The sequence below is a fragment of the Cyprinodon tularosa genome, unplaced genomic scaffold (genome assembly GCF_016077235.1).
Source record: "Cyprinodon tularosa strain WSP-4 unplaced genomic scaffold, ASM1607723v1 ctg629, whole genome shotgun sequence".
In the NCBI taxonomy this organism is placed as follows: domain Eukaryota; kingdom Metazoa; phylum Chordata; class Actinopteri; order Cyprinodontiformes; family Cyprinodontidae; genus Cyprinodon; species Cyprinodon tularosa.
Genome location: NW_024039373.1, coordinates 127143 through 198300, shown reverse-complemented (window position 1 = coordinate 198300; position 71158 = coordinate 127143). Strand labels below are relative to the sequence as shown.

The 71158-nt window shown below is 37.2% G+C and overlaps 1 protein-coding gene across 4 annotated transcripts; it reads left to right on the top strand.

Annotated features, from left to right (window-relative positions):
- Nucleotides 1-10582: 10582 nt before the first annotated feature.
- LOC119798518 (cholecystokinin receptor-like) lies at nucleotides 10583-70225 on the top strand. Of its 4 annotated transcripts, none has more exons than XM_038308028.1 (7): nucleotides 10583-11049; nucleotides 37460-37711; nucleotides 42101-42362; nucleotides 43122-43249; nucleotides 54510-55030; nucleotides 65968-66033; nucleotides 67740-70225. In XM_038308028.1, exons 1-6 carry the CDS (start codon nucleotides 10890-10892, stop codon nucleotides 66022-66024), a joined length of 1380 nt encoding a protein of 459 aa, XP_038163956.1. In that variant the 5' UTR covers nucleotides 10583-10889; the 3' UTR covers nucleotides 66025-66033; nucleotides 67740-70225. The 4 variants fall into 4 exon arrangements, 2 of the variants coding, with proteins under 2 accessions (XP_038163956.1, XP_038163957.1); XR_005282727.1 differs by having other exon boundaries at nucleotides 10584-11049; nucleotides 54510-55014; XR_005282726.1 differs by having other exon boundaries at nucleotides 10585-11049; nucleotides 54510-55182.
- The last annotated feature ends 933 nt before the right edge of the window (nucleotides 70226-71158 follow it).

Genomic DNA, 71158 nt, shown 5'->3' with positions numbered 1-71158 from the left:
TGTTTTCTTTTATAGTCATATCATGAAGATGATGTTTAGGTTTATCCCAAAATTTTGCATTTTATAAAGAGTTTTTTTTGGAAACTCATTTCTAGAGCTGTTATTCTTAATAGCTTGTTGAGCTGTTTTAAGTCATTTGCTCTAATGTACAGATAATCACAGAAGAGATCCCATCCTCTGAAACACATTTGTAGAACATGTACTACATGTACTAAGGAGGGACCTAAAATTCTTCAAGAAGTCTGTTATCTCTGTTCTTGTAGAAAGCTTCACAGTTGCTGGATGATGGAAGTAATGTTTGACTTGTTCCTGTTTCTCTTAGAATTTAGTTATCTCTCTCTCTCTCATCTTAGAGCAACTTTTAAGTAAAAACATCAGTAACTTTTTTATTTTTTATTTTATTTGGGCTATAATTGGTGTGATTTAAAGCTTGCATAAAGTATTATATTTAGCTACAAATCTGCATTTTTTTTTTAAATCCATTAATTGAAGTTGGTTTCAATCTGATGATTTTAAACTAGGTGACATTTTTTAATTGACTCCAACCATATTTTTCTTCTTTTCTGTAAACTAAATAGGTAATCTTTTGTGTTTAAGTGGTAAGAACATTAAGTACTAAGTTAAACACCATTTGAAAAAGAAAAAGATTATGTTTTTTCATTGAATCATTGGAGCAATGGGTATTTCTAACTTAGATTTTGTAGTTGTTAAAATGCAGAATGTCACTTAGGTTTATTTGCAAGGTTAAAAAAGTCCACCCACCTTGGGCGTTGTCTCTAAAGTTTATGACAACCGTAGGCTTTAACTACAGAATAGTTATCAAGGCGTTACATTCATGTGCTAAGGACTGGACAAAGGTATAAAGTAAAACCAAGGAAAACAAATGAGCAAACTTTAAAAGTTAATGAGTCACTTTGATGCTTTCTGTTCAGGTGGAGAAATGGAAATCTCAGTAACATGAAAATGCAATACATTAGAGCAGAAAGTATCACTAATCTTGCCTGTTTTTTATGTTTTGTAACTTTGTCTAGATAACAAGCTGGATTTTTGACAAGGATATTGTTTAACAACCAAGAAAAAAAATACTTTACAGCTCAGCATAAAGGCCTACTTGAATAACCACTGTGGTCAAATCAGAGAGATGTCTTTTAACATATTCTTTTTTTTTTAACCCCATTTACAGCATATTTTATTTTTAACATATGGGTAACTATATTTCTAAATCTGTTTATGTACTACACCAACAGATAGTTAGATACAGATACAACATTTATAATGACATTTTGAGAAGATAGTTGAATATTGAAAAAAAATATCTAGAATAAGATTATGTTACTGCAAGAACCATGAATATATATATTAAGGTTTTTTATGCTGTTTTCTTCTGCTTTTCCAGACACGGCTTATAAATTTGGAGGGTGCTATAGATTTTAAAGATGGAAATTCCGTTTTGTCACTGAACTTGCATTAGTTGCAAAAAAACAGTTTTATTGTCTCTTTTTAGACTCTCTTATACATTTTATAGCCTTTTATCACAGGGATTAGCAATGCATATTGGGAGATATCCCTAAATGAAGGTGGAAAGATTGATAAAATCCATTACTTACTAGACATCAATTTTCCTTCAGCATCCTGCAAGAATATATATCAAATTACCCCTGCTCTCTTTCTATGTACTCTGCAGAAATAGTGAACAAAACCACCTCATTACGCATCACTCAGCTGTACTTACTATAAGATCAAAAGTGATTACTAAATGGTATTGCATTCAATCTGTTGTACAGCAAACAATAACAGTAAGGATAATGTCCTGATGATCTTTTAATATATTTTTCAAAGTTTTCTTTAACATCTAGTAATCTCTAAAACATTTACTCGTAGAGATTGCAGAACACAAAATACAATGCAGAAAAAAAGCACTATGATCATGATGCAATTTATCATTTCCAGCTTTATTACCACTTTAACTGAATATCAAATAACACATCTTTATGAACTAAATTAATAGAAAATATATAGATAGAAGCCCATGTATTTACAACCTAATAAACACTTTTATAGATTTAGTTTTAAACATTGGTATAGGCATTGACCTCAAAATAACACCTTGACAGTATTTCTTAATGGAAAATTATTTATATGGTTGAAGTCCAGGATTTTAATTTCAGTAAATATATTTTCAGTATAGGATTGAGTTTTAGGCTATTCGCTGAGTTTAATATTCGTCATATTTATTTCTTTCGAAAACCAGCTTCAATGCATTTTAATGTCATGAGAACAGCTGACAAAAAAAAATGAGTCAAATTTCAACCCACATAAACAAATGGTGCAAAAATGGATATAAAGATAATATAAAAATCTTGAAGTAAGTGTATTTGCTCCTTATTTGACATAGTAAGAAAAATTATCTGTCTATGGAAAGAAGATTTTGCCACCCTTTTTTTCTTATGTCATAAACCTCCAAAATCCAAGAGTCTTCTATTATATGATCACCTTTGAGTAACACAGCGAGGTGCTTTTGAACAAAACCACAATGACCCAAGCTTGAATACCTGCTTGAAAATCAATTTGCACTTTCTACACTCAAGTAGGGTTAACATAAACATATAATAAGAACCCAAAATCAACTCCTCTAAGTAAACTTGTTCCCACAAGCCAAACAACCACTTATGGACAAGTTATATAAATGTTTAATTATTAGAAGTCACAAAATATGATTTTTTTTCCTTAAATAAATTAATCATGTTTGATGGGTTGAATTGATGCTTATATATATAAAATGATGTGGTTTTAAATTCAAAGATAAACTTTTAAGGTAGCCAACCATGAAAAAGAGTCTTTTGTTGCCAGTAGAACCGTTGCATTGTACAACATGAGTAGAATAATGAAGAAAAAAGACCATCTACAAATTTTCCATCTTAACCTCAGTCTGACAGAGAGATAGTGGAAATGTTTTGATGTTCAAACAGGGCAAGGATCTCAAAAGCACCAATAGAGGTTTAAGAAGGGATAAAACATTAAGCTTGTGGAAAAGCCATGACCTAAACCCTATTTAAGATTTATGGACAATGCTTAAAAGCTGGGCTTATGGCAGGAAATCAATGAATATAAATAGACAACCATTTCTGAGAAGCGTGGTTAGAAATATAGCAGAAAATATGATAGGAACTTATTGATGGCCAGACCTTTCAACTGGCTAAAGGCATATCACCAAATACAGTATTAGTGGTTGTATGTGTAAATATTTGGCAGTTATTTATATTTCTGACCCAACATGGATTAGAGTTGGTTACTGAATAATGACACTACCATTAGAAGCTTGCTTAAATGAAAATTAAAAGATCCTAAGATTAACTGCATGCTGAAGATGAGTTTATGTAAGGTTATGACATTGCTAAATCTTAGGACAACAAAGTTAAAGGTGATTATGGTTTTCATCTCTCCCTAAGTTTTTGATCAAAAAATGTAACAAAACTTAAACCTAACTTTAGAGCCCAGGATTGGTTTTATATGTTAGACTCAACTCTGCTTTGAAAGATTAATAGTGTTTCACTTGTTAAAGATCAGAAAGTACAGTATGATTTTTGTTTTTTATCTCCAGTTCAAATCTCAGTTCTGGAAGCCTCTCTACATTGGATTTGCATATTTTTCCAAGTTTTTCATCTCTGCAGGATCTGAAGGCCTCCAGGACTCTGACGCATGAAGGGAAGATTGTGGCTGATCCCTCGTAACCCAGCCTAAAACTATTTCAGTCACTCCACTCTAGCAGGAGGTCGCGGTCCACCAAGACCAAAACCTCGAGCAACAAAAACTGTTTCTTCCAATCTGCTACCAGCCTTATCAGTAAGGTCAACAGACCCCTGTGGCATTCACACTGCCTCTCTCCCTTCCCCCAGTGTATATTGTATATGGCTTTATACTATATATTGTATATAGTATATTTTATATAGATATAGATTTTCTGTACATATCGAATTTGTCTGTACCATCAACACCAAGTTAAATTCCTTGTAAGTGCAAAGCTACTTGGCAATAAACCTAATTCTCCTTCTGAATCTGAGGTTTTCTCTCACATTCAACCTCCAGGTACTTAGTTATTCTTAACTGTATTTTTTGATTTATCCATTCTTGTATGTGAAAAAGTTTTTATAACGTACTGGCAACCTACAAAAACTGGTCTCTAAAGTGAGAGCTCAGGTAAACTGCATTGAAATAATCTAATAGCTGTCTAGACATGCTACATATGAATAAACTTCAGTAGGTTAGCAACAATATGTTATTATTTTTTATATTTGTGAAGTAACGGTCACTAGCTGTTTAAAAAATTCTTAATAGAATTTAAAGTAAACATTCCTTTATTTAGAGTTAAGCTAACTAGAAACAATAATTCATTGGTTGCTGGTATTGCACACTTAAATGTTATTTGCTAAACATTGTAAAATCTATGTTATATGTTATAACTTTGTTGTTGATTATATAGCATACTGTTTGTGGATGCCATTAAAGGCTATCTTTAAAGTTAATAAAAAGAAGAAAAATAAAAGGAAAACATTTACTATTTTTAGTTGTAATTCAAAAATTTTGGAAAGTTTGATTTTCCAGTTATTTTCCTGGATGGGAAGCGAAACATCCTAAAACATGGAAACAAAATCCAGTGGTTTGTTTTTTGAGTTTTTTTATTTTTTATTTTTGGAAAAATATTTTTCATTTCTGTATAGATATTTGAGACATTATACTCTTAATTTTTTATGTGTAGTTAGTGTCCATGGCTTTAGTAAGTAAATTAGATTTTTGGAATGTAACTAAGAAAAGCTGTGTAATATTTGATAAGATGAACTAATACTTGGCTGTCAGAAGATGGATGGATGGATGGATGGATGGATGGATGGATGGATGGATGGATGGATGGATGGATGGATGGATGGATGGATGGATGGATGGATGGATGGATGGATGGATGGATGGATGGATGGATGGATGGATGGATGGGCTAAACAGTAAACTTTCCATGCTATCATTTAGAATATTACAATTTTTATTCTTAGAACTTATCAGACAAAGGTATTTCAATCTAAAACTCACAGAGAGAGAAAGATGCAATTAGAAGAGTTTATTGATACAATAGTTTGAACTTTGGCGCTCAGGCTCGGCAGGAAACATAAACGCTGATTTATACTTTAATGCAGATAAACTGATGTATGAGAATAAGGATATTCCCCCCGGGCCTGAAACTGGTGGTGGAGTTTAGATAGATGAAGTTTGGTTAATCCATAGAGGCTGGTATACAGGGTGATGCTTGAGTTAGATGTCACTGAATGAACAAAGTTTGCATAAACTGTCCATGAACTGTCCATGAAGAGCAAGCATGAAGTGACTGTGGAGAGAAAAAACTCCCCTTGGGAAGAAATCTCTGGCAGAACCAGGCTCAACGTGGCGGTCTTCTGCCGGAGCGTTTAAAGCAGTGGTCTCCAACACTGGTCCTCAAGATCTACTGTCCTACAGATTTTAGATGCATCCCTGCTTCAATAGAGCTTAATTAAATGAATGACTTGAAAAGGTAATCAATCATTTGATTCAGCTGTGTTGAAGCAGGGATACATCTAAAATCTGTAGGACAGCAGATCTTGAGGCCCAGGGTTGGAGACCACTGGTTTAAAGTGACAGGGAACTCCATGAAAGTCTGGAGGGAGTACACACTGGAGGTGAGGTTGAAGGAGCATCGAGGAGGAGTCGGATGAGCTTACTACAATGGTGGAGAAGGGGATGGAGGTGGGTTGTCTGAATCAAAGTCCGACATAGGAGCGACGGATCTTGCGCTTGTTGGAGAGCAGGCCTAGAGATGATTTGGAGTGGCTTTTAAGTAGAGTGCTGGAAGATGATTGGGCATCGAGGAAAGTGGCTTGAAGCGGGTTGGCTGCATTGGAGGCGGATCAGCCTGAGATTGAATGGAAGTAATCAGAGTTTCTTCAGTTGAATTTCAGCCATAGCTTCATATCTTAAGTAAGTTATTAAGTAAATACTATTTCATCATTCTAATTGTTTAAACTAATGTACACATCCTAAAAATCCTAGTTGACTGTATTAGCCCAACTTTACTAAGTGCAACTGGTTTCCATGCTTTTTTAAAGTAATGATAACTAATTGGATCTTACAATGTATAGCACTTCCATACAAAAATAAAACAACAAAAGCGCTACACTGAGGTGAATATAAAAAATAGAAAATATTAATCACCAACTATGGAAGCCTAAGAGGCATCAGACTTATTCAGTGGGCCCCCAGTGTTTCTTTATACTGAAAAATATTGCAGGAAAGTATATTGTACAATATATTTTAACTAAACAAATCTTTAGTCTAGAGATCAAATGTCCCGACGTAAAAAGAGTAAAATGTACTCAAAATATCCGTTTCGATCCTAGAGTGAGCAGAAACAACTGTAGAAAAATTGCTCAGCCATTTTTCCTGTGTGATCTGAGCATATCCCATTATGAGGGGAACACACGACTCCCATCGTGCAGCCCCTGCTCTCTACTGGTCGAGAATGATGTCTCAGCAATCGATTCCCACAGTCCGAAAGCTAAGCTGCAGAGAAGGAAGAAATGTGTTTTAGCTCATTTTAGTGCTGATGTATTTACCATGCCATCAACAGCTTGTTTTTAATGTCTTCCCTTGATGATGAGTGCCTGTATTGATGAGCCCTCCTGGGCTGCACTTGTTAATCTGATCTGTAACATAATCGAGGGGTGTTTACATAAAAGGGAACCAAGTATGGACATATTGATGCAACTGAAGATGCAGACATTGGCTGTGAAGCACCACCCCGGCAGTGATTATATTCAACTAGTCTTCATCAGCACTGGAACATCCATAATCAATGCTCCACACCATGCCAGTGATTACCTCACTCAGAAGGAAGCACTAGTCTCTCTCTTCTCGTCTTGATTGGAATCCTTGTAGGCTTGTTTATCTAGGGTAAGAGGCTCTGCACATGACCTGCTGGAGCCACTCAAAACTGGAGAGAGATTACAGAGGCCATGCTTGAAATAATGGTCCTATTTCTTCTCCTCTCTTCTGGGAGTCCCTCGAGTGTTTTGAGACTAAGTATGTAATGTCTGCTTCCTTCTTCAACTTCAAACCTTATAGATCGATGACATTTTAACCTTCCCAATATACAGTCAGAACAGAGAAGACATTTTTCCCTTTCAATGAGAGAAGAAAAATGATTTATTCATGTAGGTCAAAATTCAATACTATCGTAGTTAAACTGCAAAGGTATTCATGCTCCTCAAACTTTTTTCTAATGTAGATGGCATTTTTTACATACAAAATAAACAGTGATCTGTCATAATCTTGGCGCTGACGACTGGCCTGATTATTTATTTCATTCACCTGCCTAGCTTTGCCCAGTTCTCATCACAGTTCATCTGATCCACCTGCCTCAGCCTCTATTTAACCTACTTGCCCCCAGTCATCAGTACCAGATTGTTCAAGCTTTTAGTTAAAGTTCTCTAATGTACCTCAGTGTTTCTGATTCCCTGATCCTGATCCGTCCTGCCTTTGGACCTCTGAGCCTGCCTGTCCCCGTTCTAATCTGTTTGCCTGACCTGTCCTTGGACTCCTGTTGGATTCTGCCTGTTTACCAAACCTGGAACTGATTTCTGACATTGTCCTGGATTTACCTTCGGTACCTCTTCGGATGTTTGATCTCCTGGCTCTGATTCCTGAGCACATCGTCTACACCAAATTTGGCTTCACCCTCTGGATTATTATGCGTTCCTTCGTCTGCTCGGTTCTGATCTCCTGCCTGTCCCCCAAACTCCAGGGCTTCAGCATCTGGGACAGTGTCTGGTTGGCAGCCAACCATCTAGAACCGACCTCGTCCTCTGGGCACAGATTGAACTTTAAGACCAGGTTAGTGACTCACATTATCATCCTCCACCAGATAGACGTGGTCACTAACCTTTGTTCTCCCTCTGCAGAGGTTTCTGCCTCAGAAGCTGATGCTTTTCTCCTTGTAGTTCCATCTCTAATAAACATTTTGTTAAACCTAACTTACTCTACGTCTCGAACACCGGGTTATACCTGACATGATCTGCAGTTGTATTCATCCTTGGTTTGGTTTGGTACCTCTCAGTCAGATCTTTGGCAACCAATTGCCTTCAGTATTCCTACTTGGTGAACATGTATTATAAAAAAACATCAAGGTAATGATGATGGTTAAAGGAAGAAGTTGGCAATGTTAATACTGGGGAGGAAATTAGAGAAAAAGAAAAAACATAATACTTAACCACAAATCAAACGCTTAAAATCTCATGGAGATTTTTTGACAATTAAATGTCCTGATCTGTGTTACAAGTGAAAATAACACTTACATGTAGAAACCTATTCTAAACTTGAAGGGCAGTATGTGTTGTACAAAAAAACAACTTAGTGAATGTGCTCTGCCTGAAAGAGATGGCCTTGGCTGTGTTTCTTAGAAATAAAAAAGGATACATGAGGACAATGAAAACACATCTGAATAGTTCTGATGAAAATATCAAAATTTTAACATGTTGTAAATATGCTTGATTACTCCCCAAAATGTACATGTTATGAATGAATATTTTACTGATGTAGCCATTGCTGTTTCCAAGCCTCTTTATCTTGATTATTAGAAGTATAACAAAAAACAATTCAGTCATGCTGCTGACGTTTTTGGATGATTTTGTCAGATGAAGAAGGGACTAGTGAATCATCTGCTGTGTGACCAGGACTGAATATTGCATCATGTTTGTGAGTCTCTGAAAAGACCACTTCTCTTCTAGAGTGCTCGGAAGAGATTAAATACACCAGCACTTTTTGAAAGTTTTTCCAACGCTAACAGCTAAGTGGTATTTGTGCCAGTCTCTTTAAAAAAAAAAAAATACAGCTTAAAAGTATTGTTTATTCTAAAGGTTATGTTTGGGGGGGAAAAAGTATGAAAAAAAAAACTTTATGAAACTTTTCAGCCCAAGTTATCTTCAATGTATAAAATAGTAACACAATATAAAATTGGAAAATAATAAAAAAAGAATTGACAAGCTACTGTATTCATGTTTACATCACATGGTCTCATCAGTCAATTGAAAAAGAGGAAATAGTGGACAACTAGAATTAATGAGAACTTCAGAGCCTTCCTCAGGGACCTCACTGCAAAAACGATCTTGAAATAAGTAAAAATGTCTTAAATTAATTCACCCTTAATTTGAGTAGGTAAATTAGATAGTTTGCCAATGGAATTAGTAATTTTACTCTTAAAATAAGATAATTAGATAATATGCACTTAAAATAAGACAATGCAATTGTGTTTTCTTATTTTAAGTGTAAATTGTCTTGTTCCATTGGCAAAATGTCTCTTTTACCACGTCAATTCAAGAACAAATGCACTTATTTTAAGAAAAAATTACTTATCTAGATTTAGATTTTTTGCAGTGCTTTTGAGGTCCCACTTTACAAACATGCAAGTCATGTTCATACTTAAGAAAACATTCTTACCTTGAAAATAATATTAAAGGAATCAACAAATAATAGCTCTTTTTTAGTTGATGTAAATGTTTATCTTCTGGTAAACAGCTGAAGCCCATTTGGTCATCATGTTCACATTCAACATCAGAAATGTTTTTAACTAAATGTAAAATAACAATACTTGTCCTTGTAAAAAGGCTTCACATTGTGGAAATAGTGATATTCACAACATTATTTTTTCCTCTCTTCACTTTTCCCTTTAGCTGTTTGAAAACTCCACCTAAAACAGTATCAGCTCTCGAAAAAATATCATTAAATTTATTTGTAGAACAAGATCAGTAAGCATCCTGTGTGGTTAATTTCAGTCTGTTTCATTATCTTAGGTAAGGAAAGCTTTGCATCTTTATAGAAATCAAATGCAAAATTAAATTACTTATCATCAAAAATAAAACATATAACCTCGGTTATATGTTTGGTCCGGGATATTGCATTCACACTCTCATTAATCCACTAAAGGCCTTTTTTCTTTGAGGAAGCGTTCATTAAAGGTCAGTCGAACCTTCTAATAAAAGTTACACTTACTCGCCACATAGGGGCGCCAATGAGCTCCTAAGCGCTGGAGTAAACTATTTCAAATTAGGTTGGACATTGTCAAATATATTGTAGAAATGGGAAGGTACCTTTTTATGACCTTGTTTTCAAACGTATCCAAAATATTTTTAGCTTTTTTAATATACCAATAAATATACCAGAGTGAAACAACTCTGAAAAATATTACAATCCTGTGATGACTTGATTAATTCGAGAAATGCTGTTCTTTTTTTCACATTGGCAGGTATAGTATAGTATAAATATTTTTCATTATATTAAAAACACTTTGTGATCCTAAAGATGTATCAGAACAATCTTTAATAATTCCAGAAATGCGTCTTTATTCTATCAAAATGAATGATTTTGATCTAATTCTCTCTCTCTCTCATACAGTCCAGCACATACACACAAGCATTCAAGCACTTTGTGACATTAAATCCATTCTCATCTGCTCCCCTCCTCCCCCTTATCTCTCTCTCTCTCTCACTTTCCCTGCAGGTCTTTTCAGCATATAACGTCGCGCTCTTTCCCCTCAGCGCACACAGACCCTAGACTTAGGAATGCCTCAAAACAGGGTGCGTCTTTAGGAGGAAATCAGGAAAAAAAATAAATCACAGTTTTTATTCATATTTCTCCTTTTTTTAAATCATTATTTTATTCAGACCTTGGGTAAGTGCGTTGGAGCATGGCACAGAAGTTTCCTTATTTTACCTATCCGGACATGTTCCAGAATACAGGGAGAAGGTGAATGAACAGCTTTTTATTGGACGGCTTTAAAATACCACAGTTTATATTAAAAGTTAAAAGTTAGAGGCATGGATCTCGATTTTACGAATGAGACATACATGGACTCAGAGTGCGTCCGAGCGCTTCAGGACCTGATGCAGAGCGGCGCGCTCAATGGAAGCTTGGAAGCGTCTAACATCTCTTGTGGCAACACTTCTACACTGCTTATACCTGAACGTGTCGGCCAAGGTAAGAATGTAATGAAACAAAATCCGTTTTTTTTTTTTTAAAAAAAGACTAATTTATTTTCATATTTATGATTATGTACTTCTTTTTATTGGGTGACAATGAGTTGTTATGACCTAAATATTTATTCAAATTTGTAAAAACAAATTCATGTTTTTTTCATGTTTAACCAATATTTCAATTGAACTTTAAGAAACTTAGACTTTTTAAAATCAATAGCTTCAGAATTTAAATCTGGGAGCACAAGTATGGTTATTGAATCTTTTTCTGTTTACCTGGTGTTCTAAATATGGGTAGTGTTTTTGTAGAAACGTTTCAACCTTTCATTGAAATATGGTGTTTAATAGAAACAGAAGATAAAAAAAGAAATGCAAAATGTTATACAACTCATACAACTTCTATGAAACAAAGAAATATAATACATCTTCTAGTCATTGCTAGTATTGGCCACTGGAAGAATTCATTGAGTATAATGGGTTTTGCTTTTTGGTCATGATTCTCCAATTCTTATCTTTTTAGATTTTTAATAGACTCCTTATTTTACTCATGCAATTTCTTCTTATTTCTCTCTTTTTTTTATTTTATTTATTTTATTTTTTTTTACCAGCAGGGGTGTACCTGATTCCAAGTTTTAGCCACTTCTGATTTCACATGCACATTAAACAGCTAAATTTGGAGTACCATATGGGTCCATCGTAATGAGAGATGGTTATTCAGAAACTCCATGGATTAAGTCATGCAGGAGCAGAGGGTAATTACTAGGTCATGGCTCATTATGGAGCATAAACCCATTCAATGCATGCAAAAAAAAAAGTAAAAATCTTCAATTTACAATGAATATTCTTCAGTGGTGTTGAAAATTTTAATGACTAATAATTCACATTTCACCTTGGTCCATAAAAAATTTACTTCAGCAATTCGTTTTATTAATAATTTCTGGTTGAAATGCTGTTTTATATTTTATAAAAAGAAAAACGGTTGTTTTTCCATTAAGCTTTTTAAGATTTTGTTTTATTTTATACAATTGAATAAATGATAAACATTTGGGTTTATGTTTTTGTAACATCTTATATTTAAAACATTTGCATAACATATTAAGTCAAATCAATATCAACCCATCCAGTATTTCCTGGTTCTTTTTCTTTAAATGCCTGAATCTATATAGAGCTCTTTTCTCCACGGCTGTCTTAAAAGATTGAATTTATTCTCATATTGATTCCTTAGGACCAATTCATTAACAAGAGATACATACTGTAGCAAAATGCATTTTTCATTGTCCTCACAGTGGCTATTAACTTACATTGCTTTATTAATTTGTTGTTAAATATTTATATGATACCAATATCATTGTGTTAAACAACTGCAAGGTCATTATGTGTCCATTTATCATCTCCCGCTTATCCATCAAGGTGGAACTGGTGCCTTTCCTGGACAGATCGCTGTTCCATCACCGGGCCTAGTCATGCAATTCACAAAAAATATTTTTGATACTAGAAATGCATTTTAATACTTTAGACCGTGTTGGATTGGGTTCAAAAGAATTTATTCTTAATCTTGAGTACAGATTCTTGAAATAAGAATAAATACCCAGCCCTGCTTCCAAATACAACCTCTGTTAGCCTGAACTTTATTCACTGTTGTTGTAACCACATGTACATTTCTGGCTAGTTTTCCTGCTGAGGATGCTCTATCAAAGGATGAAATACTAAGATGAGGTTACAATGACCCAGGAGGATTGTGCAAAAAAGTATAGTGAAGGGCACTGGTTTCTAGAATAAAACACATTTAAAAAGGGAGATAAGACTCCAGTGTTAATAATAATATCATGTGCACTCTTAAATGCTCAAATAGACAGCTGATATTCCAGAAGCTGTACGTGGAGACTTTATGGAAAATCCTAACAATTATGCCATAAACATTTCCCCTCACCCATGCTACATCTATCTTTAAATATCATTAGGAGTGTAGACATATGGAAATACAGATTAACAACTTGTAAAAAAGAAAATAAATGTGACAGTAACAAATAATGAACTCAGATTATTTGAAAACATACCCTATCAAAACCATCTCCTATTACATGAATCTGATAACCAAGTAGATATATAAAAATTATTTTTGTACAAAAAGGTGTATATTTTTAATCTTCTCACATTCTTTTCTTCATTTTTTTGTACAAAATAAAAAAATGAAGATTATTGGTTTGATTACAGCTTTCCCTAGTCACATGCCCATGTGCTCCATGGCAAGGTAGCTAAACCCAAGCTGCCTACCGATCTGCATACACCTGTTTACTGTATGAATGTTTGCATGTTAGTGAGTGTGATGAATGTGGCTACAGTAGAAAGCACTTTGAAAGGTGGCTGTGATTAAAAAGAGTGCTATACTTAATCCCATTTGATAGTTAGACAGACAGACAGACAGACAGAGCGAATTGGAGAAATCCTGCAAATTTCACACAGAATGTTGATTACTTGTGTGACTTGCAGTTTTCACTTGAGCTCTAAGGGTCAGATGTGTGTGGAAGAATTATTTGGACGAACTCTAGTATTTGATCCTCCTGCAAACTATAAATTTAGATTCAGTGTTTTAAATACAATAAAGGATGTTGTGCACCCTCCACAGCATGTTACTACAGTATGTGCTTCAGATTCTGCTTAATCAATGTGTGTCTAAGACAAACACTGGAGGACCATCCAGTATCTCTGCTCACCCTGCATCCACAAACCATGTGCCTTAAAAACCACACATTTTTCCTTTGTTCTTAAAACTACCCTTTATAGAGTCACACATGACTCTCTTCCTCCACCCCTCACACCTACCCATGTCACTTAGCCTGTTGAGGGCTGATGTGTTAACCACACATTTCTTTCAAATACAAAAAGTACCAACATGTTGTTTTGTTCACTGACCGATGTGACCACAATCTCTGCAGACTATGTGCGGCAGTCTGTCAGTCAATGGAAAGTGGTTTTGTTCTTTGCATCAATCAACTGTTCTGGGCTGCTGATGGTTGAGTGGCAAGGCGTAGATGGCATTTACCATGCTGGATTAGCTCCCCACTGTGACATTTACCAACACCTTGGATATACAGGAGCACTGCCAGGTTTTCTCTGATAGATGCTATAGGACACAAAGGTGGCTGGTTTAGAAAAATAAGTAAATTCTGGATATTCTTAAGTAGATGGAAGTCTTGTATTGCACATCAAAAAAGGGAAAGAGATTATACCAACATAACAACTGTCTTTTTCATGGTGGCTCACTTCTTACTCGAATCATTAATAAATCTGTCCCAACTTAGCATTTCTGCCTTGCCTCTATTGTGCATGACGAGGCATGACATAAAATGAATAATGTTCCAGTTTGTCTTTTAATCCATCTGACCACGTAGAAAAGACGTGAGGGTAAAAGTTTAGAAGTCATATGGAATTTGTTGAAGTGAAATACGCAGAATTACCTTAAGACTCAGTTATCAGAATACAGATAAATGAGTTTGTCTAACATCAATGGCATTTGTTTAATCTTCTCCATGAAAATACAATGATCCTTTTTGTGATTTGATTTATAATACTGTAAAAACTTTAATATCTAAAGGGTAGAGGTAAACAATGTGGTGACTAAACATATGCAGCACCCCTCGGCTCTTTATGTTCTTCTCTGTATTTGCATCCTTACCCATTTGAGCATTCATGCAGTACAGTAGAGCTGGAGTGATAGAGCTATAGAGAGAACCTGGTCTCAATGGACCCCCAAAACTATATTTCATTCCCCTTAAACTGCAAATGTTCTGAAGATCCCCTTTCTTTGGCTATGAAGAGACTGAAGAGAGAATATAAACAGCAGAGGAATATGTACAGTGGGTTGCACACCAGGCTAAAGGCTTATTCATACAAAGGCCTGCTCGGTCTCTTCCTGTATGAGGTCATTGACCAAAAAAGTCTACGAGATTCAACCAAGGCTTGCCTCACATAAGATGGACATTTACGGGGCGAGCTACGTAAAGACACTTATTTGGAAAAACAAACATTCCAGATCCTGCAGAGGAGCTGGTGGGCCACAATTTGTTCTGGAATGTCTGTACTAAAGCTGCATAGAAGATTAAAGGTGGAGGTTTGTCACTGTACAGTCACAGATCTACAAAAACTGTCTGAACCTCTTGCCTCCCTGTTTCAAGTGTATGGCTATTAAGTTTAGGCTATTTAAACTGTGTTGTAAATGGCCTGTACTTATATAGGGCTTTTTCAAGTCAGGAGACTTGACCAAAGCACTTTACACTACATTCAGTCATTCACCCATTCACGCACACACACACGAATGGTGGCAAGCTACATTGTAGCAACAGCTGCCCTGGGGCTCACTGACAGAAGCGGGGCTGCCGTACACTGGTGCCACTGGGCCCTCTGACCACCATCAGTAGACAATGCAGCTGAAGTGTCTTGCCCAAGGACACAACGACACTGAAAGACGGAGCCAGGGCTTGAACCGTCAATCCTTCGATTTCAGGGCAAACTCTTACATCCGACGCCACTGTTGCCATAAACAGACCATGATAAGCTATAATAATAGCTCCCAGCATGTACTACCACTGCCATAAGGATGCCTTGCAGCTCTGACATTAGCCCAGAGCTTTAAAAGGGGAGGGGGGCTCTATACTCTTCTTACTTAGCTTGCCCACTGCTTTGAAGATAACTATAGAAGAAGCTCACGGTGTTTGGAAACAGGTGCAAAGAACCCTAGTGTGCTGCATCCTTGCTAGCTGAAGCTGCATGGTTTTCACTTACTCATTATTCCTTCAAAGAAGAAGCTGTTTTAGGCTTGGACAGACTGTCTGGAGAGTTAAGAAATTGCTCCTGATCAAAGACGCTTTGCTTAATCCTAAGCGAGTAGAGGTGATCCATGAGGCTTATTGGAGAAGTAATATTCCTCTGCTTCCCTGAGCTGAATTAACTGCAGAACCTGGTTGTTAAAAGGGAAAAAATGACTGGTAACCAATGACCATTTTCTTCAATTGAGGGTGTAGCCACTCCACAGGCATTGCTGAGAACGGCAACAGCCTCCCTTCGACAAAAGAAATTTAAAAGACCTCAGGACCGGACAGCATCCCCCCCGAAGGCTGCTGAGGACCCGTGCAGATGAGCTCTGCACGGGTCCTCAGCTACATCTACAACTTGAGCCTCAGCCTCGGGATGGTACCCAATCTCTGGAAGACCTCCTGTGTGGTACCGGTACCCAAAGCGCTGCACACCAAGGCACCGGCCCACTTTAGAACAGTCCACCTGACCTCCCACCTGATGAAGACCATGGAGCACCTAATCCTAGCACACCTACACTCCTGCAGTTTGCTTAGCCGCCCAACATCGGAGTGGAGAATGCCTTCATCTACCTTCTGCAGCAGGCACTCACCCACCTGGAGACCACTGGGAGCGCTGTGAGGGTCAGGTTCTTTGACTTTTCCAGTGCTTTCAACACCATCAGACCAGTGCTGCTGAAGGGGAAGCTGGATGATGCTGGAGTGGACAAACATCTTGCTGCCTGGACCACCAACTATCTCATCGACTGCCCTCAGCACATGTGGCTGCACGGCTGTCAGTCAGAGGTGGCAGTCTGCAGCACAGGGGCCCCCCAGGGCACCGTTCTGTCCCTGTTTCTTTTCACCCTCTAGACTTCGGACTTCACGTACAACACGGACAGCTGCCATCTCCAGAAGTTTTCAGATGACGCGGCCATTGTGGGCTTTGTTTCTGAGGGGAACAGGCTGGATTACCGGTCGGTCATCATGAACTTTGTGGACTGGTGTGAGAAGAACGACCTGTGTCTTAACACCAGTAAGACCAAGGGGATAATGATTGACTTCAGAAGAAGAAGATGGAAAACTGTGGAGAGTTTCAAATACCTGGGTGTTCATGTCAATAACAAACTGGACTGGACTCATAACACCAACGCCCTGTACAAGAAGGGCCAGAGCAGCCTCCACCCCCTGAGGAGGCTGAGGTCCTTTGGACTGAGCAGGCCCCTTCTTTTGACTATTGAGCCAAAGGACCAAGTGAATTTCTCCACTGTGAGATGAATAAAGTCTATCTTATCTTATCTTATATCATCTTATCTTATCTTATAAGTGAAAACATCAGTCTATTTCAAATTCACTACCTGGGCAGGTGATAATCAGAAATAGACTTAAATACTGATCATTGCTCTAAAATGAGACTTGCTTTGAAATTCCATGCTGAATTCTTTTTATTCTGAATTGCTGATTTAAATTAAGTTCAATTCAGATTATTTATAAATCGCCAATTCGCAACAAATAAAATTTCAAGGCATGTAAAAAGGACAGTTAAATACGATCAAAGTTTTATATCTAAGGAATCCCAGATGCATTGAAAGTTGATCTAAAAGTTGAAATTAAGGGCCTATTGGATGATACAAAATTACAAACAGAAGGAGTTTTGGTGCTTTCCAATTTTGATGGGGGAAACTGAAGCTTGGTTTAAGTGAGAGGGCTCTTATGATCACGTTAATTGCTTGAGTTAAAATAATATGGGTCGCAAGTAACGTAACTGCTTTATCACAATTTGAAAAGTTATTAGATGACTCTACTGTTGAAAAATAATAATTGTTGCCAATGTTATTACACTGGTTTTGATAATCCTATTTACACAAGCTCTTGGGATTTAGACAGTGATAATTAGTCTCTTCAACATAAGTGGCTGGAGTAGTCTTAAGGCCAGAACCCATTGAATCTGACTTTGTGTTTGATCTGACAGAAAATCCTATTGGACGATGTTGTGGGGTTTAGCGCTCAGTAAAAGTCAATGGGGACGATCACACCCGACAGGATTTTAGACTTGGATCTTAGACTTAGAAAAACATTATTGTCATTTTGTATACACTGAGTGTATAAAAAATAAATTTTGTTTTGTACAGCTCTCACATCATTTCAATTGCTTAAAGTGCAGCAGTGATCAATGTAAAGATTGTGGTAGGAAAAAAACATGGTGCAAAAAAATGCATTTATATGGTCAGTTTGATGCATTGTCTGTGACACGATTCAGAGTATTTTTCAACATTCAGGTGTCTGATGATGCTGGGTAAGAAGCTGTTTTGGAATCTGCTGGACCTGTATTGAATGATGCAAAGCCTCTTAGAGGGCAGCAGGGAGAACAGTACATGGTGGGGCTGTGAGGGGTCATTGATAATGTTACGGGCTAGGGACATGCAGCACTGGAATGAAATGTCTTTTATGGAGGGAAGAGGAGCCCCGATGATCTTCTCTGAAGTTCTCACTACTCTTCTCACCTTCTTCCAGTCTGCTATGCTGCAACCCCCACACCATACAGTGAGACTCTCACCTCTCAATGAAAAAAGAAAAACTCTGAAACTCTCGAAGTCAAATTGGAAGGAGTCAAAGGGAAATTGTTTAATTTTTTGTGTAACACAGAGACAGAAGTGAAAAAAAATCTGCAAAGATCTGCCAGCGCTGCATAGTCGGAGCATCTCTATATGCAGTCATTGTGACATGGAAAAAAATTGGATTGGATATTAGAAAAACATATGCAACTGGTGTGTTCAGGCCAGTAACCCTTCATTTTACAGTGGATAACTATTTTCCATGTTTTAGTTTCACAACCCGGGTTTAAATGTTTGCAAATATTTTGTCAGCACTATGCTAATAAATCAGGGAACCCAAAATCCTTTTTTCTACCTAGCTCTCAAGATAAAAGCTGCTGCTCAAAACGCTTATAAAAAATGTATGAGCTTTTGTCATTTTTTTAACACTTTATGGTATTTTTGTCCCTGTACCTTTTCATACAAATCAAAATTATTGACTATTTTATGTGTGTAAAACTTATTATGAATTTCTATGCCTTATTGTTTTTGAGCTGAAAGCCACATTCTGGCACATCTTAAAGTGAATGATCTGTGACAGTGAATCAAAACAATGAGCTGCAGGAAACAGTAAAATCAGGCAGAAATAAGAGTAAGCACTTTTTTAGATGCCTTTAGTTAGGTAACATCTTACATTTTATAAGGGATAATTAAAAGAAAAAAAAATCCCTTGTACTCAGTGCCCTTCATAACATTCTGTAAAATGTTGTCATGTTTTGGACACATATTAAAGCAAGTATTTGTATACAGTAAAGGTATAGTGGAGGATTTTAGCGAATTATTGAATAGACCTGCCCTCTCCACTTTAAAAAAATGCACATGCACAACACTGTACCCACTCCCGAGAGAGAACTTAAATGCATGAGAGAACATGCACAAGTTCATTTCTGCTTGAGGAGGTTCTGGAATGCACTAATAAGACAGTCGCCTGGATGGATCTCATCTAACCCATATTTATATATAAAGTTTCGCCGCAAATAAGACTACTGGTACATAAAAAAAAATCATGACATGCTTGTATGTGTGTGTTGCAATGCAAATTTGGACATGTTTGCGGGGGGAAATTATGATCTGTGGCTACTAAACTAACTAAACTAACTAACTACTAAAGATGCAAATTACAAAATAAGTAAACTTATCCTCCCTCGAAAGTTACAATATAGAGGTAGTAGTGGATTTCTCCAAATAGCATGCCAAACTTTAGCCGTCGAGTAGTAACTTTGCAACTGAGGCATCAGTGGGAAGCCCAAACTATTCTTTCAGTGTACGCCATCGTGTGAAAGAATTTCCCAAAAACACTGTGGTCTTGTTTAGAGGTGAGTATTGGCATGAGTGTTGCGATTCAATACATGTCGCGATACTTGGGTCACGATACGATATTATCACGACATTGCAGTATCACTATATATTGCCATATTTTTCCCAGCTATCAAAATCAAATGATGAGATAAAACAGCAAGTGCTGTATATTTTCATCAGAAAATATTGATTAGGTATTATTATCCATGTTGTTTGGGGTTTTCTTCCACTGTGACTGCCTCAAATACAGATTTGGTGCTGCACGCACAGTTAAAGGGCTCCACAGCGCTTTCTGCCAGAGTGGTGGTGCAGAGGTAGCCCATTTTCCCATCAATGTTTTATGTAACCATTTTTTTTTAATCGATACTAAGAAGTAAAAGATCGATATTATATTGGGCAGCCGAATATCACGATATATCACCAAAACGATTATTTCCCACACCCCTAGTCTTGTTTCTCTCTTCTGAGGCCTTTCTCTTCTTCTCATACACGTTGTAGACGACACTCAGCCATTTTCAAAGAACTGGGGTTAGAAAGGTGAGGTTTAATGACTGTCTAAAACCATAGCCTACCACAGATATATGCCTAAAAGTGTGCATGCGTAGCGAAAGATAACTAATTGGGGACAAGCACGCAGGATGTAGGATGGCCTTGTGTAAAAATATCACCAGAATAATTAACAGTTAGGAGGACCACTTACTTAGATGATCCACCCAGAAAAAGCAAATCCTCCACTATACCTTTAAAGTCTATACCAATATATATTGTCCTCCTATGACCATAGACCCGAAAAATTACGATGGTCCGGGAGTGGTTATAGCTTTTTCAGTATTTTTGGGGGGCTGGCCACATACTAGGAATTAACAAGTAGCACTAAACAAAAACTTACATTATTGCATAGCCCACATAGACAGGTGCTGATATTAGCTTAAAATATGGTAACCCAAATTCTGTGTCTCAGAAAAAAAAAAAAAAAAATCAAATAGAAGCTGCATTTTAAATGGAAATAACAGGCTTCTGAAAAGTATGTAATTTTTGTCTCCTCTGTGTCATAATTAGTTTTTTTGGCCCCCATAGAAAACCCAGGAGACCAATATGAATTCAATTTATTATATTTGGAGAGGATTAAGTCAGGGAGAAGGTGCAATAGGCAACAGCAGTCAGGAAGATAGTCACTGTAACGAGAGGAAAGAAGTTAGTGTAAAGTAATGATTTCCAGAGGAGATGAGAAAACTGATTTATTAGCTTATTGTTAGTGAAATTAGTTGAGTCATATTAACTTATTTCTCTTCCTCTTCCGGACTCAACTCATTTAGTCTGGAAGAGTTAAGGAGAACCTGGAGGGACTGTCTGAAGTTCAGCTTCTGCTGGCATCTCAAACCAATTACTGATTTCTGCAAAGCTGTAAATTCCCATTCCCTCGCATAATTCTGTAGCCTACTGTCCCAGATTTACTCTCCATTGACACAGACTCCTTCCTCAGGACCGTCAAAAACAGAGGCTTTTATAGTCAATGTGATAATTCCACAGATCCCGTCCATCAGATTTACAGACAGAGTTTGTGACAGAGCAAAATGAGTCAATTTAAAACAACCAGATGAGCCATACAGGGCTGCCAACTTTTCACCAAACCTTGGAGTGAGATTTTGAAAGAATTTGGACATGCAACCCTTGTCATGGTTAGATGAGGATAGGTGAAGCTATAGGTTGTATGTTTTCAGAAGTTTTAACTGAAACAAAGTTGTAAAATGATGATTTTTTTTATAGCACAGTAAATGTTACTGAGTAACAATAAGTGATCTGTAGTTATGTGGAAAATGTTTCACACAATATATATTATTTTCTATATTCTGGTGATTTTCCGAGAACTGAAGTAAAGAAGTATGGACCCCATTAAAATACTTGCATCTTAACTATACAGTACACTAAGAATTTCAAAACTGTGTTTATTAATTATTCTATGCTGTAACATAACCAATAGGGAACTAAAAAAGGTATCATTAGATTACTGACACCAATACAGGAACCACTGAAATCGAATCAAACTACACTGTGTATGAATATTTGGTAATAGGCAAAGGATTAAAAATCTTAAGTTATTATCTTATTATTATTTGTTTTACAATTGACAAAACAGCTAAACAATTCAGACCTTCTAGGAGGCTGCAGATTCAATAAAAACTCACCATGAATCAAGGAAGCACTTCTGTGGATGTTTGATTTTGGTAGATGTGATGTACACTAAGTTTTTAAACATATTCAATGGACCAAAATAAGAATAAATTAATAATAAAGTAATAATAAAATAAGAACATCCCTGTGGTTCCTCTTACATCAATCCTGGATAACTGAGATGTTCTGCACATCCTCTCTGTATGTGGTTGGTCTTTTCTTGAGTCGCTGATCTTTTGAAAAATAAAATGCAATGGTTCTTTTTCTTTTTGTGGACCTCCTATGGGTTTGTGAGGCAAACCTGAAAGCTTTAAGAATTTAGTTTAGTTTATTGTGGGTTTAATTTGTCCTGAAATCCAACGGGAGATTATTAAACTAACTGAGCAATAATTATAATAACATGGACTAGAACTGGGACTAAATCAGGGGGATAAACTAGAGCAAATCAGTAGTAAAGCTCAGTAAAAAAAAGCACTAGGTATAGAGAAACCCAACCTTTTGACTTGATCCTACACTTCAGTCTCCACAGTGATAATTTAAGCTATGCTGCATATTTTACTGATATTTATTCAAGTACTAGATTGCCTAAAGTCTTCATTAAATTACAAAGTGAATTAACCTAATGCAGATAAAATAAGACAATATGACATACCTCGTAATAACTGCTCAGATATCCCGGTATTTTTCAATATCTGGCGCAGGTCCCTCACCTCTGATGATTTACATGATTTATAAAATATCCCAACTGTTTTACAATATTCTAATTTTTGAAGAAACCAAGTTTGGTGTTTTCTTTTTCTGTAATTCATGGTTAACTTAGCTAGAAATAAAGGGTTGATATATTCCACTTTATGTGTAATTTATTTCTCTGTATATATTATTCATTTATTTATCAAAAATTAATGACAAAAAATGTTGGAGCGAGGCTGAGGTAGGTGAAAGTTTGCTGGCATGCAGGAGGAAAGCTAGGTCAGAAGCTTGATGATGGGGATCTTGAAAGATGACTGACTTTGGAGGAGGTGCGGTCACGACATTAATTGGCTGAAGCTTGAATGTGGTTGTCAGATTTCATACTGGACAGCATTTTTTTTATTATTTGTTTTAGACTGTTTTTCTGACCCTATTTTGTAATCCATGTATATAAGCAACATCAGAGGAAGATCTCAAAAAAAAAAAAAAATAATAATAATTAAACTATTTATATGTTAAATTCAAGTAGTGGTTCCAAAATTTTTCTTCTTGGACCCCCTCTTTGATTAATAAGAGCGTTTTTGCAATTCCCAATCATCCTTTACAGCATTTAAGCTAAGAATCTTCAGCTGTAGTAAATAAGATATTGCAATTAAATAAATCCAATCTCCGTTAAATAACAAATCTACCTAGTTTTAAGTATTATCACTTTAAGTTTAACAGTATATTTGAATATTACATAATTCAGTATTTCTATCTCTACATTTAAAAAACAACATAACTTTCCCCCTTGCAGTTACAATGTCTTAGACTTACAGTAAAGTTACTCTGCTGCTAAAATGTGTTTGGACATTGTTCAATCAGTAGCGTGCCCTTTGCTGCACTGTTTTGTCACTACAGGACTTTGTGTCTGATGAAGAAGTTATTTTTCTTCAATTGTTTTTTGTAAAAGTGATTCCTGGAGTAGTTACACTGTGCAAGCTGCAGCCTGTTTCCTTGTCTGGCCCAACATTTGGCCTCACATTTGGCGAGCTCTGTCATAATTCCCTGCTCTGTGACATTTGTCACAGCTCGACTAAAACCAAAACCCCTGAAGTTTTCAGTGGTTTTTACATTTAGAGGTAAATCCAATGTTTTTCATGCTGTACCCAACAAACTAATCACATGATTTCCCAGATAACGTATTATTTCAAGGTCTGGATAGAATAATGACAATTAGACTTATGTGCTGGTGGTCAGAGCCAGGCTGTTAGGGTAGACTGAAAATGCCAAACAGGATAGTCTGATCACAAGTTAAAGACTGCAGCTATAAAAATAAAACTGCACTCACAAATCTGGCTTTAATTTTATTATGTGCCAACTTTTACATTGTCATATACCCATGTCGGTAATTGCAAACATTCTTTCTGTTGCTTAGCATGACTGCTAAGTTGTACAAGCTAAAACTTATAATTATGTTCAGATGTTATAATATTGAATACAATTTTTAATACTTAAATTAAAGGTATAGTAAAGGATTTTGACAATTTTTTGAAAAGACCCCCGCCTTTTTTAAAAACAGATGCACATCAACAACCCTGTTCCTTCTCCCGAGAGGGAATGCCTTATTAACAAGGGGTGGAGCTAGATGGGGGGCCAGGGGTGGCCATGGCCACCCTTAGCCAATCATTGGCCACCCCTGTGGCCACCCTTACTATTTTTTCCCTCTAATACAGATGGCTGCAGCAGTAATACTCTCAGGTGAAATATTCAAAACGTTTTAATTTTTCATATGTTAACAGTTACTTGACAACAAAAACCTTGCGTTTAATAATGCACCTCAATATACTAATATTAAAGATGATAAGTACAGAATTCCTGCTCTTTTCAGAACTTGTGTTATCTGGTAAGGAGAAAATGATGTGTCTCTGCAAATGATCTAGGAGTCTTCAGTGAAATTATAGATAAATACCTATTTTAATGAAAACGTATTAAATAATCAATTTATTTAGATTTTAGTACTTGTAAATATAAATTTTATGCAGAATGATTATTCATAAAAGTTGACAGGTAATGATGATGAATAAGATGTTCACGCCAGAACTCAAACCTGAAAGAATTTTATCCACTATACCTTTTATCTAGGAAGCAATGATGTTTAAATATATTTGTCTATTTGTTAATTAAGGCCTTAGGAAAGTATAGTTATTCTTTATTTAGAAAATATGGATGCTGTGGTTGTTCATTTTCCTGTTGGAACACTGTAGATTAACCCTGAGGTTCTGGTGCCTATCCGCTTTCGGCCCCCCCTCAGTGTACATTGGTTATTGCCTGGCCACCCCTATTAACATTTTCTGGCTACGCCTCTGCATATTAAACGTGTGCAAGAGCATGCACGAGCCCATTTCTCCTCGTGCATGCTCTGTTTAAAAGTGGCTGTTTGCATCGCTCATACAAGCTTACTTTCCAAAAGAAGATTTAAAAATGTTCTACTATATCAGACTCACCACCGGTAAATTAAAATGGGGACGAGCACTTAGGATAGCCTTACGTATCACCAGAATGATTGACATTTAAGAGGACCACCCGGAAAAAGATCATCCTCAACTGTACCTTTAATTTACTGTGTCCTAATCCTTTTTTCAGTTTTTTAATTATTAATCTGCACTTCAAATTTGGTTTCTATACAGCAGCATCAATTGTAAATACTTAGCCTAAACCAAGAGCGATCTTCCCCATACATGGATCACAACCACAATTAATCATTGCTATGTCCAGAATGTGCAAAAGATTAAAAGCAGCAGATTGCATGCTGACCATTGCCAACCAAGCAACCTTGTCACAATTTTTAGCAACCTCTCTTCAAAAAAGCTAATAGCAACGAATCTAACAACTTTTTTTTCTGTGATGTTGGAAAGTTTGGCGAACTGTGAAACCTGCAATTAATTGATAAATGTTGCTGCTTGTGTAACTTTTTACCTTTTGTGTAAGTGATTAGGAAACAGTGGTAAACAAACTATGGTAAACTGCTAATGTTGCTAGTGCTGCTTATGCATGGAAGCACATACTGTACACCCAAATCTAGTTCTCCCACATCCTCTCCTGAGAAAAAAATGTATAAAAAGGAGTCTGAATTATTTTAAAGTTCATTTTAGAAGGATTAATGTTAATGAATACTTGAAGCTAGTTTATAGAGTTTAGTTTTTAGGTTTTAATCACTTTCTAGCTTGCCAATTTTGATATTTTTCTCTTCCAAGGGTGGGATCAAAGTATGAGCCAATAAACAAAGATGATGATGACATTATCTAGTGACTTCTAGTATACAGGTAGCTAAGAGTAATTTCCCTTTATGAAGAGTTTGCTTTAGTGCTTGTGCTTCTGGGATCTTAAGACTTAGTAAAAGATAGATGGGGTTCCAAGCCATGTAAATGTCTTCGAATTATTAGCATTATCAAATGATTATTTTCATTAATTATAAATAATATATATCTAAAAGATAATAAGATTAAAAATACTAAACATTATTTATAGTGCAATTTGCATAGTTATCTCAATGTTCTACAAACAAAAGTAAAAAAAAAATTAAAAAAGATTTACATTAGAGTTGAATACAAAAGTTGCAATCAGCATTACAGATGATTAAGGTTTAAACAACTTGGTTTACCTCCACAACTCTTCTCAGCAGTTACTTACCGAATAAGCCACAAACCAATGTAGGCCTTCAATAATTTATTAAGCCATGCTCGGTGTGGAGCCTGTTGAAGAATATTGAGGGAGAAAAAAAATTTCCTCTGGGCACAAGTTAGAGGTGCTCACTTGTAAATCAATGTTCATGCCCTGTAATGGTTGTTGTCCAGTGGCTGCCAATATTCTATTTTGTATTTATATACATGCTATATTATTTAAGCTCAGTATTCGCAATTTGGTTTACCTACATAAGTAACAACTCCCCCTGCATTACCCTACAGACATCTGTTTCCTCACTACTATCGTTATTTCTGTTCATATGTTTACATGCGTGCAGACTCTCTCTCCTCGTCTGGTATTGTACCAGTACTCACTGTGTGGCTACAAGGGCCAGCAACAAATTGCATGCAAGATTGCTCCTGACTACTGTATAATTAAAGGAGCAAAATAATTAAAGGAGCAAAAACTGGGTTCCTGGTTTGAGAAATCAATTTATGTCTGTTAGCGGGGTTTCACCTGTTGCCTACTGAAATGCACAGAAAAATCTCTTTACTCCTTCTTTGAGTATCTGCCCTCTTGGTGCAAACAAGTTTGCACTTGTTTTATGTAGTGAGACAAAACGTTATTTAGTCAAACAATAGTTGTGCAAGTTCTCATGTTTGAGTATTTAATATTCATCAATAGTACACTTCAATTATGATAGACAAAATGAGAGAGAGAAAAAACAGGAAATCACATAGTAAGATTTTTAAAGAATTTATTTCCCCATTATTTTTAGATTTTTCTGAACTGCTCCAGTGCAGCAGAGCAGTTGGCCTAAACACAGGTTAGCAGATAGACATAGTTGACTAAAGTATCACTTTAATTTGTCGAGTTTTATGACAGCTGCTGTCACTACCTGATCCGTCCCGGAAGCACGATCCGTTCTCCACATGCTCCATCAGCTGATTTGTGCATGCGCATCCAGTTACACATCCACGATTTTGTTTTGTTAAAAATACCTAAATTACATTTCCATCCCGCAAAATGGTAAATGTACTAAAATATAATGTGTTAAAAGTTAATAATGTATTTCCTGACAAAAAAAGATGCCTTAAAATCCTTTCTGTTTTATCACCCGTCTCTTCCCGATTTGCACCGGAAATGGGATCCTACGCTACTTCCGCTGGCTAACTCTTTCGGCTTTTGATTTAAACATGAATCTAGTCTTTTTGAGTTTTATGTTTTCTTTTTGTCTAACCTTATGGTATATAGTGCGTAGTCTAAAAAAAGAAACAACTAAAATACAGATAAACATGGGTTAATCATATTTTTCCGGACTGCTCTGAGCATGTCCGATGGTAACATCAGAGAAGCAGTTTAACGAAGTAAATGTAAAAAGCATAAACGTCTCATAAAACATTTTTTACACATGTGTAATACTATTCTTTAATGACTTAAGGATAAAAAAAAAAGTAGTTTTAGTACCATTATTACACTGTATATATATATATATATATATATATATATATATATATATATATATATATATATATATATATATATATATATATATATATATATATAGATATATAGATATATATATATATCTATATATATATATATATATAGATATATATATATATATTCACGCATGCGCAGAACAGACAGCTCCTACTCCTCTCCCAATTGCTGCTTGGTCTTTATGGGTTTTTTGGGGGGGTTTCAAAAATGGCTGCCAATAATCACTTTGGTTTTGTGGCTAGGCCAAATTTGTACCCGGGTCGCCTGCGTCGACGACTAAGGCCTACGTACATGGATCGTGCACGCCAACCACTGTACCACCTGCACGCCCTGGTCTTTATGTCGAAAACAACAACACTTTAGAGGTTTCCCTTTCAGAGAAATACAATTTTCATTATGTGTTTTGGATATATGCATGTGCAATATGTGATTTGTTAACTATTTCTTACAACAGGAAGAAGCAAGGAAACAGTAGTTAAATTCTTTAGGACAGTATGTCTTTAACTTTATTTTTTTTAATACTTTTAAATGATATATACTCACAATTTCGACATCAAACTCTGCTGGATTTTAATACCTTTACTACAATCATCCACTTCCATGACAATTAATCAGTAAAATTTTAATGCTTTTGATGGGACCAATTCCAGTGTTCACCTTACAATGCGCAGTAGTTTGAATACACTATATTCAAAACTAAACAAAAGTTTGCATTTTCTCTCAGGTCTAATGAGGTTTCTATTGTTTCAGTTCAAAACAAATTTCAGAACTAAATTCCACTTTACACATCATCAGAACAAGAGCTTTGAGGACTTTTTGCCTGAAGGAATGGGTAAATGTGCTGAGGGAGTTATCATCAATCACGCAGGAAAAGCTAATTGCTTTGATTAATCAGAAGCCAGTTTAACATATTTTATCAGTCTGACTGAAGAGTGGCACAACCGAAACAGACTGTTGCGCTCTCTCTCTTTTGTCAATCATCTGTCTGTGTGTTTTCCTTATGTACCCATGGATTGTGCCTGCACTCCTGTCTAGACGCACAAAAGAAATATTTTAAGTTGCTGCCATTGCCCTGCCTGCTTCAGTGGAGTAACCCTGATGTTCTACCAGCAGCACATTCACCATATTAGAGCTGTATATTTGCAGAGGAGGTTGTGTGACAGATGGTGAAGCCACATGTCAGTAGATGTCTGTGCATGTGTGTATGTGTAGAGGGAGGGAGGGAGGGATGTAGAAAGAGACAGCAAAAGACTGACTTGCTGACTTTTTTCCGACCAGCCTAAGGCTAAATCCTTCACTAAGCTTGCAACTGATACAAAAACATTTGAAAGCTGATTTTCTTTTCTATGCTGATTTACTGAAAACCAAATATAAGAGCTAAATGTTGCAATTCATTTGTCTGTTTAGTTTTTATGAATAAACCGTGCTAGAATATTTTGTTTTATTTGAATGGTATAGGGCTTTCTGACAAGCTGGTGGATAATAAGTGTGCAGATTATGCTTCAGAGCCAGCTGTGCACAAGGCATGAATGTATATCTCAGGTGATTATAGTGAATCAATGTTGGTTAGCTACAGGATTAGTTATGTTTGCACAAGCCATAGGAAAATATTTAGATTTACTGTATTTTTTTTCTTCATTTGAATTTCAAATAATAATACATTTAAGACACATTTTCCCTTTGACTAAACATTGTCTTAATCTGATAGAAATTGTTAATTAATGATGACATTATTAGACTAAACCTGCCACATATAGATAGAAACAAAAAAAGTGGAAGAAATAACAAATATAAAATGCTTCACATGCAATATTGTTTCATTTTTTAGGCTGTAAATGTCTTAGAAATAGTTTCAGTCATGCCTATTATTATATAGCATGTAGATAGGACCCTATATGTGGGGAGGCTAAGCCCCTGGTAAGATGCTTTAGTGCAGGCACAAAAACACCTAAGTTTAAGGGCCCTAATCAGCATTTGCATGCAAAATGTGTGTCCTTGTAGTTTTCTTTGGTTATAAAACAGTCTTGTTCTAGTTTATGTATTAGGCCTTTTGTAAATACATTGTAAAATAGTCAATTTCAAGACACAAGTGTCAAAATAGCTCTGTCTCTACAATAAATTGCTTTTACTATTTTTTCTTTCTTATTTTGAACCAACAGACCATCATAAATTGTGATTTTGGTAGGTAGCCATAAATGTGTTTTGGAAAGTAATTAACTTTATTCAACTATAAGCAATACAGTTTCAGTAATAAAGTTCGCTCTAAGTATAACGATATGATAACAAAGAACTTACTGACTTCCATCTATTAATTAAATGAAGAAAATAGGACAATGAAAACAGAACATTTTGAGTGGGAGTGATAAAGACTGTTTCAAGCATTTTGTTATTATATTAATTTGAAACTACATCCTGTATTTACAGAATGTTACAGCCAGGTTCTGTATAGATTAATTTGAGTATATTATTCAGGAGATGAAATTAAGTAATTTATAGGAAGGCATATGTGAGAAGAACTATGTCAAGTGCACAAGTGATAGCCAGGTGTTTCGCTGAAAAGTTAATGTCTTATACATTCCTAAGATATTTCATATATTTAGTTTTTCACCAAAGGGCAACATTAATTAATGGTTGTACGTAGAATCTATAGAACCCAGGCTATTGATGTCATCACTAAGGTTTGTAAAGTTATACAGTGTGGTTTAATGTTACAACTATTTTGACTAATATGACTGACTGTGGAGAAAGATTATTGCTTCTTGACACACATTCAGCAGCTTTTAACACTCAAAGAGCCACTCGACCCACTTTTCATGGAAAAGAAAACATAGGGAGCTGCAAATTCTTTTCTGACATTCAAAATAAAGATAACAGTAATATTTTTTTACTTTTATGTTTTGTATAAATAACTGTAGTGTATTGTTTATGAAATTCCTGAAAATCATAGAAAATGAGATTTTGTCAAGCAGTAAGACAGAGGGAACAACAAAGGCATGCAGTGCATTCCAGAGGTAAGAAAGTACAGTAGGTTGGGTACATGAGTAGTTAGAAAAAAAAAAAAAAATGCTGACAGCAGGTTGCAACAAGCTGTAGGACCAGCAACGGCTGTTGCTAATAGGACTGCTCTGTATAGGTTTTTCAGAATATTTATTACTTAAAGTAATTTGGTCTCATGACGGTTAGATTGTTTCACATTGATACAGTTATTGTAGTGTTGTATTGAACTAGCCAGAAATTAGTTGAAAAATACCTTACCCAATCCGTGGTCAACCTGCAGACTCTCTTGAGTTTCAGTTCTTTGTGTGTTTGGCCCACGTTAGTAGTCTCCTTAAACTCACTCTTGATCTTATCAGCCGAGTCCTTGTATGATGTGGCATACCCACTGCCACCAGCAGAGCAGCTCTTGGGTTAGTAACAGTAGCATTAATGCTGAACAGGTTACTAGTGTTGAACACCCCCGATTAGTTCAGGCTCAGTGGGAAATTTCATTTGTGCATTTGGAGAAGAGGATCTGGTTGTTGACTCACGTTTCCAAAGAAGTTATAGAATCTTTGACTCCAATCTGTGTGCTGTTTTCCAGTGTTAGTCTGATTCGGTGGAGGGCGGAACAGGGTTTACCCAGAACTAGGTGGGTTGTAGGTGTAAGGAGAAACTGACTACCACTCAGATTTCCTGCGGTATTTGGGTCATAGTGTAGATGATTCCCTTGCTCAGAGAGTAAACTCAACGTCCTCTCAGGGAAAGTGGATCCAAACCTCCTGTCTGAATCCCCAGCTCAGTTTGAGGCTCAGTTGATCCCTCCAGGGAGTGAAGGTCCGAAATGTCCAGTTTGCAGGATGACTTCCTGCCGAGAGGCAAAGACAAAAAACAAAGTTAAAACTCAGGTGGACAAGAACTCAGTCTTACTCAGCAAAAACTCAGCTTGGCTAGAGTACCCAAAACTGGCAAACACTCTGGCATCGAGGTAGTGGCAATCAGCAGCTTAAGAGCACTCCGTTAACGAGGTAACCATCAGCAGGTGTGTGAGGAGGCGGACCAGAACCAGGCGCCTCCTGTTGGTGGAAGGGAGACTAAAACAATCACACAGACTGGAGCCCTGACAAAACCTTTGCTTAAGCACCTTACTTTATAACTAAAAAAAAAAGTATATATATTAATTTGGGACAAATATTTCATAGACAAAAAACATAAAATACTTGTTTATATAAACTCAGCAGCTGTTTTGTTGATTTTTAAAAAAGCCATGAACAAGATTTAATTGACTCTATATCATGTTGTATTGACTCAGTAATCCTAATAACAGGTTTTAGCCTTTAACAGATTTTAGTTTTAACTTAAGTACTTTAACCTATTTAAGCACAATTTGCAAACATATTTTTACCCACTAAAACATATGTTACACTGTTATGCACATTGGATGCACATTCATAAACAAGCACAGAAACCCACTAAAGCACTGGTGTTTAAGCAGCATTCAAAATTTCAAACACATGTGACTTATGATTCAACAGCCCTCCTTCCTGAGGCGGAATGAGCCTGTCATGCAGGGTGTTAAGGAATATAACGAGGCGCTCAGTATTGTAAGGGGCCAACTGCATGAATATGACAGACTACGCAGTCATTGGAAATAGCAGCGCACATAGTTATGTTGGCCCCCTTCTGTCCTGGAACTGTAATAGTGGCCCTATGGCCAATGAGATACCTCCTATGTCACCTCTACAGAGGTGGAAGCTGACTTCATCAACATAAATTAAAACATGATGTGCCCAATTAGCTTTAAGCTCTATGATTGGCTAAAGAAAAAAGAAAGCAAAATCACAATTACATAAAAGTAACTGCAGTTGACAGTAAGTGCATTATATGCCAGGGCATAAAAGTATAGTACTGCAAATTCTCCGTATATTGATCTGCTTCACAGCATCATGCTCACAGTATACTTTACTAAATACGCCGAGATCTACAACGCTGCTGCCTGGATTTCAAGCAGCCTAATGACATTATTTACCTGAACCAATGGCTGCCGCCTCCTCAGCATTCAAAGTTCTGTGTCTAAAACCACCAACCTGTAGCCTTTCAGTCCTATAAAGAATACATAAAATGTGGAAAGAATTGCATGAGATACAGTATCTCACTACAGCTATATCTGCACATACTGTATAGCAACATTACCTGTTCTCCAGTCAAAAAACTTTCAATTGATCCAACCGTGTTTCTGTTGAGAAGAGGTTGGACTCTTTGTCTAGCCTCTTTAAGTGAAAGGCCATGATTTACTGTATCATCAAGCTACACCTCCAGTTCACACACAGACTTCTCTTTCCCTGACTCCTTTTCCCCTGAGCCCTCTACCTCTAACTCTGACTCTCATCTGTCTAGACAATCCATGCTTGCAAAGAAGAAAACAAAACATATCACCTTCAAAGCCATACAGACTGATTGGAAATAAAAAAAGTTGTGTTAAGAAGTGTAAAACAGCTTCAGTTATTTCATACCGATCAAGAAGTCTATGAGAGATGTGAAGATATGGTGTCTGTTTGGCTACCTTTGCTAAAGTAATGGAGTTTGGACTTCCTGAATGACATCTGTGTTAACTGTTTTCCAAAAGGGTGGGGAAAATGTGTCAAAGCAATGAGCAAGGGTGTTGTTTGCTCTGCTGAGATGGTGATGATGAAGACTGAGAGGTTGCCAGTTGCCAGAGGAGAGGAGAGGAGTTCAGATAAATCCCCTGCTTTCCACATTTGCTATTAGTGGCACTGTTGTTACAGAGTCATTAGAGTAAAGGCCAAGCAGTGGTGGATAGCTAACACGTCTTTGTACAGCGCCACAAGTAGCTGCCATCACAGGGGAGTAGGTTTTATCATGGCTAACCAGCTGCTGCCTGTCAATGAGGAAGGATTGTAAGTATTACATTAAATATGGATCAACCCACACTTGGTCAATTTAATAGAAAAAAATAATTAATTGTATTAGATTCAGATGAAAAATCTTTTATTATATCTAAAGTTTAAGGATTGAAGTAATAAAACTGCGCTTTTGCCAGTTGCAAGCAAAAGATTTGTGAAGATTTGTCTGCATTGTAAAAGACAGCATACTTTCTAACTAAACTATAATTGTTGACCATAACTGCAAATAATATGTACGGTAGTAGCCATTTAAACTTTTTCCACTTTCCTTGATGGGCCCTTGGCTGGTCCTCTATAATTCCTTTTTAAACATCAATGTTTGTACTAAAATGTTCTTCCTGTCATAATTTCTGGACATTAAGATCTAAAGAGAAGCATCACCTCCTGGTCAGACCCTGTAATTCTGTGAAAGGGTGGAGTCAGAGTAAACAAATATGCAAGAGGGGGTAACTCCAGTGGCTGCTACTGTATTCCTGTTTGATGCAAGCCAACAGAATAAAGTTGCTGGTAGCCATACATTTAAAGGCTTGTGAAATTTTCAGATTGCAGAAAAGGTCATTTACTTGCTGCAAATTGTGGGAATGTTGGAATTGTATCCCTGTATGTGCTCCTCCACAGCTGTGAGGATTAAAGCTTATATCTGTTATGTGTTTGTTGTCCAGTAGATGTGGAACACACAAAGACATCTTATTCCTCTGGATACAGAAATGGTGGGTAACCCTTTGAAAGGGTGCCCAAGAAAGCTGCAGAGTAAAGGCAAATAACATAGTCTTTAGAAGATATGATGCAGTAATGGTCCCTTGACTCCCTTTTTCTTTCTTTATATATTTTCATTATTTGTGTCCAAGGGAGAGGCCACCTTAACTTTTAAATATTTTTTTTCCCTAAATAATGACTTGTCAAAATGGAAACTCATAAATCATAAAAGCTTAGGATGGCAAATGGCTCTGAAAGAGCACAGATTGCAGTTACTAATCAGTTCATATGGTAACTCAGGCATAGAAAATAACTATTGAAAGAGTCTCTAAATGATTTCCACATCAATAGTTGTTTTCTGATGATTTTATAAAAGTGCATTAAATTGATGAATAAATGAAAGAGAAAATGTTTCCCCAGGCAATTATAACATAGGTGCTTTCTTCTATTTTCCATTCTTCTTGTTTTTAAATAAATTTATTCTATCCAGTGGTCTTCATTTGGATTCAGTTATTTGGTTATAGTAAATCAGTAAAAGGTTTTTTACAACTCAACTCAACATCTTCATTTTAAAAGACAATAAATTGTGTTTATTTCTCTCCAGAAACAAAAAAAAAAAATGCAATAAAATCTTCAATTAGAATTTTAGAAAGCAATGCCATAATTTATGGGAAATTTGTCAAGCTATAACTTGGTTTGGATATGAGAAAAAAAAGGGCACTGCTAAGGCTAATGTTTAACTAGCAGTTGCATCAGTACTTAAAGAGGAAATAGATACATTTAAATAAACGTTAAAAATATAAAGTAGTCTGTGTTGGAGTTTGAGGTGCATTTGTGGCGATTTTTTTGTCATCCATATTTAAAAACAGTTGCATTTGTTCTCCGTTTAATGAGTCGATGGCAGCAGGGACTCAAAGTGGCCAAGTACATGCAAGATAGCACAGTTCCTTCAATTGATTTCACAAGATGTAAAATCATCATTCAAACTACCGACTTTTTTTTCTTCCAGTATTTAACGACACTAGTGGCTCGTTTTTTTATGAACAGTAGGCTGACAGGAAAGGGGGATGAGAGAGGGGGAGAGAACCATAGGCCGGATTCAAATCCGCACCAAGGACTGAGGCCCCCATACATGGGTCGTGTGCGCTAACAACTACGCCACCAAAGCACGCCCAACTGTTGTTGTTTTTTTTTTTTAACAGGAAATGACCCTGGAACCTTACAAAACATGGTAGGACAATAAACAATGATTAGAGATGACTGTAACATTACACTTACATTGCCACTAAAAATGTAATTTTCAAAATTTGAAGAAAAAGCTTTTGATGGCACTATAGCAATCAAATGTGTATCACATTAATGAACAATCTTCTTGCATATTCCCAATACAATTTTTCAACATTTCATCTGTTATCATAAACTCTAATCTTCAAGCTTAAAAGGACTTATATCCATCACCCTAATCTCCAGATCGCTCTACAACTTCTCTTTGAAATCGAGTTTTTATTCTGGGAACAGCTTGGTGTTCTGCTGTTGTACCATTCTATATGCTGCCTGGACAACTTGCAGCACATTCTCATCCCAACTCATCAAATATTTACTTGATCAAGCCCCCTGTGTGTCACATACTGATGCTGCGGGGGTACCCCTAGTGCTACGTATTGACAAACAGCGTGCATGACAGGATGCAAGTGACCTGCGACAAAAAATTTGGCTTATTTCAGATTGTTCAGATTGAAGATTATGTAATATTTTGCAAGTTCCTTCCTCAACCTACCATACACCTAGCATGTCAGTGAATGATGAGAAGGGTAAACGCGTTGTGTCAGTATCTGACCCTCTGAGGGCGTTACTATGTGTCAATTTTTAATGAGCTGGGAGTGAGACTGCCTTTGCCTGGGATGCAGCATGAAGAACAGAGGAGAGCATGCTGGTCCTGATACTCTACAAACTTGGTATATCTGCATTGCTTTGCTCCTAGATCATTAACTTCCTCACTAACAGGGTCCAGGTGCTGAGATTCCCATCTACCCATCTGATCCTCAACACTGGCATCCCACAGGGATTTGTTTTCAGGCCTTCCTTCTTCGCTTTCTTTACACGTTATTTTTCTGCATGGAGGATTCTCCTATGTCTTATATATCTGACCTTTCTGTAATATTTTTTTCCTTTTATGTTTGTGATGTAATATTCTACTTAATGTTGTGTTTTCATTAGCTTTTACTACAAAATCATCACAATGAAAAGAAATAAACACCTGAAAATGTCTGTTTTTAGTTAGTCTATATGTCGTTTGATACTTTGCTTACAGACTTACTGAAATTATTTAACTTTTAAATTCGAATTTAAATTACTCAATATCACTTTATGCAAAGAAACTACACAAAAAAGAGATGCTGACAACATGGCATAATAACCAAAGAGAAATTTAATTATTAGAGCATTTCATACGTAATATGCTTTTTTAAATGTACATTTCAGACATAATCTTTGAGAAAGAGTATTTCTGCCCTTAAGTTTCAAACCTTGAGCTGTACACCCAAAGCAAAGGCTAAATGTTGACAGCTGCATTCTTTTCTTTTTTTTTAAGTCAAGAAACTACAGTACAAATCAAGCCTGGAAGCAGATTGCTTTGACTATGACACATTAAAAATCTGATTAAGTTCAGGGCTTCATGTTACCAGAATATTTTCATATTTTTTTACTGATAAAGTAGTAAAGAGACATGGGATCTCCTCTGACAGCCTCTATTAGAAATTCCCATCCAGCCTCATGGAGAAATTTTAGTGAATACTGTTTTAGTGATATATTTGTTGGTGGCATGTCCATGATTTGTCATTTCAAAATAACTTTGTGTTACATCATTTCTATGTGGAGTAATATTGCAGCTACCAATCAAAATGTGTCTTTGCAACAACTTATCTGGGTAATAAATAAAAGCTATTAATTTCCACCCTCACAAAGAAAAAGAAATTGGAAGCTGCTAAGTTACACGTCAGGTTTTTCACTAAGAAATTGAACATAAAAGTGTAAATCATAACAGATATTTTTTTCAAAGGGACAAAGACCTGCACTTTTTAATTTCCTGTGTTCTTCTTGAACAGGGGAGGACCACACACTCCGCATCCTGCTCTACTCGCTTATCTTCTTTTCGAGTGTATTTGGCAACCTACTGATTATCGTGGTGCTCACGTTCAACAAGCGCATGCGCACTGTCACCAACACCTTCCTGTTGTCACTTGCCATGAGTGACCTGATGATGGCCATATTCTGCATGCCTTTCAACTTGATCCCCAGCATTCTCAAAGACTTCATTTTTGGGGCTTTGATGTGCAAGATAGTGGCCTATCTCATGGGTGAGTAACAAAAGCACTGGGGGAATGGGTCTACTGTTGGGGGTTAGATGGGGGAATTTCTGTGTGTTGTCTAAGTCTTTATTTTAGTCATAGGATCTGATTAAAACTCACACACCCACACATTCTGGTTTAACTGTTTAACTTCTGTCATTGCATTGACCCTGACCTACACCAACTGTGATTAATCAAATAAGCATCCATTAAATTCAATAAGAGCTGCAGAGATCCACAGCTCAAATGGGGGAACCTGATGGTGCAATGTTACAACTATTGTCTAGCAATCTGGTCTGTCCACACGAAGGTTAAAAACAAAGCAATTGTATAACCTGCATGTATTTTGCAAAACATCATATAGGAGGCAATTTTGTCCTGTTCAACTAAGAAAAAAACAAATTTTATTGACCTATAAAATAGGGTTGTCACGATACTAAACTTTTCAACTCGATACCGATACTAAGGAAAATATTCGATACTCGATACCATTTTCGATACCACAAGGATAAAAACAAAGACTCCAAAATTCAACAGAAATATTTTCATTAAAAATAAAATACAATAAATAAATAAATATAATAAACAATAAGAACAATATTTTGAGGTTGTATGCTGTGCACAATATTAAGCAAGCTTGATAAAAAACTTACAAAATTAAAATTAAGTGTTCCTTCCTTGGCTATGCTTTGCACACATAATGACACTAGCCAAACCGGTTAAGAAACAAAAATAATTAGCTGCACCTGTTACAAAAAAGTGTGAAACTGAAAAGTGCACAGAATTATTCAATTACACAGTGTTCAGAAAGTGCATTTTCCTCTGTTCTGCACTTTAGATAAATGAAGGTTTAGGTGCCACTGGTGGTAGCACTGTATCGATACTTTTTGAAAATGAGTATTGTATCCGGATACAACGTTTCAGTATCAATAGTTTTTTTGAGTATCGATACTTTTGACAACCCTACTCTAAAATAACCTCAAACCATTCATTGTTTTTCTTTGGGAAAATACAAAAAGTTAACTTGAGATAAGAGACATACAAGGTATCTTTAACTGAAGTATACACATATTTTCTCTTAAAATTCTAATTGCTTTCCTAATGGAAAATATTTATTTTTTATATAAATCTTTCTGGCCCTTAAATACATTTTCTGTGAGGGTTGATAAAGCTGAAAAATGAGTGATGCACATATGACAATCACATTCTGTTGGCAAAAGTAATGAAATAGAAAGCACACTGCAAAAACGATCTAGAAATAAGTAAAAAATTTCTTAAATTAAGTGAATTTACCCTTAATTTGAGCAGGTAAATGAGATAGTTTGCCAATGGAATGAGTATTTTTAGTCTTAAAATAAGATAATTAGGTAATATGCACTTGAAATAAGACAATGCAATTGTGTTTTCTTATTTTAAGTGTAAATTGTCTTTTTCCATTAGCAGAATGTCTCTTTTAGCTCCTCAATTCAAGAACAAATGCACTTATTTTAAGAAAAATGACTTATCTAGATTTAGATTTTTTGCAGTGCAATTATACTTTTTAATTCCCTTAAGACATTTAATCAATTACCCAAAAGCTTCTTAAATAGAGATAGACTGTCTTTACAATTACAATATAGAAGATAATCTAGAAGAGAATCTATTCAGGTCTGTTATGGTGGCTTCATATAAACTTAGAGTATTTTTAATAATCAGAGCTGTAGATTTGTCTGTTCTCCCATAAAACAAAAAATAAATTCCCTGGCCACTGCTTGTGGAGATGAGTGCTGGAACTATGCCAGGTTTGGGTCTTTTGACTAAGGCTTTGATGTATTTGGTTGTGAAAGCTTGTTACACTGACCAAAGTCAACTACTCAAAGCACAGAGTGGCTGAGTTCCAGCCATCTAGATGTGTTGGCATTAAATCTATCATTGAGAATATTCTAATAAGGCAACAGCTGGTGGTGAAGACCCATCTAAGCAGCAGAAATGTTACTGTAAATCATATTACACTACAACTTCACCTGTCACAGCAAAGCAAAGAAACGGCAGCTGTTATAGCATAAATCAACTGCATTAACACTGGGTAATGAGTGCCAACAAATACCTCCAACTATAATGTGATTAGACTGATGTAGAAAATATTACACTGTCTTCAAAATAAACAATTTAAATTATGGCTGCAAATTAATGAAATGCTGAAATTCCTCAGCACACGTTAAACTTCATAAAACTTTTATTTTTGTATCAAACAGTTAACACAAGCCATCATGTTAATAAGCACTCAATATGCCAACTACACACTGATGGTATAAATAAAAAATACATCTGGCTATGGCTTTCTATATGCACAAGGAAGCCTACATCATTTCAAGGTCATACTTTTGTCAAAGTTCCATAAACATACAGGGATCCAAACTTCAACTATTGGTGTTTAAACATATCCAAACAAACACGTTTTTTTTTTTCCTAAGTCAGACACAAAATCACAGAGAAAAAAAAAAAAATCAGTCGACATCTTGTCGCCTCTCTGGGTCAGGCCAAAAGACTTTCTCAACATCACGATGTCCTCTTTGTCCAAAGCACAAGGGAAAATATCTCCTGGAATGCTGTTTTCAGGCCTGACATGATGCCTGGCTAATATACCCACATGTGTCATTCATTGCCTGTAAAAGGGCTAAGCATTGATGGGGACGATGGTCAAAGACCTTTCAGCGCCAGGTAGAGAAGAACTCTTTGATTGAATTCAAGAATGGAGAATGTGGGGGGAGGTTGAGTGCAGTGAGGAGTGGGTGATCTGTAAACCAGTTGTGGACCAAAGTACCCCTATTGTTGATAATTTGGAAATTGAGTGAAAAGCAATGAGTTGTGTTTACAGTTTCACAAAAAAAAGTTGCTATGCAGTGAATTGTACCTGTGCAAAGCAGTGTTTGTGCTTCTAGTTTTGCAAACTCAGTGAGTAGTTATATAAGTAAGAGTCTATAAGTATTAATAGAAAAACAATATCACAACTTAGTTATGGTATGGTTCAGGCTATTCTACTTAATTTACCGACAACATTTTATGAAGAGATAGCATATAATCCATCCATATTCTCCCACTTATTCTGCCAGGGTCATGTTGGGGTTGGTTTCTATCTACAGCAGCCAATGAGAGTGATGCAGGGTACACCCTGGACAGGGTGCCATTTTGTCGCAGGGCAACACAGACACACGGAGAGACATACAACCATGCACAGAAACACTCACACCTTAGGACAATCCAATGTTGCCAGTTAACCTAACAGTCGTGTTTTGGATTGTGGAAGGAAGACGGAGAACCCAAAGAGAACCTGTGCATTTTGTTTGACTTAGGTTGGCATTTCCTTTAGACTAAGAAAACATGTTTCAGATATCAGGAATACATATTCAGTAAAACTAGTACATATCAAAATGTTGTTACCGTGAAAATATTACGGGATTATTTCTCGAATGGTAGAAGATCAATGTACCTATTTAGGTGAAATATTTTGGCAGCAGTGGCTGTTTGCAGCCGCCCTTCGGATATTATCATCCAAATAAATGGCCGTTATAAGAGGCTATCAGTCCCATAGAATTTTTTTTATGCACAAAACTATGACAAAAATTGTACTAAATCAGGAAATAAAACAACGCAATTGGCTGTAGGGAGAGGAGATAGAAGACACTCCGTGTTTACTGAAGAAGTAAACTCGTAGAACTGCTACTGACCAGGTTACAGTAGCTTTGGGGAGAATGTTACTATGGTGACTGAAACAGGTTGAGGAAACACTCTCTGTGAAACGGAAAAATCTGAGTTTCACTGTTTTCAGGTTAAGACAACTTCTAAAACTTCTTTCTGAAACAGACCCCAGAGAGCAAAATAAAGCCTAATAGAGACATTTTTCTAATTATCCACTGAAGCTGTTAACCTTCATTTTGAGGTGTAAACAATAAGAAGCACCTTTGGGTATTTTTTTTTTCCCTGAGCCTCCCTGCCACCACCATGGTTCCACCTCCCTATCCTAAACATAAAGCTTATATTGTCACAGAGGACATGGATAAGCGAGGTAAAGAGTAATTTCCTGTCTTGTCCTTTGAGACAGAAGATGGAAGATCATATCACCAGCAGTTCAGCAGCATGATGTTCTTCAACATGGCATTCGAATATCTACTAAATTTTTTACATTGTCACTCTCTTTCCTTCATCAGTGGCTGCACAACACTGAGCCTGGTTGTGTTGACAGATATTTCAAAATTAATAATTTTTTTTCTTCTGACTCTTTGTAAGTCTGAGCCCTATTCTTAGTCTTATATTATAGTTGTTTTATTGCCTTATGAAAAGGTGATGACATTTGATCACCTGTGGTAAAATGCTAATTTTCTCAGCTTTTTATACAACATCTTTTTTTTTCTCCAACAGGCACCTCAGTGAGCATTTCCACTTTTAACCTGGTTGCCATAGCCATTGAGCGCTACAGTGCCATCTGCAAGCCTCTGAAGTCACGGGCATGGCAGACCCGTTCCCATGCATATCGGGTGATTGCTGCTACATGGGTACTGGCCTTCATCATCATGATCCCCTACCCAATTATCAGTCACCTCAGACCATTTAAACGCCCTGATAACACCACTGCACACCAATGCCGCCACAAGTGGCCCCTTGCAACAGCGGAGCAGACCTGGTGAGTGTTATTGGTCTAAACGAGGGGTGTCAAACTCAAGTCCTCGAGGGCCGATGTCCTGCAATTTTTGGATACATCTCTAGTCTAACATACCTGAATCAAAGGATTAAATTACTTCCTTAGTATGCAGACAAATTATGCCTATCAGTCCTGCTAATGACTGTATTATTTGATTCAGGTGTGTTAAAGCAGATACATATCTAAGATGACATATTCTATTATGATCCATTATACTTAAAACAAAATGTTAACAGGCAGGCCCATTGGTCCATCTTCATGTATTTGGTTTACGATAACACAAATGGTTCCAATATTTTACTTCAATTCCAGTTACAGTGGTCCATGTTCTGTTGTGTTGAATTTGTTTAGAGGAACTGCAATAAGTATGGTAGACAAGAAACACAAAATGAGAGGGTAATTACAACACGCAGGCATGCAGGTGCATGCAGATGGGGATTTTGGCACTCCATTGGGGTTTACAATATTGGGAGAAGTAATGAGATGTAATTATAAATTATAAATGCCTATTACCACTTCAATAAAAGCAAACAACTCTTTATTAAGTGGAATTTTCTGTGTGGTTGTAGCTCTTGCAAGAGCAGCAGATGAGTTGCTTAAAATTAGATGTGTTATTTGTTTCCAATTAAGATGTAGATGACAGTTTTTATATTTGTCTACTATAAAATGGTATAAGAGTCTGTCTTTTCCTTTTCCTACTTTCTTAGTTGTTTGTCTAACTTTTAAATTTGTCTTTTGTAGGTATGTGTTACTTCTGCTTGTGCTGTTCGCAATTCCAGGAGTTGTTATGATTGTCGCTTATGGACTGATCTCTAGGGAACTTTATAGAGGCATCCAATTTGAGACCGGCCTTAAAAAAGACTCCACTGGTAATGTATTTTAATGCGCAACATATTTGTTAGAAATCTTTTAAAATGAACTGAAAAATAAATGGCTTAATGTTAAAGAAAAAAATGTAACGTTTTAGGTCAAAATGTCTGATAATAAAATCAAAATTCCAAATAGCTGAGATTCAGTAAAGTGGATATTTATTTGAAAAAACATTTAATTGTGCTTCACACACCATGTTATTCCAAGTTTAATATATAGTTTCTAAACATGATTGTTCACAAGAGGATGTAAAATGGGGGTTAAAACATTATTTTACAAAAGATAAAATGAAAATACTTTACCTTACATGCCTAAGCAAGTTTACGCCATTTGTTAAGCTACAACTTACTCAATCTCTTTTAAAAGGTTTCCTCTTAGGTTAAATTTTCTGGCAATTCAAAGTTAATACCCGTAATAAAAACAACAAACCTGTTTACAAACTGTTTTTTTGTTTTAAGAAACATATAGATAAAATTCAGATTTTCCAGAAAACCTAATAGATTATAACATATCATCTTTTTATCTATTAGATGATTTTTCCAAATGTAGTATATTTATTTCACATTAGTTAAGTACAGCTTTCTCAGAGTCTGACTTAATGTAATTATTAGTAGGAGGATACAATGGAAGACTAAGCAAAACATATAAGAGCATTTTAGTTTGGTGGATAGTTTTTTGCTTCTTTGTAATTAGACTTGTCCTGTTGTCCTCGGATAATGTAACTGCTTTCCCTATAATTTCTACAGAACATCTTTGAAGCATCGCTCCTGGTCTGGTCTGATCAATCTTCTTTTTCTTTCTGGGCTCTTCAGATCCCTCTCTTTTTCCTAAATGTTCTGCTGGTGATGTATTCCTATTCTAACCCTGAAAAATATAAAATCTTCATCCCTTGGCTGGACTGGACATTTATCCTTCATTCTGGACATCATGGACCCTACATATCCCCAAATCTTTATGAGAAACTTCTTCAAGTGATCACTAGGCTTGTATTCCTATACTAACCCTGAAAATACACACCTTCGTCCCGTGGCCAGATATAACTTCTTCTTTTTTCTTCTTGGAACTGGGCAGATTCTCTTTCTAGCTCATCATGGTCCCTGAAAAAATAACATCATTGCCCCCTGGCCAGGCTTTCGTTTCTTCTTTCTTCATTCCATCAGAGGTCTGGTTATTCGTCTTTCCCTTTGGCTATTCCTCAGGTGATGTGGTTGAGCTGGGGAGCAGGCCCCCCTGCCTGTGTTCTGTGATCAAGGATCTAAGCAGGAGTGTTGCAGCCGAGATGCAGATTTGACCAGATTGGCAAAAACATGTTCCTTTAAACCTATACATAAACAGGAATCCATCTTCTTGACCAATAGGACACTATAGTACCTTTTAGGGACTTTGAATTTCCAGGCTCATTGTCCAGGCCATGCAGGCTATATTTGGTCTGCCGGTCACCCTACAACCAGCCCAGTCTAAACATCAACCACTTCCTAATCATTCCCTTCTTATATGAACAGTCTTAACATTTAACAATCACAAATTTTACTATTATCATAATTTATTGATTATTATTTTTGTGTGTCGATATAACCAGATCTTCTTACAACCTTAGTTTGTCCTCGTTGTGCGTCCGCTTTATATGGCTGCATTTCATATTACATGTATTTCTGCTTTTTCTCAAGACCTTTATCAATTCTTAATTCTTAATACAGAAACAACAGTGCTCACAATAAGAGACATTTTACAAAATTGGTAAAAGAGAATCAATTTAGTTTTATCATAAGTATATGCAGTATTGTCAGAACAATGTAAAATCAGAATCACAGATTTTTTTTAACTAAGGTCATAGAGAAGGCCTTTACCTTTATCTGAGACTTCCTCTTTGAAAGTAACTTAAAGTAACTAAAAATTTTAAAAATCACAATTTATCCACATCACAGCACCTTGTATACACTGCCTTTCCTCTCAAGCACGTTTCAGACTCCTGATTTTTGCTACACAGGAAGCCTTGCTTTAAAGGGGATGACACATTAATATATTCTATTAACCTAAAGCAGTATGTATGGTATGTTTGTTACATGTCAGGTACGCCGGTCATTGACCTTGACCATGGCACCTTAAAGTAGAACTACAGTCAGTCCCTGGACTGGCATGGCTATCACTGCGCCTACATAGTTAGGGACTAATTTCCCCCTGGGATCAGCTTCATAGTCATGGTAGGACACTTATTTGATTTTATTTATTTTGCTCAGGCTACTCATAGGCCCACAGCCCGCTAAATGTTGAAAGGGCGATGTTACTGCCATTACTAATGATATATACTAGAAATTTTACACATTCAGTAATACAATGTCACAGGGGTTGGTGTGGGGGGATGGTCATTTAAGAAGGGGGATTATTTTTAAGATTTTTTTAAGAAGGGGGATGCCATCCCCTTTCTTGAATACTACTTCAATATTTATTTGTGGGGCAACAAAATTAGTATCATGATGGGTTCACTAAAAGCGACCCAAGAATGCAGAACACCACTGACGGACACAGGGATGAAAGTTTAACAAGTTTATTGATGCATAAGCACACAGAATGTACTGGTTCAGGTTCGGGGCCTGGATACTTGTTCACCGGAGTCTGCGTGAGAGACAGTTCGGTTTGCGTTGCCAACAGAGGTTTGATTTCCTGAAGTTTACTGATTGTACCTTGAGGGTTCTTGAGGTTAGCTTTGGGAGGGTCTCTGTTGGATCTGGAGAAGAGTTCATCAGCCGAGTCCGTTTGCTGCTTCAGCGTCTCACGTCTAATATGAACAGACCTTGGTTTAGGGTTTCCCAGCTCTAGTCCAGAGCTGCTTGGAAGTTCTCTGTGGACAGAGACAAGGGTTAGAATCCAAGCTGGATTCAAAAGTCATAGAGTAACACTGAGGATCTAGGCTTAAGCGCTGACCAACTGGAACAACACTGCGGCGTTGAGGCAAGGTCTGAAGACAGCTTAAGTAGTGGATCCTCTGATGATCTTGATGAGCTGCAGCTGAGCAGGAGGCTCCCTCAGAGGATCCACGGCGGACTCTGCTGGAGAAAGGTGGAATTTCTCCAGCTCCCAACAGTACCCCCCCCCTCAACGACCGCCCCTTGGCGGTCCGGAAGAGGTTGATGGGCAGGAACACTCGTACTCCTCGATAAGGGCAGGATCGAGGATGTACGAGCCCGGAACCCACTGGCGATCCTCCGGTCCGTAGCCCTCCCAGTCGACGAGGTACTGCCATCTGCGACCTCGTCGACGGGAGTCCACAATGCGACGGACAGTGAAGGCCGGATGACCATCGACCTCCAGGGCGGGTGGTGGGGAGTCGGACGGTGGGCACAGAGGGCTCGAAGAGACAGGCTTGACTTGGGACACTTGAAAGGTAGGGTGGATTCGGAGGGACTGAGGTAGTTGGAGACGAACGGCTGAGGGGTTGATGACTCGAGTGATCTTGTAGGGCCCGATGAACCTAGGAGAGAGCTTTCGAGACATCCCCTTGAGGGGAATGTCTCGAGTGGACAGCCATACCTCCTGGCCCTCAGTGTACTCGGGGGCGGGGCGTCTCCTGGCGTCGGCGAAACGTTTACTGGACTCTGTTGACCGGTTGAGGGTGGCGATGGTTTCTCTCCAGATTCTTTGGCAACGGCGGATGTGTTGGTTTACGGACTGGACCGAAATCTCTCTCTCGTCTTTGGGGAAAAGAGGTGGTTGATAGCCGAGACTAACCTGGAACGGGGATTGTCCGGTGGATGCAGATCTGAGGGAGTTGTGTGCGTATTCTACCCAAGGGAGAAATTGGCTCCAGTCCACGGGATTGTTTGAAGTGAGGCAGCGAAGGGTTGACTCCAACTGCTGGTTCATTCTCTCAGTCTGACCATTAGATTGGGGGTGGTAACCAGAGGTGAGAGAGGGTTTGCAGCCGAGGGCAGAACAGAAAGCCTTCCAGAGCTGGGAAATGAACTGAGGGCCTCTGTCCGAGAGGATCTCTTGGGGAATGCCGTGTAGCCGGAAAACATGCTTGATAAGGAGCTGGGCTGTCTGGAAGGCCGTGGGAAGTTTTCTAAGGGGAATAAGATGGCAGGACTTCGAGAAACGGTCAACAATGGTGAATATGGTGGACATACCTCGAGAGACAGGGAGACCGGTGACAAAATCAATGGCTATATGGGACCAAGGACGCGAGGGAACAGGAAGCGGCTGACGCAGGCCAGAAGGAGGTTGGTGTGAGGCTTTGTTACGGGCACATGTGGGGCAAGCCAACACATACTCCTTGACGTCCCTATGGAGAGTGGGCCACCAGAAGCGTCTTGAGATGAGGGCTACAGTTCTGCTGACTCCTGGATGAGCAGAGAACTTGGCGGCGTGCATCCAATGGATGAGACGGGACCTGACGGAAGATGGAACAGAGGTTCGGTTAGTGGGACCGTTACCTGGATCGGGTTCAGTGGCCAGGGCTGAGTTAATGAGGTCAGTTATTTCCCAGTTGACCACCCCCACTGTGCAGGAAGCCGGAAGAACAGGTTCAGGTGTCTCGGGATGATCGACGGAGTAGAGACGAGAGAGAGAATCGGGCTTGACATTTTTGGATCCGGGTCTGTAGGAGATGATGAGATTGAACCGAGAGAAGAAAATTGACCACCTGGATTGGCGAGGATTAGCCTGTTTGGTTGACTGGATGTAAGCCAGGTTCTTGTGGTCAGTCCATACAAGAACCGGATGCTCAGCTCCTTCCAGCCAATGTCTCCATTTTTCCAACGCCAGTTTAATGGCCAGAAGCTCTCGGTCACCCACATCGTAATTTTGCTCTGCAGAAGAAAGTCTATGGGAGAAGAAAGCACAAGGGTGTATCTTTTGATCTGAATCTAGTCTCTGGGATAGGACTGCTCCAACACCAGAATCTGAAGCATCCACCTCAAGAATAAACTGCTTCGCTGGGTCAGGTTGCATAAGCACAGGTGCTCTGGAAAACAAGGATTTTAATTTATCAAACGCTGCTTGAGCCTCAGGAGTCCACTGAAAAATGCGTTTGACAGAGGTCAGAGAAGTTAATGGAAGGGCGGTCTGGCTGTAGTTTCTGATAAACCGACGATAGAAGTTAGCAAAACCTAAAAACCTTTGTAGCTGTTTGCGGTTCTCTGGAACTGGCCAGTCTAATACAGCCTTAATCTTGTCCTCAGATGGTTTTAGCTGGCCGCCCTCGAGCACAAACCCCAAAAAGGTGACTGAAGGTCGATGAAATTCGCACTTCTCGGCTTTCACGAACAGCTTGTTCTCCAGCAGTCTCTGCAAAACAAGGCGGACATGTTTCTTGTGTTCATCGAGGTTCTTGGAGTAAATGAGAATGTCGTCAATGTACACGAAAACAAATACATTGAGAAAGTCTCTGAGAACATCATTTACGAGGGCCTGGAAGCAGGCTGGAGCGTTAGTTAGACCAAAGGGCATTACTAGATATTCGAATTGGCCCAAGGGTGTTTTGAAGGCTGTTTTCCATTCGTCGCCTTCACGGATCCTAAGGAGATGATAAGCGTTTCTTAAATCCAGTTTAGAAAACACCGTAGCTCCCTGTACAGGTTCAAACGCAGAGGCAAGGAGAGGAAGTGGGTATTTGTTCTTAACTGTAATCTGATTCAAACCTCGATAATCAATACAAGGTCTCAGGGAACCATCCTTCTTCCCCACGAAGAAAAACCCGGCGCCCAATGGAGAGGAAGATGGACGGATTATTCCAGCAGCTAATGATTCGTTGATGTATTTTTCCATGGTTTCTCTTTCGGGCTTGGAAATATTATACAATCTGCTGCTGGGTAGAGGAGCACCAGGTAAAAGTTCAATGGCGCAATCGTATGGTCTGTGTGGAGGTAGGGACGTCGCACTGACCTTACTGAAGACAGGGGCTAGGTCATGGTACTCAGAAGGAACTGAAGAAAGGTCAGGAGAGTCCATCTCCCCCCCACCTCTAGGAGACCCCACCAAGGGGGCAGCAGAACGAAGGCATGTTTCATGGCATGAGATGGACCATGATTCCAGGTGACGTTCAGTCCAGTTAATGTGAGGATTATGCTTCTCCAACCATTCGAAACCGAGCACCAGCGGGGAACATGCGGAGGGAAAAACAAAAAATGTTATAGTCTCTCGGTGGTTACCTGACAGAAGTAGCTCGAGGGGCTGAGTTTGATGGGTAACTTGATGGAGTCTTATCTTATCCGTCAATAGCGGATACACTGAGAGGCTGAATCAGAGGAATGGTTTCAATTTGGAGTTGCTGGACGAGGTTAGAATCGATTAGGTTACGTTCACAGCCCAAGTCGATGAATGCAGAAAAAGAGAGGTTTTGATTAGCACAGAACAACGTGGCAGGAAGTAACAGTCGAGGAGATTTCTTAGTGTTTATCTGGCCCGCCAGACTCATCAGATCTTCTGGCGGGCCCAGGCTTTTGATTTAGCCGGGCAGGAAGCGATGAAGTGTCCACTCTCGCCACAGTAAATACATAGTTTGCTTAGAAAACGCCTTTGCCTCTCCTCTGGAGTGAGCCTAGTGTGTCCCACCTGCATGGGTTCGACATCCCTTTCGCTCAAATGAGAGGCCTGAATAGGCAACGGTAGAGACTGGGACTTAGGCCTCTGAATGGGCAGCTGCTCTGTAGAGGAAGAACAAACAGTCACGTTATGTGAGGCAGAAGAAAGTGTACCCTGCTTCTTTGAACTGTTTCTGGCACGAATTCTATTATCCAATCTAATGGAGAGGCGAATTAGATCTTCGAGGGTAGCTGGTTCGTCGAGGGTTGCGAGCTCATCCTTAATGTGCTCATTTAATGCCATGAAAAAGGCTCCCTTTAAAGCACTTTGGTTCCATCCGGAAGCTGCCGCTTTAACCCGGAAGTTAATGGAAAATTCAGCCACCGAAGAGTTTCCCTGTTTTAGGTTGAAAAGAGCTCTGGAGTCTATAGTTTGGTCAGTTTCCTGGTTGAATACCTGGGTAAATTCAGAGATGAAATCAGAGTAATAGCAGTTTAAGCTATCGTCAGCGGCGAATCTTGCCTGAGCCCATTCCAAGGCTCTTCCCGTTAACTGTGAGAGAATGAAAGTTATCTTCTTGTAATCCGTGGAAAAGCTGCCAGGGGAGTTCTGAAAAATCAATCGACATTGAAATAAAAATCCTTTGCAATCTTTCATGTTACCAGAAAATCTTTCTGGGAGACTAGGACGGAACTCAGATGACGTCACTGCTGGTGACCTAGGAGGAGGGACTGGACCCGGAAATGGTTGTTGTACCGATGCAGCATTAGCGCTGTTCACGTAGTTAGCATAGCTTTGAAAAGCTTGATTTTGTCTTTCTATGTGGGTGTTTAACTCACGTAGAGCCAGGCCGTGTCCATGGATCTGGGCAGCCTGTTCCTCTAGTCGACGGATGTAGTGATCTGCTGGGTCTTGAGTTTGGCCGCAGTGTTCTGTCATGATGGGTTCACTAAAAGCGACCCAATGATGCTGAACACCACTGACGGACACAGGGATGAAAGTTTAACAAGTTTATTGATGCATAAGCACACAGAATGTACTGGTTCAGGTTCGGGGCCTGGATACTGGTTCACCGGAGTCTGCGTGAGAGACAGTTCAGTTAGCGTTGCCAACAGAGGTTTGATTTCCTGAAGTTTACTGATTGTACCTTGAGGGTTCTTGAGGTTAGCTTTGGGAGGGTCTCTGTTGGATCTGGAGAAGAGTTCATCAGCCGAGTCCGTTTGCTGCTTCAGCGTCTCACGTCTAATATGAACAGACCTTGGTTTAGGGTTTCCCAGCTCTAGTCCAGAGCTGCTTGGAAGTTCTCTGTGATTCTTCAGGTTTGGCTCTGAGGGTCGGCTCGGCAGGTTAGCTCTTCCTGAGCTTTCACAGAGGAGGCACAGGTTTCCTGGAAGACAGAGACAAGGGTTAGAATCCAAGCTGGATTCAAAAGTCATAGAGTAACACTGAGGATCTAGGCTTAAGCGCTGACCAACTGGAACAACACTGCGGCGTTGAGGCAAGGTCTGAAGACAGCTTAAGTAGTGGATCCTCTGATGATCTTGATGAGCTGCAGCTGAGCAGGAGGCTCCCTCAGAGGATCCACGGCGGACTCTGCTGGAGAAAGGTGGAATTTCTCCAGCTCCCAACAATTAGGCCAGAATGAACTGCATATAATCAGTTTTACTTGACAAGAGTCAAGACAAGCACTGAGTTATAGAATTCAGTTTTCTCTAAACTGTGGGCCTGGGCATTGCAATTATTTTTGAATTTTCAATTTCTTTACAAAATACAGTTTATCAAACATAAAACAAGAACACAGGAACAATATAGTGTAATAGTATGTGTGTTTTCATTGTATTTGAAAGACAATTCATCTACCCTATAGAGGAAACCATCTTATGTTTGTTAAATGTAACCCTGGGCCTCTACAAATGTTTTGTTCGACTTTTTCCTTTATGGAAGAATAATAGGATGATCAAATATTTCTGATAAGTTTCAATATCCCCCTGAAGATGATTACTGTGTTTTTGCAGGAAATGTGAGTCAATTTTTACTCCATCAAGCTGAGAAACTGCTTTTTAAAGAACGATGAGTCATTCAGAATAAACCTACAAATAGGTGCCTGTGTCATCACAGGGATCAATCTACTGGCTACAGGAAAAAGGGGACAAATAATGATAACCATTTAAGGGCATTTAAAAAAAAATGTAGAAAAAAACATTTGTTCAACAATAAACATTCTGTACTGCCACTAAAAAAGGAGTATTGCTGAAATTTTGACTACCTTTTTCTTAAAGTATATTTTAACATAATGAGCAATTTGGCAATCAGGATCAAACTGCTAGAGAAAATCCCTGTTTTGAATACAAAATAGTGTAAAATTTTGAGATTGTTTTTCTTCATCTGTCTATCCATCTGTGCATCCATTAGTCGTCAGGGTGTACCTGTTGTCTGTCTCTATTGGTCATTGGGGAATAGGTCGCCAATTTATTACAGAAGAACACAGTGGAACAGATGACAAAAAAGTAAAAAACAATCACACACACACAGACACACACACTGCTTAGATGATGTAGAGAGAGACCAGTCGACCAGAAAGATAGAGACCAGTCAACTTAACAGACATGTTTTTTGACTGTGAGAGGAACCTTAATACCCAGTTGGAATTCACACATGCATGGGGAGGACATGCAAAATCAATGAAGAAAGAATCCCAGCTGAAATTGAAACCCAGTCCCTGCAAGGCAACACTTGTGTAATTGATTTTCCCTATATTTCCAAGATGATCAGTTTTGATAAGCTTTATCAAACTCAAATGATCAGTAAAATAAGGTCTTTGTGGATGATAAAGAGCTTTAAGATTGCAGTAGAAATACAGATTTAGAGATTTAACGTTCAAAAGCTGTTCAAGGTTAAGACATTTTTTTTTATTAAAAACACAGATAAGTGTCAGGTTGAGTGGAGGTTTTGGAGGACCCAGATGAAGAGATGTAAACTTAAGTGGTTTCTTGCAGATTTAACAATTCAAAAAGGTGGCAACTGAGGCAAAATCCAAAAACAACAAAATATCTAACACCAAAAAATAGAAGATGTCAGGGAAAACACACAAGAGGATCAAGAAACAATGACAAATCGGCACTGGGGAACTGCACAGGGAGAGTATAAGTGGGAGACTGAACAAAGACTGGGCTAATGAGCTGACAAGGAGCAGATGTGGATGGAAGCATCTAGAAGGGAGCTAGGGGAAGGAGACTGACACAAGGGGGCAACAGAGGGTAAACAAGAAATAAGTAAGAACTAAAAAAATACACAAAATGGAAAATAAACCAATGAAAATTCGAAAAGAAAATGAAAACAGATCCAAAACCATGAAAATGAGAGATTACATAAATTCATATATATTAAAAAAAGGTTGCTTCACTCCAACCCATACTATAACTCATAGACATTGAGCTCAGTAACTCAATGGCTCAATAACTTCAGCTAAACTGAAGGGTTGGTCTCCACAGTGGGCTCCTCAGTTGGGAACTGGACTGGAAACTAAATTGTTTCCCTTGGGAATAATAGAGAACCTAAGTTACACAAATGTATGAAAAATACATTGCCAAGACCCAACTTGCATCTGATAGAAAATTGAGATTGAGATTATAAGAGAGGGGACATCCAAACTCAAAGACCGAAAACTTATCAAAAAGTTTAATTGTAATAATACATGCAACCTGTGTCTTACAATTTAAAATATGTAATTACTTTATTGAAGAAAATCCTGGCCTGGAGGCTTTCTGCATGGAATTTCTATGCTCTCCCTGTACATTAATGGGTTTTTACTGGTATTCTATCTTCTGTGAAACATAGTTAATTTCGGTATTTAGTACAGATAATATTGCACATTATACAATTTAAAATCCTTGTGTATTTTAGGGCTATTTAGGAGAAACTTTCACATATTCAGTCAGGTATTCAGATTAAAAACCTGAGGATAAAAATAGTTCTAGGTGATAATGGTTTCACCCATGATATGCTCTTTTTTATCACCTCATATGGGTTTAGCAATAAAAATCAAGAACTTAATTTGAAAAAATATGTTATTAAAAATGCTTAAAAAATGCTAAGAGAAGACAATTTTGTGACAATACAAGGAAATATTTAACTCCTATATGAATATGAATGAAATGATATAAATACAGGAACTAGAGAAATATTCAAAGGTTTTTTCATTTGGGAAATCCCAAATTAAACAATAGGATAATATAATATTAATTCTGGATGTAATATAGAGATTAGTTTGGTAGAAATTAAAGAAAGTTTTGGATCACCTCTTGTGAGGTGGAAGAAATAAAATTCTGAAAGTAATACATGGAGATAAGCATGCAGAAGGACAGATTTGTGCATGATTTTTGCAAATTAAAACACTGCAGACCAGTCAAATTGCATAATTAGATTAGCAACTGTGCACTGAAGTTGGTGGCACAAAATAACAGGCAGCATGTCTTTCTGGTACTGCGTACAGCCCCTAAACCTTTTACTGGTTTCCAGTACCAGTAAAGGGCATGGATAAGATTTTACTTGATTCCAGTTCAAAGTAATGCAGCTATTTTGAGTAACTTTTTCTTTATGTAGAAACATTCTAATGCGTATAAAATTAGAGCCTATTTTGCATATAAATCTAATCATTTTGAAAAATGTTGAATATTTACTTTTGTTGCAATTACCAGTTATAAAAATACTAAAAGCTTTTACACTGCTGTTTCCCTGTAGATGTAAAGAATGGGCTGACTTCCTCTTTGTCTAGTAATCCTGATGATGGAGACGGTTGCTATGTTAATGAGGTCAAACGGCAACGCTCAATGGAGATGTCCACCATGTCTACATCTACCCAGTCCATGAAGATTGACAGACCCCGCAGCAATGCATCTGGAGCCAAGCTGGAGGCCAAGAAGCGAGTCATTCGAATGCTGGTGGTCATCGTTTTTTTGTTCTTTCTCTGCTGGATGCCTCTATACTGTGTAAACACGTGGCGGGCTTTTGATAACGCCACCGCTGAAAGTACCCTCTCAGGGACACCCATTGCATTCATCCATTTGCTGAGTTACACCTCTGCTTGTGTCAACCCAATAATCTACTGCTTCATGAATACACGCTTCCGCAAGGCCCTGTTCGGCACTTTCTCCTGCTGCTTTGCTCCTTGCTGCCATCATTGCCGCCGGCGGGAACCACGTGAGAACGAGGAGGATGTTATGGCAACGGGGGCATCCATGTCCAGGTTCAGTTACACCATAGTCAGTACCATGGGAACCTGCTGAAGACAGTTACTACAGCAACATAATATCCACATCCTTTGTTTCCATGCCAGTGCTATGCGCTTAGGGAAAATCATTAGTAGAAACAGCCCATATACTGTAATGAACCAGTCTGGAAGCTTCACCTGACTGTAAGTAAAAATTACAAAGTGAAATTTAGTCAACCAGTGTAAACACCTCCATGGTCTATGAAAGTAGCACAAAAGAAGTATTTATGTAGTTTTTTTAAGAGTGAACGAAGGCAGATTTTCTAATTTTTGTGCCGGTTGTGAGTTCATATTTTTTAGACTCAGACAGGAGTAATAAGTTATAATATATAAGAGCGGGCACTCCATTGCTTATACATATTTATATAGCTAAAAAAGGAGATCAATTAAAGCTGTTTAATAGTCATTTGTGCAAATTTCTGTGTTGATGTTATTTTAATTAACTTGTGGCGTAAGTGCCTGCTTCTAAAAACGACAATGCTGCTTTTGTCTAGTATTGAGCTGCCTCATTTATTACTGGCAATGTATTGTAAGGGTTTTACCTGTTGACTTAGGAAACTGTATCAAGTGTTTTTATGGGAAATGATTAAGTAGGCTCAATATTCCACTGGTGGAAAACAGAATACAGTGCAACTTTGCTGCTTCGATGATATATTATGTAAATGTTATATTGTAAATTTCTTGTGTTAAAATATGGTAAACATAGGATTTTCTAAAGTTATTATATTATTGTTATTGCTACTATGAGAAAAAAAAGAAAACCCACGTAACCCAATTTGTGCCACATTTCAATGAACATATACAATAAAAGACAATAGTATACCTAAACCTTTTTTAGGTTTTATGCATCATGTATTTTGATTTCCGATATTAGACACAACATCGGTTATTATCCTGAAACTTGAACACAAGTCAAAAACTTATGACCAAAATACTACTTAAGATAAAAAATCTAAATAAGCTTTAAATGTGATACTTTTGATTTCTTTGAGGTGAGGGTCTGTTTAGCTCGAATTAGTTATACTTGTCTCACTGGTAGCATATAATAAGATCTCAGTAAAGTACAGTATAGGAACTCTTGGGTTGTAAAAGGCTAACAGGTAGTTAGAGCTCTTATTTTAGTAGGTTTTAGCATCTGACATTTTTTCCCCAACTCATCAAAGCAACTAAAGCGAAGCCTCTCTCCAATTTCTAGATTGTTATGACAGAACAGAGCACCTTAAAAACTGAAACGTCAAGCGTGGAGCATCCGGCACGTCTAACCTCAAAGTGCACAAGTATCCAAGTTGAGGCATTAGACGCATTTTTTGAAACTGAAAACTCTTATGTGATATGACTTCTTTGAGTCACAGATCCCCATTTCTAATGGGCTTGAAGCACAATATTAAATTTTACCCTTAAATCATTATTGACCAACTTTAGAGGAAACGTAACTTCCCTAATAATTTGAAATCTTTATACTTTATTTGAATGAGTCAGAAATGAAGGTCTAAACAAGCCAACTTATCCAAGATAAAAATACCTGCCATACAACATGGACTTTGTGTTTAGGGATTGTTAAACTGGCTGGGGTACCTTCCCTCCTAAAACTTACAGACAGGAGCTGTATATTATTATATTTATGGAATTTCATTCAATGACTTCCTGTTATTTTTGTGAACAGGCCTTATATGTGTGAAAAATTATTATCAGAAGTATACAGATTGAAGAAAATGTTAAATGTCAGTCTTTCCCTTTGATGAATGTATTTATTCTTTGCAGCATTATGAATGAGCTCATGACTCGCTACCATTGCTGAGCTTATCTGGGGGCTACAGAGTGGATGCCAGATTTTAGTTTTTTTTTTCCCTTTGTCACATCTTTGTTGTTTGTAAGTGACACTGGTGCCCCCAGTCTCTTAACACTAAATCTGTTTCAGCATTGGCGCTGCCAGGCCAAACAGGTGAACATATTTTACTGAATGCACAGAGGCACAGTGCTGTCAGTCTTGGAAACCAAAGACTAATGACCTGCCCAGAGTGTGGGCCTGTGTTCTGCAGCACTAGAGGTTTAGTATGGCATTCATTGTGTTCAGCATCTGAATTGTTGGCTTTATCTCACTGTATGGTACCAGGTGAAGTGTTTTATTATAATAGAAGAAAATACTATACATTCACCAACAAATGTATTAGGTACACCCAGCGGCGTAGGAAACGGGGGGGGGCATGTCCCCCCCAATATAAAAGCCAGGTGGATATGTCCCCCCAAAAAATTGTACCGCAAAATATTAGATTTTGACAATTTTTTAACTGTCGTGCTTTTATTTTGAAGGCGCAGCATAGCGTTACGTCACTGTACTCCCCCTCCCCTCTGTGAACTGTTGAGTGTTTGAGCACTCAGAGGGAAACAGCGATACAGAAAGTCAGAAACTTGTGAATGAGGTAAAATGGTCTGTGGGGATGCTGCTATGAATATTGCTTATTTATAACGTCTTGTTGTCAGTTCACTTTCATATATAGAAACTGAATCTTTTTGGTTTAGGCATCTTAGTCTTGTAGGAAGAGGATTAGGGCCACTGAAAAAAGTTAACTGATTTTTAATTTTTTTTAGTTTCACATGGGGGAAAAAGTCAGAATTCTGACTTTTCTCAGAATTCTGAGATTAAAGTCAGAATTCTGAGAAAAGTCAGAATTCTGACTTTTTTCTCAGATTTCTGACTTTAATCTCAGAATTCTGACTTTTTTCTCAGAAATCTGAGAGATGATTAATGTTTCTAATCAATTTACAGTTTTTTTTTGGTGGTGGTGGTGGTGGTGGGGGCGGGGGGGGGGGGGGGGGGGGGGGGGCGGGGGTACTATACAGATATATAAAAAACAAGAAGGTCTCACTAAAAAATAACCAGAATATATGTTTAGAGTAAGGATTGACTAGTGTTTACACAAGCACACAATTTCAAATCTGCTGAGCTTGCTGTGCAAGAAAATGTAAAATATACGTATAAAGAAATATAACAGGAAGTACTGCTAAAACAAACTAAATGTTAAATAATGTAGATATTGGTTTAAAAAATTCTTCAGATTTGGAAATTTGGAAGGAATACATAATTCTGAAATTAATCAACAAATCTGGTTAAAAAAAATAAATAAATAAAAAATAAAAGTTGCACTTTTTTACTTGAGGAATTTTTTGAATAACTTCATAATTATGAGTTTAACTAGTTGGAGGTAATGCTACACTTCTCTGCTTCCTGTCCTGCTCATAAAAGGTAAACATTATAAACCCACCATTAATTTTCTACACTATTTGGAAAACACAACACAAATGTAATATAACAAAAGTATGTTTAACAACAAACATGTTAGCATCAAGCCATAGTCATGTCTGTTTTAGAGCCTAGCTCTCTTGTTTAATGACCTTCTGCTCAGTGAAGCTGAGTGCTCCACATCTCTGCCTTCATGGTGCCCATCTACATTAAGATCCAAAATTCTGAGAAAAAAAGTCAGAATTCTGAGAAAAAAAAGTCTTAATTCTGAAAATAAAAGTCAGGATTCTGACTTTTTTCCCGTATTAAACTGAAACAAAATGTAAAAATCACTTAACTTTTTTTTTTTTTCCAGTGGCCCTAATCCTCTTCCGTAGTCTTGGGCTGATCACTCATCCAATATTTAACTGCTAACTTTCTCTAGACGTTTGCCACGCTAGCCAAAATGTTTTTTTTATATATATTTTTTTATATCTCATTTCAGTACAATGCCACCACCAACTAAAAGGCTGAAACAGCAGTTGGACTTACTCAGATTTTTTTAAAAGAGAAACGTCAGTGTGAGTAACAGTCACCTAACACAACTTGTGTTGAAATTAGCCCGGTCTGGGCGTGCGTTTACGAGGATTTTTTATTTTTTGCATGGTTTTGATTCGCCGAAATGGACAGATGTTATACCTGCCGCGCTCCTGATCGTTAGTTAACCACAGGGAGAATTAATTCTAATTCTTAGCAGCGGCGGCCGCATTGGTCGTGCAGCGGACTGCTGCACAACCACTAATTAACCAACTAATTACCTTCTGCATCTTTATTTCCTCAAATAAACTGCTGGCTCCTCTTTTTACACTATAAACAGATTAACACAACATTGACAACTCTGTAGTTTTCTCTGTTCTGTACTGCAAATTGGAATTAAAGGCGCCATTTCTACCAAAGGTCTGGACAGACTGGCCACCTGTCTAGGGTGGACCCCGCACCAGCACCTCCCGACCCCACTAAGGGACAGGGTGTACAGAAAATGGAAGGATGGATGGATTTCTACCAAAGGTTGATAATGCGTTTTTGAACCAGATGCTTCAAAGCGCCCTGTCCATAATTCTTCAACACATTGTCAGCTCCCTCTGTCAGTCAACCTATATAAATTCATTTTTGACCATTATTGCAAGTTTGACAAAATAAAACATATCAAACTTTGCACTTGTGTGGCCTACTGAATTGTTTTGATTTTCTAGTGCGTATGCGGACACTAAATATGCCAAGGGCTGAAGCCCTTGAAAGACATCTCCCTTTGCTTAATAAAAGACTCCAGTTATTTTGTTTGGTGATATGCTCACATCTTATGAACAAATGCATTATGTTAATTTTAAATGCATTATTTTTACAAACACATTTATAAAGGAATAAAGTAAAAGATTAAATAGCCTTTTTTTTTAAGTAGCGTACTTAAGATATGTTTCTGTTGAATATTTACGAATCTCAGATTTCCGACATGTGTCCCCCCCAATTGTAAACATATTCCTACGCCCTTGGGTACACCTGTCATTTGCTTGGTAATACAAATATGGTCTTTGACAATCAGATGGTAACAAATTTGTGGCAATACTATTTCCATAAACCTATGTTAAAGCTCTTATTTGCATAGCCCCACCAGAATTGGAGATTAAAGCTGCACTAACAATGTTTTCTAGTATTGCTTCCCTTTAGGACATTGAGAAAATAGAACAGTTGTCTGAAGAGGTCAGTAGTATTTTACGTTATCTAATATAAACTGCCTTTTGTTGCAAATTGTTACTTTTATGCAAGTTAGTGAAGTGCAAGTCTGCCCCTTGAGTAAATGGTTTTCTTGTCATTCTCATAAGCTAGTTCAATGTTTTTTTATTGGCAAGATAAAAATCTTTAAAGTCACAATAGTGAAACTAACAATGGTTAACCCATATAGTACTTATAAGTCCAAGAACATTCCTGCGAGGTCTACAACATTTTGCATTTTTTTTTTCATTTAGCGCTCCATCACAGAGTAAACTTAGACAGACTTTATTGTCATTTTACACAAACAGAGTGTATAGAAAAACAAAATTTTGTTCAGTACAGCTCTTAACACATTTCCATTTCTAAAGTGCAGCAGTGATAAAATGTAAACATGGTGATTAAATGTGAACATAAACATAAGGTTGGTATATGAAAACAGTAAAAACGTTTCCTGATTTCATACGTGTTCGAACTTTATCTATCCCCATCTAATTTTTGCTTTCTCTTCCTCTCCTCTTCTGAGAAAGGATTTTGATGTCCTATTTTGCTGGCTCTGCCATATCATAAACCTACAGAGTAAAAAAAAAAAAAAGTGGCATGTGTGACTACTAATGCCACCGGTTTTATATTGGGATACTTAAAAGCTGTTTGGCATACTGTGGAAACAACAGAGCTGCAAGACTCGCACAGAGTCTGTGGCAGAGAAGGCTGTAAGTGTAGTTTTCCAACCAAAGCCCTTAAGGGGGTGATGACAGACCTCTCGATCGTTTCACAAGCACCTAGATTACAGTCATAGGAAGAATAGAATGTAGAAGATGATATAAGATAGAAACGTTACTTAGTGCTGTTTTAACAGAGTGGTCAATTTTTTCAGAATTAACTAGCCGAAATTGTGTGCAATAATAAGGAAATTGAACTAAGTTTTAAGCATTCAAAGTGTACTCGTGTAAGGTATGAATGTTTCAACATTATAGGAAATAAAATAAAGGCTGATTTTATAGATAGAGACTACAAATGAGTGAAGGCAGATTAATGTACTCAGTGAAACTTTGCTTCTCTAGTTGTACAGCTAGGTACCTGATTTCTCAGGCTGTTGGTGTCAATTGTGATGATAAGGGAAGTAGTTTTGGTGAGGAAACTTTCTGTGCCAATGGGTTATGCAAATAGTATACTTAGTACTGATCTGAGGGTAAACATCAGAGTACAACCATTATGGAATTTCTAAATACGATATCGATATTGGGGATTTGAAAAAAAAAAAACGATGTATGATATATTGGCCTATAGATATATTTTGTCAAAAATATATTAAAAACAACCTGGACGAGCACAGCATATGCTCTGTTCAACTGTAGCCTAACTCAAATTCTCATACAAAATTATGATTCAGACAAAGAAACAGCACACTATAAGATTATAAACAACTTTCACCTGTGCTATTTTAGCCTGTGCATCATTGCATTCTTTTTTGTGGTGCTGTATTTAATGTTGCCTAAAATTTGTGGCTTTTATTCCCTTACTCCCTGGCTGACTTTAGCACCACACATGTTGCATCCAACACCAGTTAAATCTTTTGTGAAGTGGCTCCACATCTGACTTTTCCCCTCTGCTATTTTTAGTGTATATTGCTAATTAGATTTCACATCTACAGATTAGCATTTAAAGATGAAAACAAGTGGCTGCATACAGCTTAAAGTGAAAACACACTTGTTAATGGGAGATGTTATGTATCAGATTTATTTTTAAGATTCAATCACAAAAACACCTCAGAAATATAAATGTGTCATGTTTACAGTCCACTGAAAAGTTCCCTCCTTGACTGAACACATGGGATTAAACTACAGTAGATCTAAGGAGCAATGCTACAGCTTTTAAAAAATCCAAACAGGATTAAAACAAATTTTGGTCCTTTTAAAAATTACTTTAATGAAAATATTAACATCTGAAATTATGAGCCACAGTAAAAACTGTATATGGGCATAAAGTGATTTGGGACAGAATAAAATAATCTTATTTTCCTTCTAAAATCTAATATCTTATTTCTCAAAGAGGTAGCTTACCCAGATAAAATCTTAACTGTCCCCAAAACTAGCGCATATAAAACTTGTCTGCTCTCTTTAACATGTGTTTCCACAAGGATGTTTGTTATCATGGAGCACTTTGTCTACTTTTGTATTGTTTGACAAAATCACACCTCAAAATGAAGTAAAAAAGTTTATTTTTCCTCTGCTTCGTTTTCCCTCCCTCTATCCACTAGTAGCTGACAGCTGACAGTATAGCCCCATTTACACTACCTTTTTGAAACTGTGGTGAGATCGGTCGAAGCACGGTAACCCAGAAAACTGTTGAGTGTAAATGGCACGCAAAACTGAATCTGACCATGCCAGACTCAACTGAACCACGTTAAACTGGTACTAGTTTATCAGTAGGGCGCGATTCAGTTCTGGCTCGGTTCTCAGATAACAAAGAGTGCATGTGTCAGGATTTGGTTATAGGTTGAGGACCCAAAAGCAGAGGCAGGAAGACAGAGGTGAACTGTAAGAAAAATTTAATGTTGAATTTAAAGAACTGAAAACAGAGGCAGGTTATCCAAAAATCCAAAAAGAAAACAAAGTCCAAACAAAACAAGAAAATTCAGAGAGTCCAAAATTCAAAGATCTAAAAAACCAAGAAAACACAAGTCAAACGTTACCCAAAAAAAATAGAGTCATCAGGGGAAAAACTGTAACCAGGAGGAAGGCTCAGAGTGACAAGTTGAAGGAAGACAGACGAGGTTAGACGAGGACCCAGCAAACAAGAACTGAAGAGGGAGAGCATTTAAAGGAGACTGAAACAAAGAGAAGACTAATGAGCAGATTGGGAACAGGTGAGCACAGGGCAGGAGAGGAAAAGAGCTAGGGAAAAAGGAGAACACAAGAGGGCAGCAGAGGGGAACAAATAAAAAACCTAGAAGACTGAAGATAACTAGAAAACACAACAAAATAACCATTAAACTACAAAGAATATAAAACATGGAGCAAAGCAAAACTGAAAACTCTAAAGAAAAGTAACTAAGAATGACTAGAGAACACAGCAAAAATAAAAGTAAAACCATTAAAATTAGAAAACAAGGAGTAAAGCAAAAACTGAACACTCAAAAGAAAATATAAAAGAACCAAGACTGAGACAGTAACTGAGAAAAGCCCAAAGAACACAACAAAATAAGAATTAAACCATAAAAAACTATGAAACAAAGAGCAAAGCAAAAATGAACATCAAAAGAAAAACATAACAGAAACAGAAACCTAACAGCATGAGCAGACTGCGTCATCTTTACAGTCAGCTTACAGTGGTTGGCGGTGATGCACATCAGTAATCAGTAATCAGTAATCACATCAGTTTCCAAAAAAGTAAAAAAAAAAAAAAAAAAAAAAAAAAAAAAAAAAAAAAACAATCCAATGGACTTGGTTTCAAAGTTTGAAGACATTTCGCTTCCCATCCAGGAAGCATTTTAAACTCAGAATGTCAGAATTAATATTGAGTTTGAAGCTTTATATTTTAGCCCATAAACTTGTTTTGGCTTAAAAAACATGCAAATTGTTCCCTGCTATCGTTTCAACCCCCCACCCCCATGGAGGGGACAAAACATCTTGCGTGGGCAGCCAAGCCAACAATTTCCCCTAACGACCCCATTTTCAGAGGCATAGCCTAGTATCGAGTTTAACAAAGAACCCAAAGCGACTCCCCATTCCTAAGGGGCGGACGCATTCTTCTGCGTCAATTTGCATGCTCAAAGCCCTGCCCCTACTGATGATATCAGAATACAGCAGACTGACTTGCTTCATCTAACTGGGTGACAGCAAGTTTCATTGATTGTTTTTATAAAGATCTGAGGCCAGATGAGGACAAATGGATTATATTACAAACTAGAACAGCATTTAGAGATTGCTAACTTCTGCCAAGCAGAAAGCTTGGTCACATATTGTGACTTAAACTAATAGCTAAAACTCTCACATGATCTGGATCATTACCAAATTTTAAAGAATTGTTCTTCGGCATGATGCACATCTCTGTTAAGCCTTAAATTGATTTTTTTTTTTTAGATTTTCAATTGATCCTGCTAACTGACAAACCAAAAGCCAGCCAGCACAGGGTTACTCATGGCATGAATTATCCTTCCTTTACGTTTTTAATACAAGAAAATATATAGGTATGAAATGCATTAGTTATTCAATAACACTGGGGTTCTAAAAGTCTACATTTAGATAGAGAAGGATAGAACAGACTTAATGTGAGGCATGTCTCCCTTCTTTTGAGTTTTTGTGTTTTTTTCTTCAGTATAATACTGAATCTGTCAGTAGTCACTGCTGGTTTTTGGGGTGGAATGCTTTTTCTGCAAAATACCCCAATTTAACAATGTTTAAGAAATCCTTTAAAAAATCTGTACCCAGATTATGAACCTTTATACAATATTTTTGCATTTATTTAGTTTGCCAAAAACATACGTTTTCAGTTTTGAAATCCATCAAGTAAAACTACATTAATCATTAGACACACTTACCCTCCAGATGCTAAATATTATTATAGTTGTCCAGACCAACCACAATGCTTTACGTCATTGTGGCAATTTTCAGCAAATAATACACTGTAACGTCATCGGCAGACACAGGCCCTGAACAGATCTGACAAACCAAGCAGATGTGGTACCTAAACCGGCTTCTTAGCTTTGTGGTGAGATGTAAATACAATCTAGATCAAACAAGGATAACTTACCCAATTGACAACAGAGTATACAGTTTATTTAAAATGTGACTCTGATAAATACCATAGAAACATGGTACATTTATAACTAAAATATATTAAAAAAAAACGTTCTTGGTCGATATAAACTGAAAAAAGAAAAACTTTACTGCACTGTATAGGCAGGAAGGGATTGCTTTACTTTAGTCTAACGTCAGGGATTAAGAAATATTAATCCGGTCTTAAATTTTCCAATTAAATCTTAGAAAAAACAATAATCAGTGCTTAACACAGAGAAGCCATATAAATCATTAAATGTTAAATAAACAGACATTTTTTCATTAATCACAGTTTTTAAACACAGTGAACTGCACTCTGGACATAATAATGCATTCACCATCAGCATTCCCTCATTGAAGGCATACTGTATTACAGCTGTGTGGCCTGTTTTTTACGGGTCGCGCTTGAAAAGTGTATTTATTTCCTGGAGAGCAGTAAGCAAGTGATTTCCCTGGGGTGTCACATTGGCTGTTATTTCTTGATACACACATAAACACAAACACACACAGCTTTGTTTTCATGATATATGGGGACATTTCATTGACTTGAATTCATTTTAAATGGCCTAACACAGAGCCTTACCCTAACCCTAATAATTTCCAACATATACCTAACTCTAAACTAAACACAATTATAGCAGAATGTCAAAATGTAGCATGACAAAGCAGCCACAACAAGCAAGCATGCCTTTATTACTGCTGTTGAAAAAAGATTTATTATTTTCGAGATTGTAAAAAAGAACTTTGAGTCATGCTTTAACTGATGCAGCTTGGGCTTGATGCAGCTTGGGTGTTTTTCTCACCCAATTTTCATGTATATGTTCAGAAAATTACCCTAACCCTAATGTTGCTTTAATTTCAGTGATTCTAATTATTAATTTCAATTTCTCTCGATTAAGATTACTAAGTGAAAGATTTGAAAACCTTTACATTTTAAATGAGGTAGCTTCTTAGCTTTTTCTTAACAAAATATTCTGAACTACACTGCATTTTAAAGCTATAACATTTTTACTTTCATGAATTGTGTTAATTGTGTTAATATCTCACAGGGCTCTTCTTTAACCACTGTAGGAATATAAAACCTACAAACTCTTTGAGCTAATATATTTTATTTTTATAAGGATGTATTTTATGGTCTTACTAACCTAATTCTGATTACAGCATGGTGCTAGGCTGAGTGTTGAACCAGGGAAAAAGGCAACAGAGGAAGACAAGTGATGTGCCACGGTAAGTATCCCCAGAAAAATGTGTCTACGTTCACACAGCAGACTGAGGTGACCCAAATCCGATTTTTCTGGCCCATACAGTATGTGACCTGTATCTGAGCTCTTCATGGCAGTCTGAACAACACAGATCCAGTTTTTTCAAATGTGTCCCAGGCCACTTGGCTATGTGGTCCTGAATCTGACACGAATCTGTTCTTTTCAAATGCGACCTGTGTCTGAACAGCCAGGTCCCATTCATCCAACCTGTCGCATTCATCCAACTACTCTGTGCCTTGCTACGCTGAAGTGGGAAGAAAAACAACAACCATGACGGATAATGGGAAGAGCATTCTTTTTATTAGCCATCTTGAAAAGATTGAGTTTTTAAGGTTAGGAAAGATTGCTAGATGTGCTCCAGCTCTACCATCCATGTTTACTACTGTAAAGACAAGGCACATTTGCTTGTGACGTCATTGCGTCCTCCACTGCGCATGTGGGAGAATTGCGTTGTTTGATTACAGTTCACTCAGGAGATCTCATACAAGTCGCATATATCTGGAAATGTGAACGGCAACACAAAATAATTGGATTTCACAAAAAATTGGAATTGAGCATCAAGGCCTGCAGTGTGAACATAGCCTTCGTTTCTTTGTTGACTTCACTCCAATTCTGATCCACAAGTCATGTTTATTTTTGGGGGTTATTTTTTTCAAAGTGAAAGATGAGTGATTTTATTTATTCATTCAGGTAGTCAGTTTCATCTTTAAAAACTGATCTCTACTATAATACCATCAATACAGAATAAAGTTAATTAATGACTGATAGATCTATGTAGCTTTAAAGGAAATGTCCAGTCAGCAAGGAATGATCAATGGATAATAATCTATACCTAAAACTAATACGTTAGTGGTGATTCAATAAATTTAGCTTTGATCAATAAAAACATAAAAAAAAATATTTTCGTTGCAATCACTGGGACCAGCCATTTTTGCCCAAATATAGTAACAACTCACTCCTGACATCTTCCGGCAGTGAACTTCATGTTGCTGCAGTCTGCAGTCTGACCGCTAGATGTCGCTAAAAGTTACACACTGTAGCTTTAAGTGTACAAAAATTGGTCCCTTTTTGTCAAAATAAAGGTACTCGGGGGCAATGCTGCAGATGAGAGATAGGGACACTTTCACCATGTGTAGCAAAAAGGGTCTTTGCAGCTCTGGGGTTGATAATTCTCATATTTTATTAGCGATCAAATATTTCTAAGACCTGTAAATGTTGGAGTAGCAGTCCAAGCAAATTTATATTTATTACATTTTGAATTTGTTGCCAGTGTAAGTGAAAAACAGATATAATCACTAGTATCTTAATTAGAAATGTACTTTGAAATTGAAGTGAACTTAGAAGTCCAACTGTCTTTATATGGCATCCATTTATATTAGGCTATTTGTTTATAATCAATAAAATAGATTGGTATCCTAGATAAGGACATATTAGATTATCAGGGGTGTGTGTTATGAGTTAGTATCCACAGGAGGAGGTACAGTATTATTTCTGTTTCAACAACCAACGGCTTAGTTGTTTTAAATAAGTTTTTGATTACCAGTTAGTTGTGGTATTGCTGTAGTTATTTTAGTTTTTTTTGTTGTTGTTTTTTTTTCCTTTTTCTAAATCTAGTAATTGTACGGTGGATAGAGCAGGAAATATGATGACCTATTTGTATTGTATTGGCAGATTGAAACAACACATGAAGTTGAGGAGTCAACCATAGGAAGAGAAACAAGAAGTTTGTTTGTCTGTTTTTATGAATGTACTGCTTAATACTGGAATCATTAAAGCTGTGCACTAAAAGAAAGAGATTTTCTCAATTTTACCAAAGATAAAGCTCTGTTTCTTTACAAAAAAGTTTTACTTTTTCCTTTTGGATTTTGAAAAATTACTTGGACAGAACCTATGTATTGTGACTGAATTGCTGGGAACTCAGTACTGACAGCAGACAGAACATCTCAAATGGAAAAAAAAAATGAATTTTCATCTTTGATTGATGTATCTTCTCTGTGTATAGTTAAGCTAAATGAAACAATCTGTCACTCATGACTAGCTTTTGAGTTTGAATACTTTATGCTTCTCAGTTTCAGCTAAAATAATTGTAGAATTTAAACTTTTACAACACATTACAATAATTATATGTATGAATCAAAAAGACTTGTAAAGACCATTAAGATATTTTCCTAACATATCAGAGAAATTGCCCAAAGAGTATTTGTTTAACCAAACTTTTTGTTGGTGCTGGCATCCTTTTTAATGCTTTCTCCCTATTCTGTTTAATTTAATTCTGTTACAACAGTATTTGTTGATAGTTGTAGTAGTATGCATGTGTGCACAAGTAGTTCTGCCGAGACTATATGAATAGGAATATTGCCTACTGTGAATCTATTTGTCAAGCTTGGATAGGCAGAACTGAGAGCTAAGAGCAGGCAGTCAACTCATTTGCCAAGCACTCAAAGGTGCTGCTCATGTAAATGTCAAGCTTAAACAAGTATCATTTAAGTCAACTAGGATATTACTTTTTATTTTGTGACATGTTTTTTTTTTATTATTATTTTGTATTGATTGTAGAATTAAGAGCTTGGATCATGTTGAGAAGCAATTCTTTGTACTACATGAAAGCTTAAGTCAAATGAAAAATCAAAGTATGGGGTGTTTTGGCTGTATAATGCAATGTATGCTCAGGCAACAACTTCTTTGATAAAATCAAGGGGTTGGAGTAAAAAAAAAATCTATTTGTCTTGAGTCAGGATGAATATTTTCAGCAAAAATTATTTTTGTTGTGCACTAGGGTACTCATTGCACCCTAATGCACATTTGCTTGTAATTAAAATTGAAAGAGTTCCTGTGTAAATTTGGCTTTTGGTGCTCCATGTGGTTATTGTAAAAAAAATAAAAACACACAACCACTGTATGCAGTGTTTCAATTAGCCACAAACAAAGCATAAAATTCATAGAGTTAAGATTAGGTGTTGTGTTTAGTTATGTCCAGTGGATTAATTGAAGCAGTTGAGTGTTATAATTGTTAGTACATCAATCTCATCAATTGAAATGTCATGGTGTGAAGAAACCATTTTGAAGATTTAAGTCTTTGTCATTTTTACAGTTTGTGGTCTCCAAGGCAGAAGAAGAAGAAAAAAAAAAGATCTAGAATTAGTGCAGCCATCTTGCTGTCAAACGTCGCCAAATTATAAATTGTTTTTATAAGTCCCTGCCTACCCATTCATCTATACGGTACATTAATAGCATTTATAATGATTTGTACTAAATGTTTATGTTTAATACAGACTGATATATTGTATATGGGCTTAGGTAGTTATATTTTGTGGGGAAAAAATGAATTGATTTTGTGTTTTTGTGAGTGCCACATCTCCATGAAGTCTGCTCTGTCAGGTCATGAATTGAATGTGAACGGTTAGGGAATTATTTCAGGTCCTGTTTAGGTTTACCCGGAGGATCACTGTTGCCAGGTCACCATTGCCTTAAGGTGTAATGAGTGTACAGTCTTATTATGTCTGAGTAAATGTTTGCATAAAACGTCTTTATATAATCAACTGTGTATATGTCTGACAGAAAGGACATGTCAGAATAATTGATCTGCTTCATATTCTGTCATATGATTGCCCTCCAGATATTTGTGTATACCAAATCAAAGATCTTTATTTAAAAATCTGCTGTTACACCCCCAGTAGAAAGTACTAAGCATTGTTTTAAAATAATTAAACCTAGTGGTTTAAAAATAATTGTATGTTTTTGGGAATGTTCAAAAATTGTTTAAATAAAATGTCTCTGCTGCTAACTTTGCATAGCTTTGGGTAATATCTTGCCATTTTCTTTTCTCTAAGACTGGCTCCAGATGGCACAGGTTGGACAGGGGGCTTCTGTCATTAGTAGTATGACTTTGGAAGAACTAGCTTGCAGTAGGAGGCCCTTCTAGCTTATATTTATACACTACTGTTTCAGAGACATAAAAGGTTTATCTGCCAGTCAGACTTCTGCTATATACATAAGTGTTTACAGTTCCCGTTTAGTCCTCAATAGTTCTTTCTCTGAATAAATGTTTACATGTATGCATACTGTACCAAAATATTCAGCAGGGCACCTACAGTTTTGTGTAATATCTTGTTTGTGCTATGTAATGTAGAGTAATAAAGCATGGCTATTAAAAAAAACCTCTGTTATTTTGTGTGTTCATTTAATTGAGCATTTTTTAATAACAAAAAGAACTATAATTGTTAGCTCTTTTGAGTTTTAAAAATACTCAAGCAGTGGCGGCTGTCCAACCAGCTCAATCACCTTGATTAAGACATAAAACTAATTAAAAGGAAATTACAAAATTTACTTTTTATAATTGATGGTTGCCCATTGACTCTTGTTACAATTTGTTCATGCGCTGTAGCTCCTCTGAAATACAGAAGTATAGGAGAGCTCTGTGTGCTCCAAAGCTACACACTGAGGTGACAGGAACTGTTGTCACAGTTGTTGTGTGGGTGATTGACAGGCTGAGTCGCGGGAAAGAAGCAAACTTACCAAGAGAAGCTGGGGGTAAAACCGGTTGGATCAGCAGTCCGAAGAGGCGCTACACTCTGTCTTTTTCCAGGACCTGGTTTAGCTACAAGGCTTGGCTAACTGCAAACAGCGAGGCTAACGCTTTATTCTGCTTCCTTGGATGCCTGCCTCCTTTTTCAAATGTAAGGATCTTTTTCTAGATGTTTGTTAATTTGCATAGTTTCTCTTAAATAATTAGTAAATTAATAATTATTTATTTTCTCTAGGAAAACAAGAAATATAAAGCTGACTAATAGCTTCTACATTTTAAAACTGGTACATAATTGTTTTAGGTTTATGACATCATATTGGACAATGCAATACACAGTTTTGCCTTCACAAAGCCAAAACCAAAAAAGACCTTAAAATGAGTGAACTTAATAAGCACTTAATAAGATGATTTGGCAATGGAATTAGTATCTTTACTCTTAAAATAAGATAATTAGATAATATGCACTTCAAATAAGACAATATAATTGTTTATACAAATTTTAAATGTAAATTGTCTTGTTCCATTGGCAAAGTGTCTCACTTCCCTCCTTATTTCAAGAAAAAAA

What these genes read in the sequence shown, in the direction of transcription:
- LOC119798518 (XM_038308028.1), top strand. Translation starts at nt 10,890, where the DNA reads ATGGATCTCGATTTTACGAATGAGACATACATGGACTCAGAGTGCGTC. An exon ending in GATAGTGGCCTATCTCATGG is followed by an intron (nt 37,712 to 42,100) that starts GTGAGTAACAAA and finishes TTTCTCCAACAG; the next exon opens with GCACCTCAGTGAGCATTTCC. An exon ending in GCAACAGCGGAGCAGACCTG is followed by an intron (nt 42,363 to 43,121) that starts GTGAGTGTTATT and finishes TGTCTTTTGTAG; the next exon opens with GTATGTGTTACTTCTGCTTG.